Source organism: Juglans microcarpa x Juglans regia, chromosome 2D (genome assembly GCF_004785595.1).
Source record: "Juglans microcarpa x Juglans regia isolate MS1-56 chromosome 2D, Jm3101_v1.0, whole genome shotgun sequence".
In the NCBI taxonomy this organism is placed as follows: domain Eukaryota; kingdom Viridiplantae; phylum Streptophyta; class Magnoliopsida; order Fagales; family Juglandaceae; genus Juglans; species Juglans microcarpa x Juglans regia.
In genome coordinates, this window is record NC_054596.1 from 20,297,615 (window position 1) to 20,369,703 (window position 72,089).

The 72,089-nt window shown below is 37.1% G+C and overlaps 4 protein-coding genes across 5 annotated transcripts; 2 read left to right on the forward strand and 2 right to left on the reverse strand.

The window, feature by feature from the left end:
* Positions 1–3,564: 3,564 nt before the first annotated feature.
* LOC121250010 (lipoyl synthase 2, mitochondrial) lies at positions 3,565–9,005 on the forward strand. 2 transcript variants are annotated; one of them, XM_041148913.1, is made up of 4 exons: positions 3,565–4,076; positions 4,231–4,421; positions 5,123–5,502; positions 8,727–9,005. In XM_041148913.1, exons 1-4 carry the CDS (start codon positions 3,691–3,693, stop codon positions 8,844–8,846), a joined length of 1,077 nt encoding a protein of 358 aa, XP_041004847.1. In that variant the 5' UTR covers positions 3,565–3,690; the 3' UTR covers positions 8,847–9,005. The 2 variants fall into 2 exon arrangements, with proteins under 2 accessions (XP_041004847.1, XP_041004846.1); XM_041148912.1 differs by having other exon boundaries at positions 3,569–4,076; positions 4,231–4,442.
* A 1,290-nt stretch (positions 9,006–10,295) lies between these two features.
* LOC121250011 lies at positions 10,296–12,059 on the forward strand. Its single transcript, XM_041148914.1, has one exon. It carries the CDS (start codon positions 11,052–11,054, stop codon positions 11,838–11,840), a length of 789 nt encoding a protein of 262 aa, XP_041004848.1. The 5' UTR covers positions 10,296–11,051; the 3' UTR covers positions 11,841–12,059.
* Positions 12,060–36,424: 24,365 nt separating this feature from the next.
* Positions 36,425–42,184, reverse strand: LOC121248487. The gene is made up of 2 exons (XM_041146963.1): positions 41,629–42,184; positions 36,425–36,876 (listed from the first exon to the last, which is right to left on the reverse strand). The coding sequence occupies exons 1-2, from the start codon at positions 41,902–41,904 to the stop codon at positions 36,694–36,696; spliced, it is 459 nt and encodes a 152-aa protein (XP_041002897.1). The 5' UTR covers positions 41,905–42,184; the 3' UTR covers positions 36,425–36,693.
* Positions 42,185–45,450: 3,266 nt separating this feature from the next.
* Positions 45,451–46,473, reverse strand: LOC121249354 (F-box/kelch-repeat protein At1g16250-like). The gene has a single exon (XM_041148065.1). The coding sequence runs from the start codon at positions 46,471–46,473 to the stop codon at positions 45,451–45,453; it is 1,023 nt and encodes a 340-aa protein (XP_041003999.1).
* Between the last annotated feature and the right edge of the window lie 25,616 nt (positions 46,474–72,089).

Here is a 72,089-nt window from a genome sequence, read left to right on the forward strand (position 1 = left end):
GCTCGGTATCGCATGGGTAATGCCTAGAAGAGTGATAGATTTATTGTTATATTGGAAAGGGATTCGGGGCAATCGTCATATTGCAGCTATTTGGAAGATGGTGCATCTATGCTTAATGTGGTGCACATGGAATGAGAGAAATGATCTTTGTTTTGACAATAGGGAACGCATTTTGGATGGTTTTAGAGACTTTTTCTTTCGTACAATGTTGCTTTGGGTTTCATCTATTATATTGAATGGAATGAGTTTTAATAACTTTTATGCCGCTTTCTGCAGTGCGTAGTTTGTAATTAAGCTCATTTTTGTATACTTCATGTATACTTAGGGGTGTAATTTTAAACCGGAAAACCGGAAAACCGGTCCGGACCCGGGTTTACCGGTTTTGAACCGGTCCGGTCCGGGACCGGTTCCAAAAATCCTAAAACCGGCTGGTTCCGGTCCGGTTCCGGTTTTAGAATTTTTGGGACCGGACCGGACCGGTTCATAAAAAAATATACAAAAAAAATATTTTTATATATAATTTATTAAGTTTTATACAATATATTATATATATTAATATATAAAATTATAAATTTATATGTGAAATTTTTATATATAATATATATAATTATATATATTCATATATGAAATAATTTCATATTATAATTTATAAATTATTACATTAAATGTTAATACTTATATATAAGTTTTTAAATAATACTAATAGTCTAATATAGACTATAAACTATAGTTATATTTATAATTAATGCTAAAAGATTTTACTAAAAGTTTATAACTAATATTAATATTAAATATATAGTTTATAACTAATACTAATATATAACTTATAACTATACCAATAGTCTTATATTAATACTATTATTAAAAAAAAATTGAAAAACCGGACTGGACCGGAAACCGGTAAAACCGGAAGTACCGGTTTAAGAGGGTAACTGGTGCGTAATCGGTTTTGGAAAATACAAAACCGGTACATACCGGTTCGGTCTTAGATTTTGTCCAAAACCGGACCGGACCGGACCGGTTACACCCCTATGTGTACTCGAGCATTGCCTAATTACGTGGATTAGTAAAATCTCTTTTCACTTATATATAAAAAAAAAAGATTAATGATGTTTTAAGTTTAAATCTTTATAAAGATACACTACTAATGATTACCAAAATGCTAAGGAACAAACTAATTACTTGTTAATCTCAAAGACTGTATAATTAGTTAATACTAAACAGCCAGTTATCACACGTACAAATCACATGCTTGGCCATCCTCCTATAACATCCACTTGGTGGAAGGGGAAAAATAAAACATCAACAATGACAAGACACAGGCAGTATGCCGTGGAAACATATGAATATTGGAACCATGCTGGGGATTTGACGGTAGAAAATTGACACAGCAAATTAACAGTCATGAGAGAATTCATTATGGCTTGATTTTGGAAGCATAATAGATTTTTTTTTTAATTTTTTGGGTCTTCTTGAATCCTTTTTTCAATAAAGGGGACAAATTTCAACGTACTGGTGCTGACAAGGGATCTAAAACAGATTCTTAGGACAACTAGGGATCGACTGGTCGATGTTTTGTGTTTCCAAGGAAGAAAACGAGTGGAGCTTTTGCTTAGTTAGAATGTGAATGTGGCTGGCAGCTGGTCTTCTTGACTAACATCATCTCTGTTCTTGCCCTTTTTCTAGTGTCTGTCAATCTGTGTATCCTTTTAGAGAAACATGGACTGTTGTCATTAAGTTTAGATCCTCGATAAAAGTAATATTCCATAAGGTTATATAATGTAATATGGCCCATTGAAACCCACATAATTCCGCATTGTTTGCACATCAGATTCCTCTTTTTTTTTTTTTCTCCTTCTTCTTTCTGGGTTATGCGGACATGAGATCTTCAAGACAATTTGAACGGGGGAGTCTTTTTCCTATTCACGTTAGATATAATTTTAGGATGTATAAATTTCATATATTTTTTTTAAAAAATAGAGTTTATTATTAAAAAATAAATTTTTTTCATGTAAATTTTTTTATTTATTCATTTTCTTTAAATGAAGTTCACGAGACTTACACACCTTAAAACTATACAAATCATTTCCTGAAATAAGAAATAGTTTGTATAGTCTTGAGAAAAGTAGTCAAATTTGGAAGCCATACAAAAAAACTCCATTTTTTAATGATAGACTCTATTATTTTTCTAATAAAATTTATTATTGTATATAAAAGCAGAATCATATAACTCCGACGTGATATTCTATCCAGAAAAGTAAGCTATTGTTGGCAATAATTGGAATAAAAAATTGAATATTAAAGTGTTATGTTTATGAAACGGTAATCATTTTAAAAGTAATATTTCATTATTAATTATTGTAACTTTTAAGTTTCATTTCTTTTTTTACATATAAAGATATAAACCGATTGTAAACTCTACTAAGGTACTAATTCAACTTTTATATTGTTTCGTCAAAACAAATCATCCTATAAATTATTTTGAATTTCTTCACTATAAAATCCTGTCTCTCTTTAGATCTCTCTCCTTCATACACAACGTTCCGCACATTGTGCAAGTTATAGGCCCAAAATGATAAGTGCACGTTGAATCAATTTCTCTCATCCAAAGTTCCAGCCCATTCAAACATGGGGGGCGAGCACCGGCCTCGTTCATGGTATCCCTCCCCAATGGAGAGTACCTTTCAGCCAGTAATACTAAATATATATATTTTGATTATTGTAATTTTTAAAAAAATATAAATAAATAATGATCAAAATACTCCATGTTCAGTTTCAAATCGTGAGGTTACCCACCACCTCATGTTTCCATTTCTTAATAGAAAGGGAGGTCATACTTGTTAGAACTATGAGTCAATTGATGCTATATTTTTAACATTTTTTAAAGGAAATAAACATGAAAAATAATTTGTATGCAAGCTATGCACAATTCCTTTTTAACAAAAGTGAGGTCCATTTGAAATCTTTACAAAAAAATTTATTTATTTTAATAATAAATCTCATTTTTTTAAAAGAGATTGCGTGATGGTACCGCCTCCAAAAGATTGTATCTACCAATAGAAATTTTATTAATAAAATAAGCACGGGCATTAACCATTACAGTTGATTGTTATACCTTGTATTCAATCGAGCTATACTTCTATTTGTTTACATATTAAAATAGCCTTAAAAAATAAAATTGTGGAACTAATTTTAATCATACATCATCATGTGATATCGTGGAATGTGGGTACAATTCTTTTTAAAAGAATGACACACGTCGAATTCACCCGGAAAAAATTTACATTTTATTATTGTTTTAAATAGATTACATGAGAGTTGCATACTTTATAATTATATTTAATAATTCATAAAAATTTAGTACCCCTTTCATCACATCTTAAAAGTAAGTAATAATTAAGTTCAAAGTTAAAAAAAAAAAGTAAATATTAATTATTATATAATTTCGAAATATGAAGAAATGTATTACAAAATTTCATTTTGATTGAAACTAATATTTATGTATGGATTTTTTTTTTTTTTGAAATAATTTTGCCATGTCCTGAACTTGAAGCCCAAAATAGAGAGGATCCAGATCCATCGAGCCATCGAGTCATCTACAACCACCAAAATCAAATCCACCAACCCCATCTCGCCCTCTCACTTCTCGATCTCACGCTAGCAGAGGAGGGAGAAGGAAAGTAGAGAACCATGCAGTCCCGCTTCAAAGCCATTGCCACGATTGGTAGACTCTTCTCCACCACCACCGCCCCCGCCACCGCCACCGAATTCCCCAAGACCCTTGAGGGTCTCCGGGCCCGCCTCGCGCTCGAATCCCCGACCCTCTCCGACTTCGCCTACTCCGTTGAGGTTGGCACCAAGAAGAAACCCCTCCCCAAGCCCAAGTGGATGAAGGAGTCCGTCCCCGGCGGTCAAAAGTATGTCCAGATTAAGAAGAAGCTCCGCGAGCTCAACCTCCACACTGTCTGCGAGGAGGCCCGCTGCCCCAATCTCGGCGAGTGCTGGTCCGGCGGCGAAACTGGCACCGCCACTGCCACCATCATGATCCTCGGCGATACCTGCACTCGCGGTTGCCGGTAAATTGATCAATAAACATTAATTTATTAATTGTTTTCATGATTGAATTCATTGATTACAAAGGGCGGGACTTGATAAAAGAAAGAATGTTATATTTTTTGGTGTTGTGACTAAATTCAGACGGATTTGGTGAACTCGTTGAATATTTTTCAGGTTTTGCAACGTGAAGACGTCGCGTACGCCTCCACCTCCTGACCCGGATGAACCGGGCAATGTGGCCGAGGCGATTGCGTCGTGGGGTTTGGATTATGTGGTTATCACGAGTGTGGACCGGGACGATTTGCCCGACCAAGGTAGTGGGCATTTTTCTGAGACGGTGCAAAAGTTGAAGGCGCTGAAGCCGAGTATGTTGATAGAGGCTTTGGGTATGGGACCTGTTGGATTTTTCATTGTGTGAGAATTAATGAATGAGTTTATAGACGTCAGAATTCAAAATTGTGATAAAGTATTGCTAGATGTTAGCAAGAAAAGCAATAAATTGTTCTTCATTTAATATAAATCTACAGTTTTAATAGACATCAAGGGTAATGCAGCACAAGCTCGGTGATGTGTTTCTGTGATTGCTATCGAAGTCTTTCCGGATGGCAAGAACTGGCATGACTTTAATTTAGTGACGTTTTTCTAAACTTTAATTTAGTGACTGTTTTTTGTTCAGCGGTTGGAATAATTCGGTGTGAGGGAAAATGTGGTTTATAAGCCATGCAAGCTCTTTAATTAGCTGCTTGTGCTATCTCCATTGGTAGTTCCAGAGCTTCTACTAGTTGGTCGCTTAATTTTTATCTTTAAATTTGTGCATATGGCAGCTCATTTACCCTAGTTGCTGATTTATAGAGAGGCGTATGAGTACCCTGTTTAGAAGCTTTGTATATATCATACGTATCTGTGTAATAGGTGGTTGTATTTGGATTATATGTGATTTGATTCTGCTGATATCTAGAAGGTTTGGTTAGATTATGAAGGTATCTTTAAGTTCTTTTATGTCTCTAGCTGTTTTTAACGTATTTGTTCTTTCTGTAATGTTGCTTGCTCTATTTTGATTCTGTAGTTCCTGATTTTCGAGGAGATCCTGGCTGTGTAGAGAAGGTTGCAAAATCAGGGCTAGATGTCTTTGCTCATAACATTGAGACAGTTGAAGAGCTTCAGAGTTCTGTGAGGGATCATCGTGCTAACTTCAAACAATCTTTGGATGTCTTAGTGTCGGCCAAGTACAGCGCTCCTGCTGGGACACTTACCAAGACCTCGATAATGTTAGGCTGTGGAGAGACACCCGATCAGGTTGTGAGAACTATGGAGAAGGTGAGAGCAGCAGGTGTTGATGTGATGACATTTGGTCAATATATGAGACCGTCAAAGCGACATATGCCAGTGTCTGAATACATTACGCCTGAGGCTTTTGAGAAGTATCAAACTCTTGGCATGGAGATGGTATGCTTCCATTTTTTCCCCCGAAAACTTTGGTGATTGTAAATTTATTTATTCTATTTATATATGCATGACTTGTTTGGTCAACTTCATTGTAGTTTTGCTTGACAATCTGTCTTTGAAGTTTGTAATTTTTATATTTTGTTGTGTTATACTTTTCGTGCAAGTGACTGCGATAAGTGGAATTGGGATTGGCAAGTGCTACACCATTTGCTCTTCTCTCTCCCTCATTTGCATAGTGGTGCTGGGGTGAGCTGTATAAACCGGACGTCTTGAGTTCAAAATTTTGCATTAACACTCTTTAGGGCGACCAAATTGGGAGAATTTCCTCTTTGAATTACCCGAGGTACACTTGCTAGAAACTCTTTGCTGAGAACCTATACATCCCCGGGATTAGTTGGGACTTTCCCATACACCTGGTGCCAATTAAAAATAAAGCTCTTCAACCGTCCCTCCTCCTACAGCCCCTTTCCTTCAACGTGATGATAATTGTAGAGTTTGTTAGAGCATTGACAATGGATTATGCAAATGCAAAGTCATAATTTACATAATATCACATGATTTTGTATTTGGCTATTCCACTCAAAATCTATTATCACATTGGATTATCCATCTATTAGCCAAAATAATAATAATTTTTTTTTATAAGTAATAATAAAATAATAATAATAATAATAATAATAATAATAATAATAATAATAATAATAATAATAATAATAATAATAATATTTTTTTCAATTATTTTTGCTATTGACAAGAAATATTATTCTTCTACAATATGTCCCTTGCTTAATTAACTGGGTTTGGTCTGCTGCTCTTTTTGATGAACTAAAGATATTTGATTTCAATATCGATAAAAACACCAACAGTTACCAACAGTTACAATATTAATAAAATCACCAATATTTCCCTTGCTTCGGTAGAGTGAAAATCGAGGAAGAGAGTGTTCACAGCCAAGAAAATATTTTTTATTCAATTTGGTCTATCTACAGTGAAAACCAAATATGACCCACAACATTAATTTATTTGTAGCTATAAGTCATCTTCTTTTGCATTTGCATAATCCAATGCAGCATATTTTTAGGCTCTATTAGCCAAACTCCTCATTGTTTTTGGATTTGCATGATCCATTGCCAATGCTCTTAGGATGCTTTGAATTTTCCAATTTCTTGATTTTCATTAAGAACTATAAGATCGGAATGCTTTATAGCATATATGAATCACAGTTCCATGGGGCATGGCGTATAGTGCCTCTGGCAAACCTGCCTTCCTCGCTACCCAATCTATCTATGCTTGCTGGTTTATAAAATAATGATGCAACTATGGATTTAAGCAATTTGAGTTCGAGCGAGTAATGGGTGGTCAAATTCTGTTTGTTTAATTTTTGTTTAAACATGAGTTGAGCTCGTTTATTTTTTGAATGAGTTCAAACTTGTTCACAAATTATTTAATTTTGACAGAAATAATTATTTATATTATATCTTATAACATTATCTACAAATTTTGAAAAAGCAACTTGGGTTTTTGTCAATATTTTATATTGTTTATGTACACACACACACACACACACACACACACACACACACATATACATACATATCAATGATTATCTTTAGACATGTATTGTATTAGGTCTCGTTTGGTTTCACAAATGGTCTCAACCCATCTTATCACATCTCATCTCATCTCAACATCCAAACGCCATTCAAACACATTTTTCAATTTCAAATTTTTAAATTTTCAACTTTTTCATCTAATCATTACCTAATCATTACAATTTTTCCAAACTTCCAAACAAAATACAAAAAGCAATTCAAATTTTCAAATGCCAAAATAAAAATAATATTAAAAAATTATATTCTAACAATATTTTAACTTTATAACATTTTTATTTAATTTTTTCTCTCTCATTTCCCAAAACCCCATAAAACATCTTAACTCAAACCATTCCAATACTATTCACAAACTAGCTCACTACTATTCACGAATTTTTCATCTCATTTGTGTAACCAAACGAGGCCTTAGGGACATGATTTCCTCTTATCTTTTTAAATACTTGAGATATTCTCAATGTACAGTAAACATAATACTATAAGAATAATAAATACAAGTTAACGAGTTTATATGAGCTTTTGCAAATCAAATCGGGTTTTTAAGAATTCTATTGTTTAATAATCATCATAATTTAGTGCTCCCAAATGGCTTATTTAATAAACTAACTGAGCCAGATTCAAGTTTGGTTGAACCATTCCTGAATAACTTGTTGAGTAGTTTTGTTTATTTACAGCCCTAGATGAAAAAGATTGTTACTCCAACCTTTCTTTAGCTGGCTTGAATCTAATAGAAGTCTGTAATCTTGGTCACTGTCCATTGGGCAGAAGATGCACTTTCTCCGTCATAAACGTGATTGGGTTTGGCTACAGAATTCATGCCACCCATTCTGCAACTCAATTGTATTGTCATAGGAAAGATTGGCAATTAGCTGACTTACATCCTTCTCAACCCTCCCTCCACTCCTTCCAAGGGATCTTTCACATAATTTTGCTTACTTCAGGTCCATATACAAGTCTATTTTTCAAATGTTTTGCCAAATAGGTTCTTAGCCTTTAGTAAATGATCCCCCAATATATGTCTGTGCATGTGTGTTGGCTTGGCAGCTTTGGTTGAATCCAAATTTCACCTTTGACATTGACGTGATTCTATCTCTATGTTGTGATCGGATCACCTTAGGCTACCATAGTTTTCCCCCTGCACCAAATAAAACCTGTCAGTATCTTTAAATGGAGCGGCCAATATAGAAATTTTAGGGTAGCAATGATTATTATTTGCAGTATATTCTGAATAGTTCTATTGTGATTGTGCAATCCTACATCTATATGCTCTTCAGTTGTTGTTCCAAATGGGCAAGATGTAAACATTTATTTTATGGAGAAATGTACCCGCGTTCAAATTTTCAATATGATCTGACAGCATTATTTATACTCGAGTAATTGAGTATACTGGTGTCCTTCTAACATGCATCCTTTTTGGTATGCTCATGAAACTACTAAGACACCTGACTCCATATTGATACCTTCTGATTGCATAAAATATATATAGATTTCCTATTGGTCGTGTCTTATATATATTATCAAGCATCATCCCTCTCTTTTCATGCATAAAAGTTGACTGAATGTCTTTTACTGTGATTGTATAGTTATTATCAATTGTATGCTTTGGATGGACAGGGGTTTCGATATGTTGCATCTGGTCCGATGGTCAGATCTTCGTACAAAGCAGGTGAATTCTACATCAAATCTATGATTGAATCCGATCGTGCTGCTGCTTCACAGCCTGTTTCATGTTGAGTGTTTTTTCCTCCATTACATTGAATATCATAAATTCGTCACTTCCGGTGTATCATTCAAGTGATGATTTACCTGGTTGAAGCTCAATCTGCTTAGTACTCATAAAGTGGAATATACGGGAATAAATTAGACGAGAAGGCTTCTCTCTTGGGTGCCAAATTCTTAGTGTAAAAGTATTGGATTGTGTGGACACTCAGGGCTGCGTTTAGATGTTGAAATGAGTTGAGTTGAGTTGAGATGATAAAATATTGTTAGAATATTATTTTTTAATATTATTAATATTTTAAAATTTGAAAAAATTGAATTGTTTATTATATTTTGTATTGGAATTTGAAAAAATTGTAATGATGAGTTGAGATGAATTGAGATATGTTTAGGTTCCAAACGTACCTGTCACACTAATCTCAACCTAGTGTTGTTGTGCACCCAATTGATTGTAATTATTCAATTTTGTTCTGCTGCTCTTTCTTTGCCGATTTCGATTTTTCTAGTTGCGGTAGATTTAGTTAGTACTGGCACTAAGTATTCGTCTTATCCATTCTACGTGAAATCCACTGTCATTTGGGCACTTAAATCTGCATTCTTTTGCTATAGATAATTTGCCTATTCCCATCTTCTCTGTAGCAAATTAAAAATTCCCATAAGGTTGGATTCAATAGTTTTTAAATTGTTTCTCACTTAGTGACCCCAGTTCATCAACCTCAGTCCATCTCGTCCTGCTGAAGTTTAGATTTACACTGCTCGGTTCTTAAACATTCTTTTGAAGAATGTTTTAAAAATCCGTAAAAAAGTAAACTGTCTCTGTTATGGCCCTTTTCGGCTATGAAGACAACAACCTCTATCTCAAGAAACCATGAGACCAGATCATTCCTGTGGTCCCATTACCCCTCCCTTATACTTCTTTTTTCAAATTCTTTTAATTATCTTGTACTGTACTTACTAATATGGGATGATTGTCGAAGGCTCGAAGCCCCCATCCACCCTTCTATATTTTGATCGATTTTCAATATATTTATTTTGTTTAAAAAGAAATTGCTGCTCATTGTCTAAAACCTTGTACTTATAAAAGAATATATATATATATATTTGTACCTTGCATTTTGGTGTAGTTGATGGTTAATACTAAAAGCATGCCAAAAGCGTATGGCTCTGCTGGCATAACGTACGGTCCATAATTTTGTGGGTTGCAATCATCCTCGAGGTGGCAGTGTTTATTAGCTATAAGGTGTTGCCAGACTGGTTGGGGTCCTTCCCTCAGCTACCCACGAGTAGATTCTAAGATTCTGCACCGTGAGGGCTATATACCCTGCGCATTTATAATCTTGAAAATCAGGCGGTCCGTGTCTAGGTTCCCCCGTTTCAGGCGTATGGGACGATTATGGTCCTTGGATCACCAAGTTTTGTCTACTTTTGCAGTGGTTTGCTTGCATCATTAAGCTTCCCTATTTAATTTTAAAGTGGTTTGATGGGTCCCTCTCACTTTCTCTTCTCTAGACTTGTTTGGTGGAACTTTCCTGGTTATGATCATTCATAAGGTTTGCTTCTGTTCTCCCGAAGTTCCAGTTCCATTTCCAATGAGTCTAATCTTAAAACCACTGATTCGCACGGAAGTCCCCAAACTTTCAAGTTGGTAATATAGTAATTGAAACTCACCATGAAGTGTAAATGCTGAAAGTGTAGGAACAATAGTATCTGAAGTAGGAATCCCCATAGTATTTGAGGACACATAGATAAGATGTTTGTTGGTCCCTCTTCTATGAAGTGGGAGATGGTGAAATTAAATGGATGGGACTACTCCTGTTTAGAAGCCACCCCTGGTGACATTGAACCCAAAACGTGCAATTGCTGTAACCTTTTGAGGCACCCATTAGAATTCATGTTGTCACCAAAATAGAGAAAAAGGAGACCCACAAACAGCCGCAGCTACAGTACTTTGTCCCCAAATCACCTTCATACCCTCACTATATTAAGCCTATATTATTAAGCCTATCAGCAATATCTCCGCCTCAGCCACGCCTCTCTCTCTCTCTCTCTCTCTCTCTCTCCACCCACCTTCTCAACTCTCCAACAACTCCATCAACGCTAGCGTACAATTTTATTATTTTTTAAGTTTATAACCGTTGAACTCAAAATTTTCAAAATTTTGGAGGCTGTTAATATTCGTACATACGATCCAAAAGTGCTGAATCTTTCGTCCACAAACAAATGGGTTGCTGTACGAGCACCACCAGAAGCCAACCGGACCAAAAAACCGGGTTGTTCCACCAGAAATTCCAGGAGAAATCTCCGATTCCGGTTTCCGAGCAGTCTCATGTCAGAGATCTCAGGTCTCCACCACAACCCCCAGTAGAGGAAGAATTCGTCAAAGAGGTCCTGTCCGAAACACCCGTTGTCTCCAAGCGGCAAAACCCAATTCCAGCAGAGGAGAAAGAGACCCAATTTCCCATTGAAACTAAGGGTCTGTGTCTGATTCACGAAGCAGAAACGGAGGAGGTGTCTGAATTCTCTCAGATATCAGAGAGTCTCTCCTTATCGACTACCACCACCACTACTATCACAGACAAGAAGGAAGAAGACGAGGCAATTAGTAAGAGGAGCATAGAAGTGGGTCAAAATGTGCTTCACAGAGCTCAAACGAGGGGCCCCAGAAAGCGTCCAAACACCACCGATCTCGCCAGCCGGAGAGTTATCCCGACGAAGGGATCGAGTGAGGTGAGAACCAGGAGGCTTGACGTAAGGACAGCGGGAGCCCGTAGAGATCCAGGCGAGGGTCCCGGCCGGAGGTCGAGGTCACCGGCGACGAGGACAGCGAGTGGAGTGGGAAGGAGTCCGGGGAAGGGGATGGGAAGAACCTGTGGCCAGTCACTGGAATCAGGGGTGCAGTGTAAGCAGAGCACTGGTGCTGAAGAGGAGTTAAAGGAGGGCAATTTGCAGGTGGGGAATGAGTCCCTTGAGAACCCACTAGTTTCGTTAGAGTGCTTCATCTTTCTGTAGAACTCTCAGTTCGTGTTTCAGGAAGCTAAAGGCACTGCTTGGTTTTGATTTTTGATTTTGCTTTTGATATTGATTCTGCCACTACTTCTTCTCTTGCTTCATCATAAAACGTGTGTTCTGAATTTGGTCTTTGCGGCTCATCCTGGCTTTCAGAATTTCTTCTGTAAATCATCCATGTAAATTATGATAAAATCACTGTTTTCGGTTGAAGATTAAAAAGTATGGAAATACTCAGCTTTAGCGTTGCGCTAGGAATAGATTTTCTCATTTTCTTATTATGGTGTTGCGACTGTAAGGGATGTTTTTCATCTATCTTTCTCTCGTCTAATTTCATTTTATTTTTAAATATAGTTAAAGCTCAAACACTTTTAAAAAATTTTTATAATTTTTTCAAATTAATTATTACAATTTTTTTAAATTTTTAAATAAAAAATAATTCATTTTTTTTAAATTGTAAATAAAAATTATATTAATAAAATTATATTTTTTATTTTTTAAAAAAATTTAATAAATATTTAATTCAAACTACCTCAAAATTATTTATAAATAATGTTATTCCTGTTTACAAGATTGTCATCTTTATCTACTATCCAATCAATCCCTAAATCGTCACGGGATATGCAATTGAACTGGTACTCCATTTGGTGTCTTTTGCTTTAGTTTTTTTTTCTCGGGGACGGGGAGTATACAGATACTTCTTTCTTTTCCCATTTCTTTTCTTGGTTCTGCTGCGAACTGTACAATATATAAGGACTAGTATCTTTTGGTGGGGGCTGGACTTTAAGAGCGTGGGTGTAAAATAGTACTACTCCCCATTCTCACAGAAATTTGGTCGGAAATTTCGTCTGATTCAGACATGTATTTCCTGCAGTTTTTTTTTTTTTTTTGTCGGCATTACCTGCTGTTTGGACACCTGGAAAACTGGGCTTTACACTGTTGTCGGCATTGGTCACGGTGACCTATTTTGCCACATTGTAAGCAAAGGCTGGCTTCTTTCTAGAGAGAGACGCATGAAGTTTTTTTTTTTTTTTAACAATTTAAATTGTCCCAGAATCATACCGCATTGTGCAAATAGGACTTGCCAGGAAACATAGCTCTAAAGGCGGTAGATTCAATTGTACATAAAGTAAGTTATGGCCGATTTGATTTACTCGATGGAATACCATTACAGAAAGTGTATGCTTTTGTAAGTTGTTCTGAAAATCTCATTAGATGCATCCATTTTCTTCGCTAAAGATACAAGAGTACGTCCTAAACTGATGTTTGATGGCTAAGATTTTGTAAAGTTTTTCAAACGAGTTGTCACTTCGTCAAACAAAATTTCTCTGTGATTTTTTTTTTTATTATTTATATCCATTGATCTTGGGGAGTTTGAAAACATTGAGCTGTATAATTTTTAAAGTCGTAAAACATCTATTCACATCCCTAGATATATTTGAGATATGATATTTTAAGAAGGACGTCGGTAGAAATTCTCTACCGATCACTCAAACACGTTTTTTCTTTTTATTTTATTTTATTTTATTTTATTTTACTTTTTCTTTCACCATTTTTTAAACTATTTAGATATTTTTTTTTAAAAAAAAAATCACATATTCATTTAAAAACACTTAATAATTAAGTACAAAAAATAAAAAAAAAAATTCGGTAGAAGATTTCGGTAATCTTATGTAGAAATAGTATTTTCCTTTTAAGAAAAATGCTAGAGTCACACACATTTAGGTCCTCATAATATTTTTATTTTCTTATTATTATTTTTTACTTAGTGATTAAGAAAATGTTTTTTAGTGATGTTGTGATTCTTTTTTCGAAAAAAAAAAAATTAAGAATACAAAAAAATAAATAAAAAAATAATTTTTTTTTGTTCTTGAGACTGGTCTCGTACCGTAGCACTGCTCAATAAAGAAGAAACAACATGAAACAAAATTGTTAGAGGGTAAAACCTCCCTAGCCAATAGGCCCATACCAGCTCAGCCTGTTAAAATGCTACTATTATTATGGGCAAGTGGAAAGAGAGAAGTAGGAGACAAGTGAAGCAAATGTTAGGCATAGGGCTAATACTCGCATGGTGCGGGGCAGGGGTTCCCTTTCCCGCACCCCACCCCGCACCATGCAGGGGTGGGGTTTTTTCTCCTGCCCTCCGCTTCCGCTCATTAGTCTCACATTGGTTAAGGATGACTATTATATTGTTTTGATATCCTATATAAAGGTTGGCCTAAGAGGCCAAGACAATTCAATGATTTGAATACAATTTCAAATCTTTAATAAATTGTATATATCTATACACAATATATTTATATATATAAATATATAAAAAAATTTATATATGCAGAGCGGAGTGGGGATTAGGGCGGGGCCTCGTTGGGTTCATCCCGCCCCCCGCACCTACTAAGCCTTCTCCATGCGGGGCGAGGCGGACGGGGGCGAGATAGCAGGATACGGGGCCCCGCTGCCCACCCCTAGTTAGGCGAAGGTAAGGCAGGTGCCAGGCAAAAACAGAGAAAGATGAGAAAGGATGAGAAGAGCAAGTCAGACACGTAAGTATGATAAAACTGTCATTCCACATCACTCTCAAGGCCAAGATAAAAAGAGATTAGACCAAATGAGAATGAGACTTCTTCCGAACTCCTTTAGCTTCTTCAACCTCACGACGAGAGTTTCAAACAGTGGATCTTCTTCAGAAAATGGGTCTCCGACCTCCATTATATAGCGAGAAATGAGAGGCCAGGAGATTGTAAAATGCTCATACTATAGTGGATTTGCCCTTCCAACGACTCGTGGACGTAGGCATTGTGTCAAACCATGTAAATCTGTGTCTCTATCTTATTTTATATTTCTTGTATTTATTTTCTATTCACTGCTATGGATGTACGTACGGACACCGTACAACCGCTTCAGACTACCGCCATGAGCTCCAAATCACACCGATTGAGGCCCGAATCGTCACCATGGCCCAGGAATAATTCTTTCTCCTATTTACGGCCTGTTGTGCAATATTTGGTATTAACATTTGTCGTCGCCTATGAGATCGATTTACTTTTTACCTCGGAATTGGGAGAATGATGATTTTTCGACGTGCAAAATAATCTCCGAATGAGCAGATAAATTTTTCCCCAGATAAGTATTCTCAACCTTTTATCTCTTATTTCTATAAATAACACTATTGCAAAAAATTGGGTGAGTAAACCTTTCCTTGCCCATGTGGTTAAGTGAACTGTGCACTTAAGTGTGTAATGCATAAAACGCATGCACCATCATGTAATGCCCGAGGAGATAAGTTATCCGGTCACTTGAGTTGCAAGTGCTCTGTGCACTTAAATGCATAGTGTAAGTATTGTGCACATAAATACATTGTGCACATGAACATATACAAGTGGGCAAACATTGTGCACTTAAGTGCACAGTGCCAAACAGTGCACAATGGGTGCAGGTTGCCGTGTACCTGACAGGCTCACAACTGCCCATCGTGAGCCCAGTGAGCAGGACATGCTGCCACCTAGTGAACAATCCTCAACCACCCCCATAGAAGCTGCATGCGCTATGCAAACCACGTGCATGAGACTGTATGTGGTCGAGGTTACTCAGCCATGGCCCAACCATGACATGACAAGGAGGACCGACAGCCACCATGTGGATCGCTAACATTGTTTGTCTCTGCCGGGGTGGTCCCTGACCACTCCACTCCCCACGGAGGCAGTGTCCACCATGCAACCTACGTGCACGGGATTGCATGTGGTCGAAACCACTCGGCTCGGCCCAACCGTGGATCACTAGCATCATCTGTCCCGGTCAAGGTGTCTTCGTATGCAGAGACAGCATGACGGGCAATGGATGCACATTGCCATGTGCCCAAAGGAGCCCTTCTCGTGGCGTATATGGGTCGGCAAGGCCACCAACGGCCATCACCAACACCATTGGCGATATCTTTCGTTTGTGGGGTTCCATGAGCCCGCTCGATCACCCTTTGCTTGACCATGCATGTGGGCAGCCACCCATCAACATTCACCGTCTGAGCACTTGCTCTACCTGAGGTACCCATCCCACCGCTTTGGTAAGCAAGCTCCCCTCCACACAGGCGAGCGTCGATCCCGCCACACAGGTGGGCAACCTACTCCTCCAGAAGTTCCTCTCTACCCGCAGGTTAGGCGCTCCTCCCCTTTTGCTCGGCCTGACATACTTTGCCACTGAAAAGAACTTCCCGGCCATGGACTTGCCAGGACACAAGCTGCAGATAGCCCGACATAAAAAACTTGCGTAACCACCACATGCATAGCCTGAGCTTGTTGGAGTTCCTTAGCCACATGGAGTTGCCCGACCACATGCTGCTCGACTGCAAGTTGCCCGACCATGTGTTTCTCAGCCACATTCACCTCACCTGGGAACATGCAGCGTGCTCACCTTCCTCGGCCTAGAAGCCGCGAGGCACAAGGATGTATGCAAACATGCATGGCGAGCACGATGCCCACCACCTCTTGCTTGCCACGAAGCTTCCCACGACAGGCTACCATCCCAACATGAGTCGGTAAGTCTTTGCCCTCCCCGACGAGACACTGGTACCTCTTGTGCAAGTCTTTCCAATGGGCAACCACCACAGCACGTTGCATGTCCCATGCAACATTCCACATCCATATTTGCCCGCAGTGATGATCATCAGCCACAAGCTGCTTGACCTTATGGCAGTTGTAAAAAAAAAAAAAAATATATATATATATATATATATATATATAATAAAAATCAATCAACAATGGACAAACTCAGTCAAGCGAAAATTGAAAACAACGACTTTATCACTTTGGGATTATACTAATATCTTTCTCACACATGCCATTTAAATTTTATTTTTAATTGAATTGGAATTTGGAGACTTTTCCCACAAAAACTCCTCGAGGTTCCACAAGAATCTCAGTGTAAGCAAACCCTGGGAACAAACTTTGCTGAAATCACCAGCATGACGCAGGACGCCGGCTACTCAGCCCCACACTGGCATCGTTGGACATCATGATCTGTTTTCATCAGAATAGACTACCCGATCTCGCGGGTATCTAGGATCTTCATCATTGCCAAAACATGGTTGTCCGCAAGCCTCACTGGCACACCTCAAACCCTCGCCATGCTCGAGCAAAACGATTCACGTTTACAAATCTCACACTTGTGATTTAGATTATCTAAGCTAATTAGTTTGACTTTTATGAAGATACTTGACCGCAAAGAGTCAAAAGGAGGGACAAGTCACTCGATTGCCCGACCTCGCTTGTGACAAGTCAACAAATGGGACATGTTATCAGACTATTCAACCTCACTCATACCTCGCCAAGAGTCAACAAGCGGGACAAGTCACTCGATTACCCGACATCCCTTTGACGAGTCAGTAGGCGCGATAGGTCATTGGACTGCTCGACCTCACTCACACTGCTGAGAGTCAACAGGCGGGACAAGTCACTCGACTGCCCGACCTCCCTCGTGACTAGTCAACATGCGTAAAATGTCATCAAATTGTTCGACTTCACTCACACCTTGCCAAGAGTCAACAGGCAAGATAAGTCACTCGACTGCCTGACCTCACTTATATCTCTCCGAGAGTCAACTGGCGGGACTAGTCACTTAACTGCCCAACCTTCCTCGTGACAAGTCAAAAGGTAGGACAAGTTACTTGATTGCTCGACCTCCCTCATGACGAGTCAACATTTGGGACAAGTCACTCGATTGCTCGGCCTCACTTGTATTTCTCCGAGAGTTAACAGGCAGGACAAGTCACTTGACTGCGCAACCTCTCTCACCTGGACAACAATATCAACACAACATATTCACCAGCAAACGCCGAGTGTTTACACTCGTGTCACAACTACCGCCAGTGGGTAACCTTTGAGAATGAGCCTTCAAGCTCCACAACCGCCTCGCACGGCCTAGGAATGAGTTGATGGGCTCGACAACTGCCTAAGATGGACCCAGGGGGTTGACGGGCTCCTTGACCACTTAGTGCAGGTTACTACAAACAAAATCTAAACTGTAAAATGGAAACACCAATAACAATTCACATAAAGGGGCAAGCATCTGCTAATGCTATAAAAAACAAAAACATCAGAAGAATAAACACTCTTTGCTGTCGATAAAAAGTATCATGTAACTTATTAGATAAATGTTAATACAAATGAACTCAGAGCCAAGTCATTGGACTCACTGTGAACAACAGGCGATGATGGTCTCTTGATTTCCTGACCCTCGCACAAGTAGAGTCGAGTCACTGGACTCGTCGCAGACTAACAGGCAGGACAAGTTAGTTGACTGCTTGACCTTTCTGGCGCCCAATAGGTGGGACGAGTCACTTAACTGCTCTACCTCTCTCTTGAACATAAAAGCCTAGCTCCACTAATGTAACTAATGCAGTCGAGCACATCTCCAGCCTACCTTCCCAAGCCAAACTTTGCACTCACAGCTAACGTGGTCGAGTACATCTTCTGTCCAAGCCAAGCTTCGTGCTTGCACTTAATGCGGTTGAATACATATCTTGCTTAACTTCACGCTGGGAAACCTTTATCACTTAAACACAAATAAAACAGAAAATCGGGGAATCGCACCCGAAATTTATTTTTCTATTGATTTCTGCAAGCTATCTATGTCGCAATTTAACTTAAAGGTTCTCGAGGCCTTCTTGTTGAACAAGCTGGCCTTAAGAATCACGGGCATCTATTAGGGGGTAAAATCCCTTAGCCTATAGGTCCATACCTGCCCAGCCCATTAAAGGGCCACCATTATTAGGAGGCAAGTGGGAAGAGACAAAGAAGGGACAAGGAAAGCAAATGTCAGAAGAGGAGAAGGCAAGTGTCAGGGAAAAAGGGAGAAAAAGGAGAAAGAAGGGGAAGAGCAAGTTAGACATACAAGTGGGATAAAGCTGTCATTCCACATCACTTCCAAGGCTAAGATAAAAGGGGATCAGGTCAGACAAGAAGGAGACTTCTTTCGGACTTTTTCAGCTTCTTCAAACTCACGATGAGATCTTCAAAGAGTGGGAGGCCATGAGAGATTGTAAAATGCTCATATTATAGTAGATTTGCCCTTCAAACTACTCGTGGATGTAGGCACTATGCCAAACCATGTAACTTGATGTCTCAATCTTTTTTTTTTTTTTTATATTTATTGTATTTATTTGCTATTCACTGCTATGGATGTATGTACGGGTATCGTACAACCGCTCTAGACTACCGCAAGGGCTTTAAACCATACAGATAGAGGCTCGAATCGTCACCGTGGGCTGGGAATGATTTTTTTCTCTTATTTCTGGCCTATTGTGTAATTTTTGGGATTAACAAAAACAATTATATACATTGTATACTTCCCATTCCAATCAACATAGATTAAGTTTACTCGTACCTTGGGTGACCACTCTCTCTCTTTCAAGAGGTTACTCATTATTGTGTCATTCTTAAGCATGGTTGTGATATTAGAGTCTAGAAACATACTCATGATGGTAAGTTTTCTTCTAAATCTGCTTGGAACCTTTTTTGAGACTACCTTCATCCCACCACTACCTTTAGTTTTGTTTAGAAATTTGTAAGAAAAGGAAGGGGCACCCATATGGGCATGGCCTTACCCATTTCCTGACATATAAAGCCTAACATCATGGCCAAGTGCTATGCTTGGCATTAAAGCACTAATGGCTAGCCTTTTTAAGGCTAGTCTTATGTTGCCAAATAAAATTCCCTTGTTTAAGGGATTTTAGAGGGACTCTCTTCCGGTGCTCTGAACTAGGGTAAAAAGCATCATCTGTCCAAAACAACATTGTCCCCTGAAAAATACATCTAGGTTGGAGGTGGTTTGAGTGTGTCTTTAGTTTGTCTACGTAGCACACTCACCTATAGGGTGAACAAGAACTCGGATCAATTGGAATCTTGTACACTGAATTCACTCGTGGAACAACTATAAAAATTGATCTTGAGGTACATTTTCTTCCTTTTGTATGATTTCCATAAACTCCAACATTTGTATCAGAGCACATCTAAATGTTGTTCCTAGCGAAACTTACGTCTCTATTCATGCAAAGGTTGCCCCTGTTTTATTACCAAGCATGCCTATGCTTTTTTCATAATATAAGCATGAATATGTTATTAACGGCTTGTATTTGGTTATACGTTGGATGCCTATGTTTGTTGAGCAGTATAAAATATGACCATGTTTTTATGTTTGACATTCTGATCATGGCTGAATGTTTGTTTTGATAAGAACTATCATAGTTACAGATGTCCCTACCTCTATAGCTTTCGTTTATGACAAGAAAAGGAAACGTAGAGGCTCATTGAGCAATTGTGGTGCATTGCACGCCGTGTGTTGTAATGCACCACGGAGGTTGAGCCTGCACCATTGAGCACAGTGCACATCAATGGGTGCTCCTTCCATGTGGTGCAGCGCTGATATGGGGTGTTTGCAGCGGTAGCTCCTGGCATTGCTGAATTGTTTTTTTATTTATTTATTATTGTTCATATGTATTTAAACAGTAACCGAAATCAGCTGAAGAAGATCACCTCTCGAGTCATCTGTGTTTAAACAACTCATGGGCTAGGTTAGTTAATTAAAACCAACCTATTCCTATGTTTTTAAAAAATTAAATATGGACTTAGACCTTTGTTTTTGGCCCAAGCTGCAAGGCCCTTTACTTGAGTTTGGACCTGCTTTTTTCTTTGCCCGAGACGCGATGTCGATTACGAGGCTTGGACCCATTTTTTGGGCTAAAGCCGTGAGGCCATTACTTGAGTTTGGACTTGGTTTTTGGCCCAAGCCGCGAGGCCCATTTCTTGGGCTTAGACTCATTTCTAGCCCAATCCGTGAGGCCCAATAGTTTTCATAACAAGAAGAATAAACAAGTGACATCTGTGGGTTTTGAACCCAGGACCTAATGGCAAGCAAGAGGTGGGCGCACATCTGGTTGGGGCCATCCTTTTTTAAAAGTGTGGCATTTTTTTATTTACTTATTATTAATTTTTCCAAAAAAAAAAAATCCAATAATAATTTTTTTTATAATATATGATTTATGGAATTGTTTTATCACAAAATCTGTTAGGTTATTTATTTATTTTGGCCTACAAATTTTATTGAAAAGTGATAAATAGTGAGAGTGTGGTTGAGATTAAATTTTTTTTTGTCTCTCATACAATTTAAATTTGCACAAAAATTAAGTTGAAAGTTAAATAATTAGAGATTGTGGCGCAAGAGATAATTAGAAAGCCTAGCAAATTTGCAATATTGCAACATGTCTAAATTATTTTTACTTAACATAGATTGACACGACAAATTTCTTAAGATAAGTGTGCAATATCTTATTTATGTCATTTTGTAGTGAAATAACATCCAAGAGTATTATTGCCGACTTAAAGAAATGCGAGAAATTAGATGGGGAGAACCATGACATTTGGCATCTAATATGTCTTGAACGAGGAAGAGGTCTTGGAGACCTTAACTCACTCCCTAATTGAGTTTGAGAAAGGAAACTCAGAACAATATCGGAATGATCACGAGGCCTTTGAGAATTAGCTCAAGAAGGATTGATGTGCGCGCTTTACTATGTTAAGCAACATATACAACAACCTTATTGGTGAGCTTGAGGAGTACAACACAGCTCATAATATGTAGTAAGCACTAAAAGTGAAACTAGGGAGAACTTCTACCATGAGGTTGTCCGGGTTGACCAAGATGGTTGATTGCTACAAGATGCGCTCTAAACACATGATAAAACAACATCTTAGAGTGATGTCAGCCACGACACACAAACTCAAGTGGTCAGAAACAATTTGACTAATGAGCAATAAGTCCAGGCAGTGATACGCTTGCTACCCAACTCTTGGAAAGCAATGATTCATAACTTGACCGATAATGAGAATATCAAAACCTTTGATGATGTGTCGTGTCACTTGGAATTTGAGGTTGAGCGCCTAGACTAAGCCCAAACATTCATCCTATATGGCTAAATTTGGCTTGCATAAGCCATTTAGGCCCAAATTCAAGAATACCAAGATCAAGGTAGCTACTAGAAATGTGTAAAAGGGGTGAGGACCTTCTAAGTGTGGAAAGAGAGGTAAGTGCGAGAAGAACAAGTCCAAGCTAACCTTTTCCAACTGTGAAAAGAAGTCCACTTCACTCGTGATTGGATTGAGCCGAATAAGGTACAACCTGACTATTATTTTCTGTTTATGTAACATGCCATGTGATGATTGCTCACTTCTATCCCATGTGGACCGTTGATTTAGGAGGGACTGAACACATAGCACAAAATAGAATCAGATTTGTAGATATCATCAGATCTCATTTAGGAGTATTGGTATCAAGGTGGGGAATGAAGCTAGCATGGAGATGATGTGAGTTGGCACCTACAAGCTAGACTTGTGAGGCGGTTGCACTCTATTACTCCACGATGCGCGATATGCTCCCGGAATTCAAAAAAACTTAATTTTCGTAGTTACTTTAGTTTGACTTTATTTTTGTATTTTATCTAAAAATAATGGTGCTTCTACATATTTGGGCAATGCTTTTTTATGGGTATGCTTTACTTTAAGACAGTTTTATGATATTGGATTTGAATTATTCAAATGTGAATGAATCTACTATTTTTCTTACTACATCTAATAATCTAGATCCAAATAATGGAATGCTAGGCTTGGCCATATTAGGCAAGAAATGATGACTAGGTTAGTTAGAGAAGGGCTAATAGACAATCTCGCTAAAGTCACATTGTCTATATGTGAATATTGTTTGATGGGAAAAGTAAAGAGAAAACAATTTGAAAAAGCAATGAGGGCATCTTTTCCATTGTAATTAGTCCACTAAGATATTTGTGGCCTAATGAGCGTGAGGGCAAGACACAGTGCTATCTATCTATTTGATCTCTCACAAGTCTGAAACATTAGATTGCTTCAGACAATATGTAAGCTTGGTTGATAATCAATTAGACAAGAGTGTAAAGGCTCTGAGAACAGAGCAGGGACGTAAATATCTATATGAGTTGTTTAAAAAGCTCTGTGATGAAAAAGAAATGAAAAGAAGTTGACAATGTTGTATATGCCATAACAAAATGGCATGACGGAAATGAAAAATCAGACATTGCTTGAGATGGTTAGGTTGATGATAGCACAAGTGAAGCTACCAATATAGGGGATGCACTTTTGAGTGCAGCCTACATCCTGAGTACCCTCCAAATCAGTACCTTCCACTTCATATGAACTTTGGACCGACAAGAAACCCAACTTAAGTAACTTGTGGACATGGGGTTCAACGGGCTATGTCCATGATTCTATTCATAAATATGGAAAGTTGGGCCTTAAAGGAAAGTTGGGTCATTCTAAAGTATATGTATTGATTGGTGAACAACCTAATGGAAGTGTGTTTGAAATTGAGTCATGAGATGTGAATTTTATCGATGATGAATTTCCAAAAAGAGTTGAGGTTGATATAAATTTGGAACTCCAAGAGTGTGATTAAGAGGAAGTCACTCCAAGTATCCTAGTTGAGAATGAGAAAAAATTCTCAAGCTCTTAGGAACAATGTGAGTGACTTGGCTCTGAGTGGTAGCAAACCACTTAACAGTCATCCACAATAGCCTTAACCACGTAGAAACTCGCATGAAAATGTTCCCCATAGTTGATTTAAAATTGAAGAGAAAACTTTTATGGTGGGTCCGTAAGATGACGATGACACTAGGTCTATTCAAGAGGTTCTCTCATCTTCTGCTAAATATGAGTAGATGAAAGCACCAAATGATGAATTGGAATCTAAATGAACCAATATGGTCTGGGACTAGGTAGACCTTCCGCTAGGGTGGATGGCCATTAGGGAAAATGGATTCTAAAAGTCAAATGCAAAGCGGACGGGTCAATAGAGAGGTACAAAGCTCGCCTCATGGCGAAAGAATATACCTAACAAGAGGGTGTAGACTATAAGGAAACTTTTTTCAGTAGTAAGATTTGCCTCAATTCGCCTAATTCTAGCCATAGTAGCATATATGAATTTAGAACTCTACCAGATTGACGTTAAGATGGATTTTCTTAATGGAGAACTAGATGAAGAAATCTATATTGATCAATCAAAGGACTTTATGGTAAAAAGTCAAGAGCGAAAAGTGTGCAAGCTCAAGCGATCTGTATATGACTTAAAACAATTATCTAGACAATGATATCTCATATTCCATTGAGTTATTCTCTCAAATGAGTTTACGATAATCACAGAAGACCACTACGTCTATGTAAACATGTCCAAGAAGTGTTTTTTTCTGTTGTCATTGTATGTTGACGACATTGTATTGGCTGCGAATGACAAGGGGATGATTGTTGCCACTAAAGAGTGGTTGTCCCTCAATTTTGAAATGAAGGACAAGGGTGAAGCTGAATACACTTTTGGGGTTAAGATATATAGATATACCTTTTAAAGAGACTTCTGTGCTTGTCTTAATAAACTTACATAAAGAAGGTTCTTGCGCACTTCTAAATGAGTAATTGTAAACCCATTGACACTCTTATTGCTAAATGCGAGAGATAATGCCAAGAAATGTGTTCCAAGACTCCAATTGAAATAGAGAAGATGACCTGTATTCATTATGCTAGCATTATTGGCAGTCTGATGTATGCAATGATGTATACTCAACGAAACATATGCTATGCAGTTGGTTTGGTTAATTGGTTCCAGTCTAATCCTGGACTGGCCCATTGGAAAGCATTTAAGAGGATTTTGAGATACCTTAAAGAGACTGTAGACAATGTATTGTGCTATCAAGGTTTAGATTTGCAATTGAAATGTTACAATGATGATGATTGGGATAGTGACCTAGACAAGGGCAAATCGACAACTGAGTATGTTTTTTTACTGAACAATTGCACCATTACATGTAGGAGAAAGAAACAACCTGCATAGTCGTATCCACTAAGGAGGCAAATTACATAGCATGTTTAGCAGAAGTTCAGGGAACTGTTTTGTTGAGGAGGTTCCTTCAGCACCTAGACACTAGTGCGAATACTTCTGATCTAGTGACGATTTGTTGTGGCATGCTCTCGTATATGCTAGGAATCCAAAGTATCATGAAAGAACCAAACACATTGATATCCGATACTACTACATTAGAGACATAGTGGCACATAAGGAAGTGGTCTTGAAAAATCTTTTTATGAGTCACATGGTTGCTGATCTCTTGACAAAGCCCTTAGTGAAAAATGTTTTTATGGCTTATGTAAGGAGTTTAGGACAACGTAGATTGTAATTATAATTTTTTTTTTCAATTGACAAAACAATGTAAACTTTACTTCGACATATTAATGTAATATTATATTTTTTGTCTTTATCATATGACATGACTTGTACACACAAGGTATGTCGACATGCTTAGATCAGCTCACTCATAAGAGTGATAAATTTTAGTCCTACAAAGAGATAGCGAGCAGAGATGAGACATTGTGTCTCTTGGCTCTTGTGATAATTTGCATGATATAAAAAATACCTTTAGCTAAGACAAGGTCTATTATATTTAAGAGGACTGTACATGGACACCCCGCAATCCATGTAGCTTGTAGCTGGGGGTGTACAGTCTTTGATCTAAACCGAAAAAACCGACTTGACCGAAATCTTTTATCCGGACCGGACCTGACCGAAAACTGTACCAATTAGTTTCGGTACAAAAAATTGTGGACAAAAGAAACTTGGTTTGGTCTCGGAGTCTATAAATTTTGGATTGGACTGAACTATATATATATTTAAAATATTTTTAATAATTTAATATATTATTTTTATATAGTAATTATATAAGTTAATGATGTAATTTTCATCTAATTTATTATCATTGATCATGCAAAATATTAAATAATATATGCTATCAATTAATAATAAATCATAAATCATATGATAATTTATTTCATTATATGTAAATATTTAATACATCATACATTTATACATACTCTACTATTTACACTTAATTAAAGTAATTAGGTAAACTTTTTTTTAAATACCTAAGTTGCAAACAAGCATGCATAATCTATGTACAATGAAATTATTTGATATTTATTAACCATATATAGAATGTATGATATTATTAATAATTATGCATACTACAGAGTAAAGTCTAAGTTAGTAAGTAGTAACTATCAATGTCATAAATATAATTATAGATAAATATTTTTTTAATGAGTTAGTTACATAATCCATATTAATAATTCACTTAATTTTAATTTTGGTAACTTAAATAATTTTTTTATTAATTTATTTGCAAAAAAAAAGATGAAACAAAATAATAAAATAATTAAGCCAGACTGAACGAACCAATCAAACTGAAATCTACCAGTCTAGTCTAGAAAAATGATGGACCAAAAGTGATATGAACCTGGGGGAATAGAATCTCTTGAACTCACAATCAATTTGAAAATTCACCCAAGAAAAATCAAAAGTCAAGTCAATAGATGGAGAATCCAGACCCATTGAGAACTTGTTTCAAGAGTTTAGATTATATTAAAATCTAAACCCGTTGAATAACATGTCTCAAGGACCCAGATTACAATGAGGAACGCCATAAATGTTGTGATTTACCATTAATAAGTTCAAAAGTTCAATCAAGAACAAGATGAGTAAACTCAACTCACAATGAAAATTCAATATTGTCTAAAGTGCTTCTATTGGGCGAGTACAAGATATTTAAATACCTAAACCCCAATTAACCCTAGGCCAAAACAAGGTCTCTTTTACCCAAAATGCCCCTGGATGAACAATACCGCGGCTATAGTAACTCTTGAAACCCTAGTTTAACAAAATAAAACTTATGTGGGCCAAACATCCTCAAGCTCGATTATTCTAGACTAATTCCTATTACTACTAAAATAAATCTTTTAGATGATTTAAACAAATTGAAAGCCTTCAATAACAATAGGCCCAAACAATAACTCTAAGTCATGTCTTTTACAGCTTGTATCAAGTGGATCAAAACTGGTTCTCCTTTTTTCAAGTCCATCTTGAGTGTTGGACTTTTGTTAGTTTCATTCCAAGTGAATTGTACCAATCCTTGCATTGTTTCTTTGATCTTCTTGGTTCTTGATCTTGTAATTAGCTCATCTGGAACTTGCAAAGGATCTTTAAGACTAGGCCCATCTTGGTGCACATCATTCCCCTTTTCCTCAAAAGGATTCGACCTTGAACCTCCACCTGCATCAAAGAAAAAAATGTTAATAACATTGAAAATAGCAAAGACAAGATACTTACCTGGAATATCCACTTGATATGCATTATCATTAATTTGTTCAATAATTTGGAAAAGTCAATTCAAGTTACTCATGTCATCAACAGGTAAATGCATTAAATCTAAAGGAGTAAATGGATTAAGTTTATAAACAATTTCAAAAGGCGTAAATTTAGTAGTAGCATGAACACTCCAATTATATGTAAACTCAATGAATGACAACCAATACTCACACAAATATTCATGAAACACATCTAAAGTCTTCTTTACACCAAAATGACCACTCCAATTATATGCAAACTCAATGGAAGGTAAATGATACTCCCGCAAACCATCATGCAACAAGTTAATGAGTGGCAAGTGATACTCCCATAAATGTTCATGCAACACGTCTAAAACCTTTTTTACTCTAAAATGACAGCTCCAATTATATGCAAACTCAATAAAAGGTAAATGATACTCCCGCAAATGATCATGCAACAAGTTAATGAGTGGCAAGTGATACTCCCATAAATGTTCATGCAACACGTCTAAAACCTTTTTTACTCTAAAATGACAGCTCCAATTATATGCAAACTCAATAAAAGGCAAATGATACTCCTACAAACGTTTATGCAACAAGTCAATGAATGACAAATGATACTCCGACAAATGTTCATGTAACACGTTTAAAATCTTCTTTACACCAAAAAGACTCATCAAATCAAATCATTGTACAAGCAACTAATGCAGAAGACTAGTAGGCTCACAAAGTCTATTCTCTTTAAACAAATACCAATCTACTCTATAGAACTGACTAAATGATGTTTTCTCATGTACTCCATACACACTAGCCAAGCCATCATTATTAACATTATCAAATTTAAATTTCAATAACTTTGCATCTAAAATGATGACAATGACATACCTTCTTGCTAAAACATCAACTACAAAATTTTCCTTACATTGTGTGTACTTGATTACATGAGGAAATGTCTCAATGAATTGCAGCCATTTGTCATGCATTCTATTCAACGTACCTTGTCTCTTTAAGTGCGTCAAAGACTCATGTTCTTAAAAAAAAAGTTGGGTAGGGATTGTCGTACCTGGCACAAAATCAATGTAATGCTCTATCTCTCTAATAGGTGGCAATCCACTAAACACACCGTGAAGAATCATGACCTCATATCCCTGTAACAAAGAAACAATAACACTAGGCAAAGAGTCGTTAAATTCGTTAGTATAAAAGCATGTCTTAGCAAAAAAACTCACTTTTGTCTTTTTTGTTTCTCTTTGCAATCTCTCTTTCTTTTTTCTCTCGTAGCTCCACTCTTTTTTCTTGACTCTCAGTCACCTCCCTATTTTCTTTTTCGCTCTCTCTTTTTCTTGATGTTTTGGCCTCATTCTTAAAGCTGAGCACCGACCAATTCGGAGTTGGTATGGCCAACCTCCGACTTCAACTCTGACTTTGTCGAAGGTCGAATCCGACCTCCGACTCCGACTCTGGCAAGCACATTCTCCGCTCCGACTCTAACTCCGATTTGTTGGAGCGGAGTCGGAACAGAGTCAGATTTTAGACTTTTTTTGCTTTTCTTTTTTAACATCATATTGGGCCTACTTTTCTTTTTAAAAAAGATTGTGCTTTCAAATTTCAATTGTTTCAAAAATTACAATCTAAACTAGATAATTCACTTTTGATTACAACAAAAAATACAACTAACTAAAAACAAGTACTAACATGCTTTCAAAAATTAAAAAATAAAAATAAATTAAATTAGAAACTTCCAAATGCCCCAAAATAAATTAAATTATAAACTTTCAAATGCACCAAAATAAATTAAATTACAAACTTCCAAATTACAAACTTCTAAATCCCAACAAATGAACCAAAATTAAGTTAGTAAATGTTACAAACTTTCAAAGGTTCCAACTTCCAAGTTGTGCCTGAAACAAATATGGAAAGATTAGTAAAGAAAACATAAAGGAGCATAGGAAATGTTTGGCTGCAAGATACGTATTTTGGCGCTAGATTAATGTGGTTTCTAACTCCAGAAATGAAATTTGGGTCCTAAAATAATACAGGAGATCAATAAAAATATGTTTATAAGATTAGATATGGATAAGTATATGTATATATGTATGTATACAAAAGTATGTATTCTCTCATGCATAATAATTAATTATTTTTATTCCTTACCAATAATAAATCAAATTCCAGCCTTCCAGACACCAGCTTGCTCTGCTCCATTTTCAACCTGCCCAGCAAAACCCAGCTTGCTCCCCATTTCCTCACCCACTCATTCTCACTTCTATACCAAAACCCACATGATTATTATTAAAAATAATAACATTAATAATATAAATAAAAGATAGATTCATATAAAAGAAATAATATAACAAACACATATCATAAATCCACAACACAGATCATATCACCAACACTCATGATTGAAAGGTACTCTTGCGTACATATTGGCCAATTTTAAACATCAGAACAAGCATTGGAATATATATTACGGGTACTAGCAGTACTCTTAAAACTTGAAAACTTTCACTCTTTACACGTGCACAACTAACAAATGCAGCAACATACTTAAATTTCCAAATCATCAACAGAACCATCTTTATAATACAGAAGCATCTTTATAAGTTATAACACAGAACCATCAAAATTAACAGAATCATCAACAAAATATGCTCTTCCCAGACACAGTTTTTAACAAAAGGGATATGAATTCCAGGCAAACCAGGCAACTCATATCTGCATGCTTATTTACATAAAATATGGACAATGCACGAAAATACTTTAGTGCCTAATCTACACAGCAAATGTTCAAAAGCCTGAAATTCGAAAAGATCAAATGTGTTTCCTTTTGTGCCACTAAAAAAAAAGTATATAAAAAATATCGGTGAATTTGAAAATTGAGAAAGTTATGTATGAAAACACCACTAAAACAACATAAAAAATTACATATTTTTGGGAAACAGATTCCCTAAACATAATTAGCAAAATAAACCCAAATTACCAATCAGCAAATTAAAATCCAATCATTTGACCGTATAAATCAGTACACGACATGGCAGTCTAGGAGCTTACTGTGGTGAACCAAGATCTGGAAGAAGCACTATCAAGAGCCGAATCTGGAAATAACAAGAGAAAAAATCAACATTACCAACCTCAAAGATTTGATTAAAGAACAGAGATATGGGTTTGGGTAACTTACCGACTTCGAATCTCTGATGGGCAGTGATTAATCTATGATTGAGAGTGTAAGAGATCAATAGGCGATGGGGATTCGAGGGACTATGTTTGCACAGCTGCAGTACACCTCAAGAGGCCACCGACAGCGACGACGGGACCGAGGGTTAATAGCGACTGGGGGGGGGATCGGGGGCATTACAATCACCGGTGGGGACTATTGCAGAGTTGTTGACTGCTACGTGAGGGAGGGCTACAAGAGGGAGTGAGACGGCTGTGAAGAATCTGAAGAATGAAGATGAAGATTCAAGACGAAATGGGGAGAGGGGGGGAACTCAGGAACCCTAAGGGCCTAATTCCTAAATTATTAAGTTATTAACAAACAGAAACGACACCGTATAGTAGTATACTAATTATTATGAATCTATTTTATATATATGAAGATTCAAAAAAATATATATATGATATATATATATATATATGAATATTAAAAAAAAGGGTGCCGAATACGAAATGAAGATTCAAAATATATATATATATATTTAAGAGTATTCAACTATATATAGTATATTATACTATGATATTTATATAGTATACTATGAATCTATTATATATATTAATATATATATGAATATTACTAATACTAATTATACTATTACTAATCCAGACCATTATGGCCTATTTTATATATAATATAGTATTACTATAATATACTATTAGTCTATTGCTATATCGTATAGTATAATTACTAATACTATAGTATCATACTATTAGTATGTTAGTGATTTAATACATTAAATCTCTAATCTCTTATACTTGATATATATATATATATATATTCATATATATAAATATTAGTAATACACTAATAGTATTAGTATATAGTAGTACTATTGGTATAATATTATTACTATATGTTAGTGATAATGTAGTATTATCACTAATACTATAGTGATATTAATACTATATATAATTATAGTGATTAGTATAACTATATCAGTATTAATTATACTAATAGTTATATTAGTTTTTATATTAGTTATACTAATAGGTATATTAGTATTAGTTATAGTGATTTAGCATAACTATATAATATATTAGTATAAGTTATAGTGATTTAGTATAGGTATAAGTTATAACTATAGTCTATATTAGTATTAGTATAAATATTAGTATTAGTTATAGTGATTAGCATAACTATATATTAATATTTGCTATAGTGATTTTAATTTAGTATAACTATATAATAGTATTAGTATAAATATTAGTATAACTATATCACTGATAGTATTAGTATATTAATACTACTAGTATTAGTATTACTATATCACTATAGTTAATAGTATCATATAGTGATACAGTATTAGTGACTAATACTATAGTGATTTATATAGTAATTTATATATAGATTTAAAGTGGATTACTAATAGTATTAGTATTAGGCCATAAATCTAATTAATATACTAATGTATATTAGTATTACTAATATATTTATCGAAAGAAATATGTTGAGAATTTATTAGGCCAAAAAATATAATTAATATAAGATATTGTTATATAAAATTTATATGATTAATACTTTAGTTATTATACATTAATATTATATGTTATCATAAATTTATAGATTAGTGTTTATCCATTAGTATTACATGTTATTATGCATTTTAGTGTTTATAGTATATTGTATATACATTAGTATTACATGTTATTATATTTATACATTAGTAATTTAGTGTTACATGGTAGTAATATTGTAAATTTGTAATAGTATGATGTTTACATATAGTTATATACTAAACTATTATTAGTCAATTTAGTCTATATATATTATAGTATAAATATATTATTTAACTAGTATATTATTGAGTTTAACTAACTATATAAGATATAGTTGATAAAATTTAAATGATTAATATATAGAAAAATATATATATTTTTATAAAATATGTATAAAATCGGAGGCAGAGGCGAAGTGTCAGAGTCAGAGGGCCAAGTTGGAGGCGGAGGTGGAATGTTGGAGTCGGATCGGAGTGGAGCTAGAGTCGGTTCATCAACGAATCCGACTCCCAAGGGGAAAAAAACTCAGACTCCGACTCCGACTTATTGGAGTCAGAGTGGAACCAGAGCGGAGCTAGAGTGGAGTCGAATTCAGAGTCGGATTTTCGAATTTTTGCTCAGCCTTACTCATTCTCTTTTTTCCTCTTACTCTCTTTTTCACTTTCACTCTTTTTTTCTTTCACTCTCCTCTTTTTTTGAACTCTTGGCCTTACATTTGTTTTTTAACTCATTCTCTCTTTTTCTTGAGGTTTCAGCCTCACCCTCATTTTTTTCTCTCTTATTTCTCTCTCTCTCCCTTTCGGTCTCACTATTTCTTTTTTCCTCAATCTCATCCTCATTTTTACTCCCTCTTTTTTTTATCAATCTCACTTTTCAGCTCTGGTTGATCCTCATGGACCTGTGTTGGAGTTAAAGGATCAAGCTTGATTGTTTTTCCATCCTTTTTAAAACTGTAAATGTTCCTTAACTAATCATGAACCACTTTCCTATTATACTACCACGGCTTCCCCAACAAAATATGGCCAACATGCATAGGCACTACATCACAAAACACTACATCCTGGTATTTCTCAATTGAAAAAGAAACTAGCATTTGCATATTTACCCTAACCTCCCCACAAGCACTTAACCACTGCAACTTGTATGGTATATGGTATTTCAAGGTAGGTAAACTCAATTTCTCAACTAAAGTAGTGCTAGCCAAATTAATACAACTCCTCCCATCAATGATCATACTACATACATTGTTGTTGATGTGACATCTAATATGAAAAATGTTATCTCTCTGCTGCTCTGTATCATCCATCCTAATTTGTGTATTGAGAGCACGCCTGGCAACAAGAGACTCACCATACTCTTCATTCTTACACTTATGTTCAATACTAAGCTCACGCCTCCTCCTATCTCTCATACGTTGCAGATTTCTAATTACTGTTTCTTGATGATCCATCCTATCCCTCACTTCACCCAACACAAAGTTCAACCGCTCAAACTGTTGTTGCATGACATGCAACACAAATGATGAGTTATCTGTCATCCCCTTTGGTAATGAGTCACTCCTATGAGACATTGTAATGTGCTGTACAAAAAGAATGTTAGTGGAAAACCTCACACACTCTCTTACGTGTTTACACTCAAATAATGACACTACACCCATGTTTCACTCTTAATTGGATTTTTTTTTCTGATAATAGACTCACACTCTCTTGCCTTTTACCTCAAGAGTTTTGCCGCTCAAGTTCTTTAAGATCTAGTTAAACTAAATGAAGACAATACAACCTTATATTATTCCAACCAACAATAAGTTCAAAAAACAAGAACAAGAAACAATGAAGGAATAGTGTTTACACTCAAATAATGGCACTTCACTCGTGTTTCACTCTTAATTGGATTTTTTTTTTCTGATAATAGACTCACACTCTCTTGCCTATTACCTCAAAAGTTTTGCCGCTCAAGTTCTTTAAGAACTAGTTAAACTAAATCAAGACAATATAACCTTATATTATTCCAACCAACAATAAGTTCAAAAAACAAGAACAAGAAACAATGAAGGAATAAAATGACACGAGACTCAAGGAATTATAAAACAAGATATCACCTAGAAAGATGTATTTAGCCCCTTTGAGGATAAAGCTCAATCAACAAATGTATTTTTTTCTCTTTCTTGTAACTATATAGTAACCTTTGAATATGCTATTTTTCTTTTCTTTTCTTTTCGCTAATTCAATCATAAATAATAATATTCAATTGTAAAAATCAAGCAATTGATTTCAAATACACAAGAATTGACAATGAAGTAAAAGAGAATTAATGGAACGACATTCCGAGCAATTGACAAATTAGATATGCAAGAAATTCTAGAATTTTGAAACCCTAGGTGATGCAAATTTAAGCTAAACTAAAAACCCTAAGAATTTCAGCAGCCTACTTTTTTTTTTTTTTTTTTGCAACCCTAGAATAATGAAGCCCTAGAATTAAATTTAAAGATGCAAGAATTAAAAGATAGAATCAGACCTGATTGGAAACCTTTCTATGATATCAAATGATATGAATCCGGGAGAATAGAATCCCTTGAACCCACAATCAATTTGAAAACTCACCTAAGAAAGCCAAAAGTCAAGTCAATGAATAATCTAGACCTATTAAGAACTCGTTTCAAGAACCTAGATTATATTAAAATCTAGACCCGTTGAATAACCTATCTAAAGAACCCAGATTACAAGGAGGAACGCTACAAAGGTTGTGATTTACCTTTGATAAGTTCAAAAGTTCAATTAAGAACAAGATGAGTAAACTCAACTCACAATGAAAAATTCAATATTGTCTAAAGAGCTTGTGTTGGACGGCTACAAGGTATTTAAATACCTAAACCCCAATTAATCCTAGGCCAAAACAAGGCCCTTTTTACCCAGAATGCCCCTGGATGAATAGTACCACAGCTACAATAACTCTTGAAACCATAGTTCAACAAAATAAAACATATGTGGGCCAAGCATCCTCAGGATGCCTGATTATTCTAGACTACTTCCTATAACTAATAAAATAAATCTTTTAAATGATTTAAACAAATTGAAAGCCTTCAATAACAATAGGCCCAGACAATAACTTTAAGTCATGTCTTTCACAACTTGTATCAAGTGGATCAAAACTAGTTCTCCTTCTTTTAAGTTCATCTTGAGTGTTGGGCTCTTACTAGCTTCATTCCAAGTGGATTGAACTAATCATTGCATTGCTTCATTGATCTTCTTGGTTCTTGATCTTGTAATTGGCCCATCTGGAACTTGCAAATGATCTTTAAGACTAGGTCCATCTTGATGCCCATTAAAAAGTTTCGGTCCATCACCTCTCCCCTAGACCAGACCAGACCGATATATACCTCTACCTGTAACTAATCAGATGTGAGACCCTCTTTTTCGCTTTTGAGCCGAGCAAATAGAGAGACTTGGGTTAGATGCATAAATGGTATTTGGACTAAGATCTGTACGATGTTTGATATTTACATACACTCTTTAAGAAATAGAAATCCATCGTAGCATGTATTTCATACTACATGTGCTTAATTGACTAGATGTAGAAGTGAGTGAATGGTTCGATATTTCTTCACTGTGGGAGTCATATTCTTACTTTTGAGTGCCCTTCTTGACCCTTGACTACATTATAAGATGAGAGTTCTAATGTTTGCTACTCTAGCATGTTGTCTATGACAATGATTGATAAGGTTTAAAGAAACATTGCTGGGAAAGCAATTGAACTAAAGTTGAGTGATATGAGGGTGAAGGGAAGGCTATTCGACAACGCATCATTGGTTGTGTTTGTTAATGTCAAACTTTGGCACTACAATGTGGTAGTGAAAAAATTTATGAACACATCACGGTGGTCTAGAAGTAATCCAGGATAGTTCTAAGTTTGTTTTGGAACTCGAGAGGGATCTAATATGTTTGATTAGATGTAATCGAATGAGTATAAGGCATACGAGACACTTTAGGGATATCGCTGTATTGGTCTTCTCCAGGAGAGATTTAGTATAATACTCTCACACATTTTTTTCAAATGTATTCGGTGGTCACACGACCTATTCGCTTGTATGAATAAGATTGAGAATAAAGTGAGAGCTATTAACCTGAAACTATGCTCATTATATGCGTGTGAGAGATGTAAGAAAAGGAAGGGCATGCCCTTCCCCATTCGGCTCCCAGGCGTATAATGCCTAGCATTACGGCTAGGCATTATATTTGACCCTTATTTAAGGCACTAATAGCTGACTTTAAGTATATTGACCATGTTTACAAAAAAGGTAATGCATTAGCTGACAACCTAGCCAATTATGGTGTCATGGGACATACAACAAGTTTTTCGTCTCTTCATTTTCTTAACCATATGATTACTCTGTTCTCTATTGAATGTGGATGTCTTCCTTCTATTCGGTACTAGGTTTCTCTTTTATCCCTTAGGCTCATTGTAATATGATTTTTTAAGGTCTTTATGATTTCTAGGAACTTGTTTTTAGAGCTTTTTATAAATTTACTTCTCATTGTAAGACATTTCTTTGCCATAGGTAAGGGTAATCAATAAAATTAGAATACATTCCTCTTCCTTAAATTAAAAAAAAAAAAAAAACCTCAATATTTTAAAGCCTGCAAGAAATTGTCCTCAAATTTATTTAGGAAAAGATATGGAGCAAAGCCATATATTTATTGGGAGATAATTGGGAAGTAAGGTTTTGTTTATACAACATGGTTTACAGAAGCAAAGCCTGGTTTGCGTAATCTAAATGGTTACCGTATGATGAAATTGGGTTTATCCCAGCCGTCCATTAAGTGATGCGGTTTTAGCCAACAGTGCTGCAGATTCAGAATTTTCACAGGAATGTACGTGAACTTGATTCGAGTATTATGAAAATCCCCGATGTTCTTGTTGGTTGTCTTATTTCATGTCTCATTGTGATCTAAGCTTGATAATGAGTCTGGGGAGGAACCGAAGGATGGTTTGTGTTGATGAAGAGACAGTGGGATGCGCTCAGGAGGAAGTGGTGCCGGAGCAGGGTGTGCAATGAAGGTGGGCATTTCCTCGCCAGGCATCAAAACTGATACACCTTTCTCATATACTGTCATCTGCACAAAACGTTGACAGATAGATTTAGCACAAACATGGAGACACTGCATAGAAAAAATATGGAAATGAAGGCGAACATGCATAATTAAACCACAAAATAGGAAACCTAAGAACAACATCTAACGATATGGAAAGGAGCTATCTCTTCTCTTTCACTCATCCTCTAGTAAATCAAAGAAAATGGGTTGGGGGGGGGGGGGGGGGGGGGTGGGTTTATGTAAAGAGTCAACAACATGAAGGCCACATTATTATCCATAGATTCTGCGATGATTTTGTGGACAGAAGGTAGAAAAAGTAACGTGAAAACAGTCGACAGCAATGATAGAGCACCCTTGACATGTACAAAGTAGATTGATGTAATAATGGATAGTCGATCATCCCCATGTCACAAGGCTAGAACCAATTCGACCACTACAAAATGCTGGTGAATAAGCTTTATTAACTGAAACGCCTACACAATAAATACAGTATAGGAATTGTACTCGGGAGTTTCAACACTCTTTATATCATAAAATATTATGACCATCACTCAGCCAGCCATGCATATTAAGGAGCATAAACAATTTCTATGATATTTTATTGTGGTAACTGAGCAATGGTTCATAAACCGTGCCCGTGGAGGTGCAGTGCAATGGTGTTATAAAAAGCCTCAATGCAAAACTCTTGGTGCTAATTGTTTGTCTGATTTTCTTATTTTAAGACAGCAGTTGAGAATAGATGCCTTGCAAAGGCTACATAAGAAACACTTTCTTGAGAAAGAAGAAAGGACGTGTAATAGGTGGAGTATATAATAATAATTTATTTACATTACAGGTATTGGATATGATCATCAGCTATTATTCACTACCCCACACCCTATGAAAAACACTCCACACTCTATGAAAAAAAAAACTGTCAGGTGTGGGATGTGACGGTGAATAGTGGCTGATATATAATAAAACTCATTGGATATATACCTCTTATACAAGCAGTGCCATGCAATATGGCAAGTGAACATTGTCCTTGCTTTTGACTAAAAAAAGTGATGATTTTTAAGAAATTTTGTTCGAAATATAGGATGCAGAGTGCGAGTCAAGAGAGATATAAATATATGAAATGAGTTCCACAATATTTTTGACGACAAAGTGAGTTTTTTGAAAAATATTAAATGCTCAATAAATATTGTGAGATCCATTTTATATGTCTATATTTCTCCTATTTTAAGTTGTACAATTTGGACAACAAATCTAGGAGATCAAAATCCCTTCTTCCACACCTATATATCCATCCTATCACTCTCTCTCTTAGCCAAAACACCCAATCCCCTTCTTTCCTTTTTTTCCCCCTCCTTCACCATGTGAGATATTTTTTTATTATTTTCGTTTTCTATTCTCATCTGACTTGAAAATGGATCGATATATTGCCTTCCGATGCCTACAACCCATATATGCCACTCTACACAAACTTCCCTTGGTTCGACCAAGAAGTATTGCCAATTGACTGGCGTGTCATGACGCGTATGCACCGTCTAGACGGCTCAGCATTTTCACTTAGATCGGCAAAAGGCACTCCATTACCCTGACATTGATACAACCTCGAGTGTGTGCATTTCGCCATTGGCAAATTGATCCATCCAAAGCAAGCTATGCTCCTATATGATTGCTTCTCCTACATATACAAGATCTAAGTGCAAGAGAAAGTGGGTATCTTCTTGAACAACAAAGTGTAGCGTTGTACAACTAGCCGTGATAAGCGGCCCGTAATAAGGCGATTGTTGGAGATTCAGGTTACTAGATGTATGGTTTCTGTAGTTGCTTATAGAAAACTAAAACAAAACAGTAAGTTACTTTACCCCTCACCTTTTGGAGATATTTTCTGTCGGAGCTCCTCACCTATGAGAGTCGTCGGGGAAGGGAGAATCTTAACTTCTCCCTTTCCCCTCCCTTCTTATTTTCTCTTCCCTCTTCTTTCTTTCTTTCTTTCTTTCTTTCTTTCCCCCTCAGATTTCCTTCATTTTCCTTTTACTTTTTCCGGATGTGAGAAGCTAGATCTATCGCTAGCTTGTCTGCCAACCATCCGCCCACAACCGTCCTACTACTAGTTTTGTCACCCTCTCCGATCACCATCTCCACCCAGCATGTGAGGCACATATATGGGCCATCCCATCCAGCCAGCACCATTTTTGTCTTTTCCATTCTATTTCTAAGAACTAGACTTTCCTTTTATCGTGAGTGGGACTCAGATTACTTCAAAAACTGTCTCCTTGACATCAAATTTGTTGACCTAGCGCTTAAGAAAAAATGGGACCGAACTATCTTAAGTTGACTCCAATTTCCATTTCATTATACTTTTGTTTGATGCAACACAATTGTTGTTATGAGATTAAGGTCCCCCACCCCTTCTTCTCTACTATAATTTTAGTAAACCAATCGTGCTTAAAAAACAAATAGCACCTTGTCTGCTGATTTCGCATCAGTTCCCATATACCATGGGTTTCTTACAACAAAATCTCATGTGGAGATTTGGTGACCCCTGTCATGCTGACATCCCCCAAGTGCACAATAGCAAGCTAAACCAATCAGACATTTATAACCAATTGAATCAGGACAGAATACTTGGAAGGACTTTCCTAGGTTTATAAAATGTTGACCCTAGCATGTGATCATCCTTGCACCAAAAGTGGGTGATTTGCTTGTAACTAATTAAGCAAGAAGACAAACCTCAAATCTTGATCCTTGTGTCTAAACATATAGGATAGATGTTTTTAACAGTGACAGTGTAGGAGACAGACAAACCATCATACATGAAAGAGAGTAGGATAGTTCAATAGACAACTATGTTGAAGATGGTCATAACAAGACCTATATCTGGAAGCACATTGGGGTTGGATTTAAACCCATTGTGGAGACAGTATTTTCAGTTTGAATATTGTTTTGCAGTGACAACCGCAATGTGAGGAATGATGTCATCTAAAACTTCTTGACATTGCAACCAGATTGATAAAAACTTTCTAGATTGGATAGAAGAACAAAACAAGGGAGCATTGTAATTTATGAAGAATGGGTTGGGACTACAGTCTACAGATGTTATGTATCTACAACATAAACTATTGGATATCCTATGATTTCACGATCTCAACTATCAAATGAGGAGCACCATTGTAATTATTAAAATATTAAGACAAGGCAGTAATATTACATGCAGCCCACTATAGAACCTCCAAACAGTCTCAATCATCTTCCATTTAAACGAGGAGATATTAGATTAATATGTACTGTCATAAGTGGGGCTTCCTACCTCATAGAAAAGGGTCATATAATTTATCTTGGTTTTGAAAGAGACCAACTATATATCACTAGCAGATGAACGACAAGATCAGTTCCATCATAAGTAGAAGGGAAATTCGGAAATCTTCAGAAAAGAAATAGATTATTATAACTTTACATTCTTTTTGATAAATCTACAAGGAAAATTTAATGAGAAAATCCGTATGTTTGGTTTTAGAAAATTTTTAAGTATTAAAAATTTCTATGACAAAAATCTTTTAAACCCCAAAATAATCTTCATCTCTCTAAAACTTTTTCACCTGGTTATTTGCTTAAATTCCCGGTATAAAAAGTAAAATGTCAAAATAAATTTTATAGAAAATCTCAAAAATTACTTCTCAAAAATTATTTTACCAAAAAAATTTTCTGTTTCTATTCATCCACTTTCACAAAACTCGATAGAAAACTGTTGGTCAATAATTATAGGAATTCACTTCTCAGTCCAAATGTCATCCATCTTAAAAAAAAAAAATAATTCTAATTATCATCCCCACAAATCACACATTATACCTATTTTAATTTTTTTTTTCATTTTTCTTATAACAAATATGTGGTGTATGGATAATAAATAGAATAACTCAATTAGCTTAACAAGAATAAAATAAAATAATAAATAATAAATAATAATATTAAAATATAAAGTGTGTGGTGTCAGATGATGAGTATCATTCCTCTAAAAAACATACACCATAAATTTTGAAAGATTTTATAATATACTCTGCCTTTTTAGTAGGTTTCCCTTTACCCTCTCTATTTAAATCTGATTGTTAAGATTTTTGCCAAAATTTATGTTTTTCCCAATCAAATAAGTCAAAAACTATCGATTCTTTAGGAACAAGGTTGAGTACAGGAACTGACTGATTTAAAAGCCCATGTTTGATGTTGAAATGAAATATCAGTTGTCAAAGAACATCAGGTCATTGCAACATGGACAATTCAATATAGGGTGGTCTACCATCTGATTGTCCGTGAGTGAGAGGGCCCTGGAATTGTTTCTCTGTCTTCAGATGTGCTATCTTTTAATTGTTCCCGCTGGAAAACAACTTTTTTTTCTTTCCTTTTCTTCTGACCACCGTTGAAAGACAAACGCATAAAGTAGTAATCAATACATACACACCTATGTATTTGTTGTAATAATATATGTGTAATAATGCTTCCTTTAAACATAAAGAACTGCTGAATGGCGTTAATAAATAGATATAAATGACAGAAATAGATAGAAGAAATTTCTGCTTTAGAAATCATGTAACTTCATAACCCAATTCATGCAGTTTCAGGAAGAATGACCGGTCAATATGCATAAATGAGCTATAATTACGCACAAGATAACAGTATTGGAACCATGAACCGTCACAATCATGTTAGCAGGTCCACATTGCTTTTGTAGTTCACACGCACACAGAAGAGAGAGAGAGAGAGAGAGAGAGAGAGAGAGAGAGAGCATACTTTGGGAGAAGGGTAATCAAGCTTTCCATGGAAAACCATCTGGGCGGCCTCGAGATCCGTACGTGGCCTTTCGGCGGAAGGTGTTGATCTGGCCCTCAGAAACCTCTCATAGATAGCCATAACAAGGAACATTGATATGAGAATAGCAGTGGCAACGAGGCCAAAAGATACAGCATTCACTGAGTTGTACAAGTGCCTCCATTGCTCCTCTCTCTCTCCGTTTAGCGGAGCCACTGTTGGTGGTACCACTCCCCATCTATCTTCGTCACCACCCATCAAAAGCTGAGGCTTAGTTTAGCAGTAAGCTGAGGAAGCAGATGAAAGGCAGGGAAGTGAGTCAAACCGGCCAGAACAAGTCATTCTTTCAAAATGATATAGTGGTGAGCTCGTCGAGGATCGAACTTAATATATATTTTCGTAGCTAGAACAGGTTCAGAGCTGCCACAAAAAGAACAACGAAGAGAGGAGAAAAAGGGATTTTATTTATTTATTTATTTCAGAGCCTTTGCGAGAGAGAGCGAGAGTGATTGGAAAGAGAGCTCTGGGCTTTAAAAAGTTTCGGGTGGAGCTGCAGCTTTTATATCGGAAAAATACTTTTACTAAATACCATCTTTTGCTAACGTTATATACATGATTTATTTTGTTAATCATCTAATATAAATAATAAACTTTATTTATTTTTTTAAATTTAATTTAATAAGAAGATGCATATTTTATTTTTATCATATTTTTAATTAAAATAAAGAAAATTTGACCAAATAAGTTTTAATCACAAAATACTTAATATATCTTGCCCTTTTTTTTTTTTTTTCTTTTTTAAGTATAAGAAATTTGAGAGATATGAAAAACTGACTGATAGTTTTGACTGTGCATATTGATGTACAATATTATACTTTAGTGGTGTTGTTTTTTGTTTTTTATAAGTGGTTTTGTGTGTAAATATGGCGGCAATTGCAATTGAACCAATGGGAAGGTCCTTCCGTGCTTACGTAAGAGGCCCAATTGACGCAAGATGACAGTTATTAGAAAACCAAAGTTGTGTTAGTAGAAATTTGAAAATTCACGGAATTCATTATATTCGGAGAAAGAAAAGCTTTGGGTCCCGAATTCGGATCCAAACATTGTCCCGAATGCGAATTTTTTTTTTTTTTTTTTACCCAATGATTAAGAAAATATTTTTTAATGATGTTGTAAATTTTTTATTTTTTTAAATTTTTTTATGATGATTAAAAAAATACATGAAAAAAAAAATTATACTATTCCGGACACTTTTTGGGTCCCGAATTGACACTTTTTGGGTCTCGAATTCGGGACCTATAGCAGTACTCTTTGGAGAAACGAAAAAAGAATTTGTAATTGCGAATTGTACAAGTGCAGCGTAATTACTTTAAAAAATGAATAAAATATGAGATTTACATGAAAAAAATTAATTTTTTAATAATAAACGATACTCTTTTTTCAAATGATTACGCAGTGTTTACATATTTTATTGTTGTATGTAAAAAAATTGAATTATTTATTATATTTTATATAAAAATTTTAAAAAATTATAATAATGAGATGAAATGATATGAGACAAGATGAACTAGTTCTGTATACAAATGAGACCTATATCATATAAACACATTTTATTATATGTGTTTTACACATCGAGAAAATTTTCTAGACATAAAAATGCCAACCCTAATTTCAAATGAACCAAATAAATAGGTACATGTAATTGATAAATAGCCAATGTTAAATAAATTCGTGGGCCCATTTTCTTCTTAACATGCAAGGCAAGACAATTATTACTTTGTCGTTTGCATTCAAAATCATCTCAACTCATCATTATAATTTTTTTAAATTTTCACACAAAATATAATAAACAATTCGATTTTTTCAAATTCTAAAACAATTTTTTCAAATTACCGCACAAAATATAATAAATAATTTAACTTTTCTTTTACTATTTACAAATTATCTCAACCCATCCTTGAATCTAAACTGTTTGTGGCTTCTCCTGAGACTAAGATGAGTCTGAGAGTAGGTTGGATAGTATTTAAATTATTTATAAATCAGAAAAAATATTTGTAACTCTAAATTGTGCAACTACCGTGTAATCATTTTGAAAAAAGTGAATAAAATATGAGATTCACATAAAAAAATTAATTTTTTAATAATAGATCATACTCTTTTTTAAAGCGATTATATGGCGTTTACATATTTCATGATTATATGTAGAATTATTCTTTATCAATAGTGATGAAATAATTTATAAATTATAATAAAATAATAATAAATAATAATATATTGTTTATAAATAATAATGAAGTCTGCCAAACACAGCCTAAGCTAATTAATGACGTGACCACCATTGCACCTCTCTATGATGTGGTCCCCATCCATCCTTCACGTGCATCCTGTGTCCGTGGGGTCAGCCCAAACGATGGGACCACATTCGACGCGTGTCCAGGTAAGAAAACCATATCAGATTTATGTTCCACTCGTCGTGTCTCAATTGGGCAGATCTTTTCCTGTCAAATGAGTATCAGGTAGTGGTCCGCAGGTCACAGCCCACGAGTCAGAGCTGGGCCTGCTTTATTTGGGCTCACGTGAACCCACCCATTTTAATTATTGTTTTAACTTTCCTTTCTCTCTCCTTTTGATGGTGTTTACGCTTGGTTTATAAGCTGGGCTCTGAGATCACTTACTTATTCGGTCCACGTGTTCTTTGAAACTAAAATGATAATAGTAGAATGCGTAACTATTTTATAATTTTTTTTAAAAAATAAATAAATACTAGATTTATATAAAAAATAATAATTTTTTAATAATAAATTTTATTCTTTTTAAAATAATTATGCGACGTTTATATATTCCAAAATTATATATAAGATTACTCGAATGGCTTTATTTGGAATGGACCCAGCCATCGTCACGTGAATTGGCAGTGCAATGCATGCATGATCCAAGCATTCAATCCCCTAAAGAGTTTAAAACTCCTATGTTTTGGTCTTCTGGGTGTGGGTCAGGGTTTCCTAAGGTGGGGAATTTGGACAGCTTTAAGTAACATGGCCACACTGAGGGTTGAGGTACGTATGATACAGATGTGTTGGGGGTTGCGGTGGCAATGGAAAGTCCACTTGGTAAATAGGGGGAAATTAATTCAAAGAATTGATAGTTGCCGTCGAGAATGTGTAAACATCATGTAATTATTTTGAAAAAAATGAATAAATATTATATTCACATAAAAAAATAATTGTTTTATAATGAATTTTATTTTTTTTTAAAACGACTGTACAGTACTTGTATATTCTACAACAACACGTAGCATTACTCATTAATTCATGATCATACACGATGCAACAAATTCAATCGATCCGAATATGCCAAAGTTCGGCAAATCTATCAAATCTATATATAATGTCTGGCATTACATCTACACGTACGATTAACGGCCTTAAACGTTTCCCAGGTCGACATTATGCATGCACGAAATTCTTGTAGACCTATAGAACTATATATATATATATATATATATATATATATATATATATTAAGAAAAAACATATTTGTAATCATGAATTATGTAATTGTCGCGTAATCATTTTAAAAAATAAAAAATAAAACATGGACTTCCCGTGAAAAAAATTAATTTTTTAATAGTAGACTCTACTCTTTTACAGAGCGATCATACGGTGTTTACGTACTTTACGATTGTATATAGAATTACTCATATGTTAACATGATCATATATATATGAATCCACTACGATTAATTAGTCAAAAAACCAAGGAAGAAAAAATAAAATTTAATACATAAATAAATCTCAAACAAAATCTAAGAAAGCATGTTGTCCTCATGATCACCTTCAAAAGCACAACAGTGGCTACAGAGTTCTTTTTCCCGATCCTCTTCCACTGGCTCAAAACTTCTCCATCCCTCCCGGACATTTGTTGATGTGTCAAACACATGAACAACCGACATCATTGCCGATATGTCCCCGGGCATACGATAGCCTGCCAAGAAGTAAAAGTGGGTCCCGATTGGTGCCATGGTAAGGAAAAGTCGTCGGAGTAGGGATGACGAATCTGCCTCGGTGGAAAATGTTGGATAGGATAAGGCTGGATAGTGTGAACCCTCCACACCTTTCCATATGTTAACATCTTCATCATAGGCTTCAATTTGACCCTTCCAAGCATTTAGGCAATCGCCGGAGCTAAAAAGCTTGCCACCAGGACCTGCTACTATTTGATTAGGTGGCACATCAAGTTGCCACATCCCCACCTTGTGTCCCCACTTGGCACATTCGGAGTCGTAGATCTCGGCAGAGCTACGTTCCATGGTGTCCCATGAGTTTCCATTGCCTGTAAAACCCCCTACCACGTGGACTTTCCCTTTCCACCTCACCCCAACACATTTGTACCTCGAGGTGCTCATGTTAGGCAAAGCTGTCCACAGGTTTTGTACAGGGTCATACACCTCGGCCAATGAAATCCCCCTAGCACTAGCCAACGTGCATTGTCCCCCAGCCACGTAAATCTTATTGTCGCACACCGTGCATGCAAAATCGAACCGCGGTGTGTGCATCGGTGCGCATTTGAACCATGCATCGTCACGAACATCGTAACGTAGCACAGTCGAGATGACTTCAAGATCAACTTCGACAATCTCGTCAGGGTCCTCGACATCATTAATGCCTACCATTTTGTGACAAAGTCTGCCACCGATTATGAAGATCGAGTTGCCCATGGAAATCATGGAAAACCCTTTTAGGACTTGATTTTCAATTAGCCCCGGAATTCTGGTAATGTAGTGCCATGCATTGTTTGAGGGATTGTAACCCTCTATCCAATTAGACATGTTTGTGTTTGGTGATGGTCTCCTGGAGCCGAATGAAAAAAAGATTTGAAAATTGGTGGGAAGGTTTCTGGGTGGGGGTTGAAAAGGCTGTGGAGGGGAAAGGGAACCCATTGACTAGCTTTGCGTACTGCGTACTTGTGTTGGAAAATGTTTAGGACTTGAGGCCGAGTTGAAGTGAAAGTGGGGAAGTTTGCTTGTGGGGCTCGGGGAGAGTATATACAAGGAGGCGAGCGGAGAACACTAGAGTCTAGAGGAGCGTTAGGGGATTTCCTTTTGGAGCCAAGATCTATGTTTTCCTTGTTGATCAGGCTGGCTGGTAGACTTGATTGCTTAGGATGTCTGTCGCTGTTGCTGTCCTTTTGCAGTGACAAAGAGATGGAGTTCGATAATTACAAGGAGGAATGCCTTTTTTTTTTTTAAGAAATTACTGTACAAAAATTGCTTATTTATGATAATTTATTTTCTTAAAAAAAACTATTTTTTGTAAAAAATAATATGTTTTCGTTACAAATAGTCATTATCATCATAAATAATATGTCATAAATGCTTATTTTTCTTGTAGTAAATTTTATGTATCAACAACTATTCACTTTCGCATTCCATACTTATAATTTTTTTCATAGGCTGTGATGTATTTTTTTATTGAGTGTGAGGTGTGGAGTAATAAATAGTAGCTCATGAGATTTTTTTTTTTTTTTGGTTATAGGAAGAAGGGTTTTGCTATCCACTATTCCCTCAAATCTGAGGGTTTTTTTTTTTTTTTTTTTTTTTGGGTAAGGTGTGGCATAGTATGGATTAGTGAATAGTGAATGATGGAAAGAATAATTCAAAAAAGAATGGTATGTATAGATATCAAATTATGTGTATATATATATATTATGTATTTATATTATATTTCAAGATCATCTTGACAATGATTGGTAATGCGGGGGTATTCGTGGATTGTGAGCAGTGGTGGATGCCACATTATTCTTGTTGAAGTTAAATATTATGCTATATTTTAATATTATATTACGTTATATTATATAATTTAATCTTTGTATTGTAATTACTAGTTGGAGGGCATGTGCCCCGTTCTCATTGACATAATGTTATACATTCGAATAAATAAAGATTATTATAAGAGTGTTTGGATATTAAGAATATTTGTAAATAATAGTGAATTGATTTGTAAATAGTAATGAAATAATTAGTAGAATAATACGAGAATATCTTAGAACATTGTGTTTGCAAACAGATCTTAAATGTACACAATAAATAGTTCATCACAAGACATCCGCTAAATTTTATCACAAAAATATACATTGTGATAAAATATATAATGCAAAAATATACTACACTACACACAAAATAATGGCCTGATCTTTAGGAGGGGTATTTAGTTTGCGCAATGATAACAGAACCAGTTCAAAAAAAAAAAAAAAAGAAAAGAAAAGAAAAGATATGATAAAAAAAAAAAAAAAAAAAAACCTCTCTTTTGTTATAGTGTATAGATATAAATATTGGTGTTGAGAACGAAATAGCTAATGGGCTCTTTGAAGATATACTGTACTACATGCAATATGAATGGGCTGCATCTTGGTGATTGATGTATTCATGGGCCGGAGAATCCACGATTGGTCTAATTAGAAGAGATCGGTTGTCAGGGCCTTATCGCAAAAACGATATGCATGCGGGCTATTTTCACGTGCTCTACACGTACATCTCGTTTCTATCCACTTGTAATTTTGTGGCTACAGTAATCCCTTTCACATTTATTTTTTATTATTTTTTTATATAAACAGCTTACTTCATTGATACCATTTCATGTTACATGATTTGTGAAAAAGTTGGAGTTTCCTCCAATTTCACAATACAGTCAGATACATGTAATACATTTTTTCCAAGACCATGAGCTACAAAATTACATTCTCGATTAGCATGACAAACTGTGCATGCTTCAAAGTTGCTTATTTTGTCTTGAGTATAAAAAATAATCATCCCAAAGTAAAATAATTTCTTCTTGTTCAATTTGAGATCATCAACAACTATCTTTGAGTCCCCTTCTAGGATCACTTTCTTCATACCCAGTTCGAGTCCAAAACTGATTGTTGCGTAGGTTGCAATTGCTTCTGCTAATAGAGGGTCAGGTATTGATGTTTGTTTTTTTCCTCAAGGTTGTCAAAAAGTTGCCTTCTTCATCTCTCACAGCAACACCTATTCTTGTTTTACATTGTCTTTTATCAACTGCTATATCCCAATTGATTTTAAAAAAGTGAGGAGACTGCCATGTTACTGACTTTCTATTGTCTGCTGCATTGTTCTGATTTTGTGTCATTTGTATAGAATATATATCCAACCTCATCTAATTTACTTTGAAAAGCACTAACTTAGGGTTTATGACAATATTCTTGAACAACTCATTCATTCTCCACCATATGTTCCAGAGAAATAATGACAATTCTTGCATTTTCTATTTCGAGTTTGTTGAACATATCTCGCACCAGCTCTTTCACGTTCTTGTAGCAGCACATGCTTTTCTGAATTTTTCTGGAACATTGACTCAATATGTCATTGGCTGATATACATTCTCTCAAAGGATATGTTCTATAGTTTCTGGCTCCTTGAGACACATAGGGTAGTTGGGATCATCCAAGATTGTTATTTTGTGCAAGTTGAATTTGGTGGGCAAAATGTTTCTGTACACTGTCCAAAGAAAATTCTTTGCTGTTGGAGGTATTTTAAGTTTCCATATTTTGGTCTAACCTTCTTTGTGTTCGTTGTTGTTGGAGTTATATCCTTCATCTCTGTCTTGCATCTCCCCTGATAAATGATATGCACTTTTTACTGTGAAATTCCCATCTGCATTACTTCTCCATATCATTCTATCTTGCTGATTGCTTTGACTGATTGGAATTTGTTTAATGAGCTCTGCTTCCTCTTTGTTGAACACTGCTTGAATTAAAGAAGTATTCCATTTCTTGGTTTCTGGCTGAATGAGTAACTCCACCTTGGCTTCAGTCCCCAATATACTTCTGTCAGTTTGAGGTTTGTAGGATGAAGGTTGATGTAACCATGAGTCTTGCCAAATTCTTACTGATTTCCCATTGCCTATTCTCCAATTGATCTCTTCTTTAAGTAAATCTCTAGCAGCTAGTATACTTCTCCATATGAATGATAGATTATTTCCCCATCTTTGCAGCTAGGAATTCAGATCTAGGAAAATATTTGAACTGTAGAACTCGAGAAACAAGAGAATTTATGTAACAACTGGGCTTTAAGCCCAGCCCGTTGGAGAAGCCCAGCCCACGAGTGGATAAAGAAGGACCGAACGACGCCGTTTGGTGAAGGGATTTATTTTTCCCTTTTACGGAAATACTGTTTCTCTCCTTCGCGTTGCCTCCCCCAGTTCTCTGCAAATCCGGATCTCACTCACCCGTGCGCACCAACCCACGACTCCAGCAGTTGATTTTCATCTCCTTTCACACTCAAGGTTCGGTTTCACTCACTTTTGCAGATTTCTCAATCGGGTTCTCTCATTGTTTTTCTTCTTCTTCATCTCTTCACCGTGCGCTCAACTCAAGGTTTTGAAACTATAAATTGTTTTCCACTGCAGATTTGTTCGACGTCTTGATCAGAGGTTGGTAACTCATCTCTTTTGTTTATTTTATTTTACTTCTTCTCCTTCCTTCTTCTTTCGGTTTTACTCGTACGGGTCTCTTTACAATTTCAGTTTCTTCCCTGTTTTGATCACACGCACACACTCAGATTCTCAAACTTTCCTTGTGTAGGTCACTTTCTCTTTCACTAGAGATTGCTGTGAATATTTTTGGACGTGAATTGTAGTGACCCATTCGAAGCGGTTTGGAGTTTTGGGAATTGTTTTTCTCTTGGGGTAAGTTCTCCGAAGCTTTTGGTAGCTTTTGAATGATAGGTGTGGATTGTGAAATGTAATAGAGTTACTGTTTTAATGGTGGTTGAGTGTGATGGAATTTTTATGTTGAGGAGTATGATTTTTGGATGGATTTGTGAGAATGTTTTGGACTATCATTTGAAACTATTTAGTGTAAATTGATGGGTGTTTTGGAGCTAGTTGTATTGGATTTTTATGCAAGTCTTCAATTGTTCAATGACTAGAATATGGATGCTTGCACTGAAATTATTTTATTCGAAGGTTGGAAGTGAAGTTTGGTTTGGGTTATGTTTTAATTATTGGAGTTGCTGTTGTTGGTTTTGGAAATAATTATAGTTGGTTTGGTGTTAATAGAAGGTGATGGCTGTTTTGGGTTTTTAATGCGAATGGATGAAGAGAGTTGTTCGGGTTTAATTAGTAGGATAGTTATTGAGTTGTGAAGGGACTGTTTTGATTTATTACTCAATAAATAGCAGTCTACTAGATTGATTATTAATTGTTGGATATATGTTCTTTTGGTTAGGTGGCGTTACTATTAGAGTTCCGGCTCAAGGTGTTGATAATACGAAGAAGTCAGGTAAGCGGGGTTTATATACTAGTTTTGCATAAAATAAATAAAAGGAGGTTGACTTTGAGAATAAATGTGTTTATTTTCTTTTGAAAGAGATGATCTGAAAACAACCTCAGATGTTTATTCTGCATATGCATAAATTCTATATAAGAGAAAGTGTTTTTCTGTCATGACTAGTGTAGACATGAGCTCGTTTTGTATACTGTACTTCCGAACTATGTAAAAGAGCGAATAAGGAATTCTAAAAGTTTTGTTATGAACAAATGAGAATACTTTGTTATGTTTATCTCGAACATGTGAAATGATCTGAAGCTTTTAGTGATTTGTTTTGATATGATGTGCCATTTGAAAATCTTGGCATGGAGTTCTGATTTGGTATATGTGTGTAACCGGATTTTCGATGAAATCCGTTCTGTTTCTGTTAAGGCCCAGCCACGGGTATAATGGTGGTTTATAACCCTACCACGGGGGTGAAACATGGTATACGGCCCAGCCACGGGTATAATGGTGGTTTATAACCCTACCACGGGGGTGAAACATGGAAAATGGCCCAGCCACGGGTATAATGGTGGTTTATAACCCTACCACGGGGGTTAAACATGGTATTGTCCCGAAGTGATGCTAAGAGATGATTTAATTATAATATTTCAGTTTGGAAATGCCAACGGATGTTTTTTTTGGAATAAGTTTATTTTTCTGAAAATTTCACTCTAAAGTTTTTGTACAAGTTTTGTTTTTTTTTTTTTGCATTCTGAAAGTAAATGTTTTGTTCGGCTTATTAAATGTTATAAATGCTCATGTTTACATGCTAGTATATGCTCTCTGCTTGCTGAGTTGTCGATAACTCACCCCGTTAATCTTCATAATATTTCAGATGACATCGATGGCTCAGCTGAAGATCAGTATTAGAATCTATGGAGAAGATTAGCATTGATTTTGTTGTTGGGTATCTCATAATATTAGTGTTGGTGTTGGAGGTTAATTATCTTTCTTAAGTTTGCTTCAATGGATTTAGATGGTTTATGGAAACTATGTTAATGTTTTTATTATTTCTAGTTGTTATTTGAGACATGAAGAAGAGTTGATTTTATTTGGGTTATTGGGTTGAATATTGGATAAATGAGTTTATTTGATTTATTTAATTGAAGTATTTACGTTCGACTTGAGGTTTGAAAGATGGATATATTCTTGAATTTGGAAGTACTCTAGCCTTGTTAGAGCGGATTATCAGGTTTTATGAGTTAACTCTCCGGACCCTCGGGGTCGGGGTGTTACAATTTAGGTATGTTAGAGTCCTTCATCCTTGCTTAGCTAGCAAAGCAATATTGAAGTTTTAAATTCTCTTAAGCCAAGCCCTCCTTTACATTTGGATTTCCCCATTTGATTCCAGCTTAACAAATTCATTTTCTTTTCTTGGTTTGCTTGAGCCTACCAATATCCTCTCATCATTTGGTTTATTTCTTCCAACAAAACTTTAGGAAGTTTAAACACTCTCATAGCATACGAGGGAATAGCTTAAATAACAGCTTTCAACATAATTTCTCTCCTTGCTTGTGATAGAAATTTCTGTTTCCAGTTCCCCATTTTTGCAATAATTTTGTCAAGAATTATTCTGAACTTTTTGTTCCTTGATCTCCCTATCAATGCTAGAAGTCCCACGTATTTCTCACAAGAATTTGTTGCTCTGACCCCTGCTATGCTTGTTATGATGTCCCTAAATGTTGAGTTGGTGTTTTGACTAAAAAATATAGTAGATTTGTCTTTGTTCAATTTCTGACCTGATGCTGCCTCATAATGACCTATAAGATCCATCCTCCTCCTCCATTCCTTGTTTGTTGCTTGGCAAAAAATTAAGCAATCACCTGCAAAGAACAAATGATTGATGTGTATTTGCCTTCTGCCTATTGGAAGACTATTTAGGTGCTTTGTTCTATCAGCTTTGTTGAGCATTTGAGTTAATGCCTCTGAGCAAATGATGAATATATAGGGTGATAGATGATCACCATGTCTAATTCCTCTTGATAGTATGAAAGCTGGTTGTGGGGTTCCATTGATTAACAAAGAGTATGATACTATGAATACACAGTTGATGATAAGCTTAATCCATCTTCTGTTAAAACCCATCTTTTCCATTGTACTTTTTATAAAAGACAACTTCAATCTGTCATATGTTTTACTCAAATCCATTTTTAGAGCCATATAACCTTTAGTCCCTTTCATTCTACATTTCATTGAGTGCAATGCTTCAAATGCAACAATTATATTATTTGCTATAGGTCTTCCTTGTACAAAAGCACTTTGATTTGGTGAGATGATGGTTGACAGTGTTTTCTTCAATTTGTTAGCTAAAACCTTTGCCATCACCTTATACATCACATTGCACAGGCTTATTGGTCTGAATTCAGAAACTGTTGAGGGATTTTTTTACCTTTGGGATTAAGACTATGTGAGTTTCATTGATGGAGTTGTCCCAGCTGTTGGTATTGAGAGCATTTATAATTGTTTCACATAAGTCTTTGCCTAGAGTTTCCCAATGTTGTTGAAAGAAGCCAGCTGAGAATCCATTTGGTCGTGGGGAACTCATATGATGCATGCTCAAGACAGCCTCTTGTATTTCTGTGTATTCAAAATTTTTGATCAAATTATTATTTATTTCCTCTGTGGCATGGATTCAAGACAATGAGATTGTCCTAATGGATTAAAAGCAACATACAAATCTGTAAAGAACCTTTCAAAAGTTTGCTCTATTTCTTTTGGTGAGGTAAGAATATGACCTTCTTCATCACTAGTTTTGTGAATTGTGTTGGTCTTTAGCCTCTTATTAGCACATTTATAAAAATAACTTGTGTTTCTGTCCCCCTCTTTAAGCCATCTTTGCTTTGATCTTTGCTTCCATCTCACTTCCTTTTGTTTCATAATAAAATTGATTTGCCTATGAAGCTGATTGATAAGATGCTGATCTGAACCTTGGTTCTTGTCTTGTAGCTGGGATACTTTCCATCATTCTTGTAATTGCTTTATTTGTTTCTTTCTTTTGCTTCTTGTTCCAGCTTAGTAACTATGCTTTGCAGACTTTTAATTTGTTAGAGAAACCAGCTACTGAAATATCATTTCTGTCTTGACCCTTCCATTTAGCTAGAATCAGTTCTTTACATTCATTGTTTAGGCCCCAACTATATTCATACCAGAACAATCTTTCTCTTCTTCTTACATGTTGCTGTTGATTACTCATTGTAGCTAGGATAGGATTGTGATGTGAGGAACATGTTGCCAGTACATTGACTGAAATATCTCGAAACATATTCATGCATTCTGTGTTGGCACAAACTCTGTCTAATCTTTCCTTGGTGAAATCTTGACCTGCTTTTCTATTAGACCAAGTATAGTTTAGGCCACTATACCCCATATCACTCAAATAAGTGTCCTATAGAACTTGTCTGAAGCCTTGCATTTGATTAAAAGGTCTTTGTGAACCTCTCCATTTTTCATTTTGGTGGAGTATCTCGTTGAAATCTCCCAAACATAACAAGGCCTGTGATCTGAAGGTTGTAAAATTCTTAGTAATTACCAGCTGCCCTCTCTTTTTGCTGTAACTAGATTACCATAATAACCTGTTAGAGTCCAAGTCTTCCCAGTTTTACCGTCAACCACTTTAACAGAGATGTGAAAATTAGTATAGGTTTCAACTTCTATGTCACTGTCTGATTTCCACATCATTGCGAACCCTCCACTACTCCATTTGGCATTGACTGTAAAACTCCTACCATAACCAATTTCATTTCTAATTTTTTCAATCCTTTCCCTCGAGTACTTTGTTTCCATGAGGAAGAGAATTTCTGGGCACTTCTGTTTCACTAAAAAATGAAGCTCTCGAACTGTTCGAGGGTTCCCAAGCCATCTACAGTTCCATGCTATACATTTCATTGAGGTTGGTGGGGTTGCTTAGCAGCTACCACTTTTGATTCCTGAGTTTTGCTTCTTGCAGGATTAAGCCCTTCTTACATTTTTTTTGTAAGATGTTTTCTATTTATCCCTTCCTATCAATTCCTTGTCTCTTTTCCTTCCTTTTGTTTCAACTCTATGAGTGATTTCTCCTTCCATGTCATCTGTCATTGGTGAATTTATGCTCCTAGGCCTTCTTTTCCATCCCATTGGTTTCTGTATCACCTCTATAATTTGCACTGGTAATGTATCTAATACCTCTTCCTCTATTTGCATATGAATTGTATTAGCTACTATCTGAGTTTCATAGAGACTAAGGTTAGTATTACTATTTTTGAACTGCTTCCCTTCCTGAGCCTCAATGTTTTGATTTTCCTTTATTGAAGATTTATCTATCTGTTTTTCACTATTATCATCTCATTCAACTATTTGTTTTCCTTTATCAAAATCTCCTCCAGATACCTTATTATTACTTAGCTGCTACTTTTGACTATCTTCTGATGAATCCTCTTCTTGGTTTGCAAAGGTACTTGGATATTAAGTGCTTCTCTTTTGCTAGGACCCTCCTCATGGCCTTGATTACTTGTCTGAGTCTTGGTTCCTCTCCCCCCTTGTTTCTTGTTTCCATTGTCGAATAAGTTGAAAGCTTGACCATATTGAGATTGGTCAGCTCTTGAGTTGTAAACTTTTGATTTCTCCTCTCTACAAACTCTGCCAACATGTTTTATGACCCCACAAGTAAAGTAGAATAGAGGCAACCTTTAATATTTGAATTCCACCCAACTCTTTTGCCTTCAGTATTAACTACTGTTCCTCAAGGGATAGGCTTAGTGATATCCATGTTGACCCTAATCCTGAGAAATTTTCCCCATCTTATTCCTTCCCAATCTACGTCTATAGTTAGTACTTCTCCCCATCTTGGATCCAATTTTCTCTCCTCCTTTATAAGTCATTGCTGCTAAAGGTAACCCATGTAATTGAATACAAAATGGTTCGTCATAGAAATTCACCTCAGAAGGGGGTGTGCTTTTGTCAACTGTTTGGATACAAATTAAGTGTTTACCAAAAGTCCAAGGTCTTCCCTTCATGACACGTTCAATATCTATCCTTCTTTGAAATTCAACCCAGAACCCATGATGTCCAACTTCACTGAAACTGATTGATCCCTCAAGGTTCCAAACTTTAGTCAGAGTTGCTTTAAAAGCCTCTTTGTTGAAGCTTTTATCCATCAAAATTAGTAGAAGTAAGCAATTCTGAACTCTAACATCAGCTTGCTTGGTTTCTTCTACTATGATCTCCACCTCTTCTTTCTCAATATTTGTGAGTTTAAATCCTTCACAAAGCTCTATTAATTCCTCTGCCATTCCTTAACTGTGTGCAACACTCGTCTCATTCTCTGAGATTCTAGTAATCTTCCTCCACCACCTCACCCGAAAAGGAAATGATTGCACCTTACCCTAAAAAGGAAAGGACTTTTAACTTGTGCTTGCCATTTTAAATCCTTTCACATTGGGCACCTACTACTAATAGAGTTATACCATAGGGAGGTGTTACACCGTACATCATTGTCAGCTTTATTTTCAAAGTAAAATGCGCACCCCTGCAATGCAAAAACAAATCTCCCCTTATTCTCCCCCAAATCTCCCCTGATGCTCATAGCGTGTGATGAAACTCACAATGGTGGTGGAGTTGTTATTTGTTCAAGAGACCCACCACTGTTTCCCTGCAAAACCCACCCTTGCATAAAGAAATATATATTTTACTTTTATACGAAAAACATTCTGTTCATTTTCTTCGTTTATTGTTTGTTGGGTCTACGATGGCACGTGGAAGAAAGTGGGCGAGAAGGGAGGTGGAGGAGGAATGTGGTGTAGAGGGGAAATGCAGAGCAGAGTTGAAGTAGTTGAGGAGGAGAAGAAGCATGGTAGGATTAAAAAGATTGGGGGGGGGGGGGAGGAGGGTGAGAAAGAAGGTGATTATGGGTGTAACTGGTCCGGTTTGGTCCGATTTTGGACATCTTTTAGAATCAAACCGGTATATACTGGTTTTGAAATTTGAAGAACCGATACTGCACCGGTTACACCTCTAAATCGGTCCTTCCGATTTTACCGGTTTCAGTCCAGTTTTTTCGATATATTATGTAGTATAGATAATATATTGTAGTGTATTATAATTGTATTATAGACTATAGTGATATATTATAATATATAGTATAGTAATATATTAAAGTATATTATAATATATAGTGATATAACATTAGTATAATTAGTAATACAATAAACTATAGTGATAAACTATAGTTATTTATATAGGATTTTAAAAAATATTTTTTTTGATAAAAAACTGATCTCATTAATCATAGTCAAACACTTACATGAACTCGGAAGAACAAACAGGTGAATTAAACTACATCATGTCTTTGGTAACCAGAGGTAAAATACAGTTTGGACATAGCTCAATATCATACACATCTACTAAGCATTCGAGAGCAGCTTTTGCTAAGCTGTGAGCTGCCATATTAGCCTCACGATATGCATGTGAAATTGACCAAGTAACAAATGAGTCAAGTATGAATCTTGCATCTACTATGAGACATCCACCCAAGCTCCAATTGGAGGCATATTGGTTCAGTAAGTCCACGACCTGTTTTGAGTCCTCCTCTAGACAAAATTGCCTCAAACCAAGTTCCTTACAGAAAATTATTGCCAAAAGTAGCCCATAGGCTTTAACATCAAGAGAATTGCCTTTTAGAGGTCTGTTAGCACGAATGGCACCAATAACAAAGCCTTGATGATCTCTGATGAGTACTCCTATGCCAATCCTTCCCTCCCTCGATTATATAGTTGCATCCCAGTTAACCTTAAACCTCCCTGCTGTAGGTTTTGACCATTTATGAGCCCCTGCCAAAGACTTGGGTTTAAGGCCAGCTTCCTGTTTGAGTGCCTCCTTGTGAGAAAAAAGGTCTGCCTTGGCCTGTTTAGTGACAACATTTGGGTGTTTAAAGTCTTTGCCATGCAGATAGTCATTCCTTTTAGACCAGATTACCCTCATTGTGACTGCTACCTCATCAAGTTCCCCTGGATCAGGAGTGTCAACAAGGACTGACCATACATTGAAAATCAAATCACTCTGAATAGATAGCTTCTGCGCTTTCTTTGTTCCCTGACTCCACACATCCTTAGCAGCAGTATATCCCCATAGAGCATGGCCAGAGGTCTCAGATTCTTGTTTGCATATCAAGCATAAGCTATCCTCTACTACCTTCTTCCTTTTCAAATTAGCTAGAGTGGGAAGAGCAAGCCTCACTACAGGCTCTCCATCAGAACATTTTAGTAGCAGGGGTACTTTTAATTTCCAAATAGTTCTCCACACTTGGCTGTCCCTAGTTCTGACGGAGGATTCCCCTTCTAGTTCTCTTTCCATCTCTTTGCTGAGGTGATAGCCACTCTTGATTGTGTAGATGCCATTGGTAGTAAGCTGCCATATTAACTTGTATTCTCTCCCCCCTAGGCTAATTGGAATTTCTTTGATGCCATCTATTTCTTGTTGAGAAAAAAGTTCGTAGAGGAAAGGTTCCCTCCATTGCTTCAGTTGAGGTTCAATGAGATCATAAACTTTGTCACACTAGCAATCTGCTTCTCGGGTTGTCATAATTTTTTGAGAGAGGAAGGATGGTATCCATCTGTCTTGCCATATATTCACTTTGTGGCCATTCCCAGCCCTCCATATGAGGCCTTGCTTCTATAATTTTAAGCCTGCATATATGCCTCTCCAGGCAAAAGAAGGCCCTGTCCCCATCTTGGCTTCTAGCAACCCAACCTTGTTGAAGTATTTTTGCTTTAGGATCTTGGCCACTAGGGATGTTGGATTTTGTAGGACCCTCCATCCTTGCTTCGAGAGCAAAGCTGTGTTAAAACTCCTCAGGTCTCTGAATCCAAGGCCTTTTATTTCCTTACTGTTACTGAGTTGCTTCCAATTGACCCACTGAATCTTGGAGGAATCTTCATCGAAACCCCACCAGAACTTCCTGAGCAGCTGATTTAATTTACTACTAATAGATGTTGGTAACAAAAACATTCCCATTGCATAAGTGGAAATGACTTGGAGGACTGCCTTAAGTAGGATTTCCTAGCCTGCAGTAGAAAGAAACTTAATTTTCCAATTGGTTACTCGAGTCCAAGTCCTATCAATTAGAGAGTGGAAGGAAGCAATCTTTTTCCTACCCACCAGAGTAGGTAAGCCCAGGTATCTTTCGAAATTGGTAAAGGACTTGACATTTGCTAGCTGCATAATCTATCTTTGTATTACCTGGGCAGTGTTCTTATTAAAAAGGATGGAATATTTTTCTTTGTTTAAGACCTGTCCTGAGCCTTTCTTGTATAGATCCAGGATGTGAAGTACACAGTTGAGTTCCTCAGGCTTTGCTTGGCAGAACAGGAGGCTGTCATCAGCAAAGAACAGGTGGTTCACTGTGACTGGGCCTTTTCCTATTGGAGCTGGAGTTAGTCTGCCACATGCCTTTGCTTGGTTTAGAAGAGAGATGAGAGCTTCTGCACATAATATAAATAAGTATGGAGATGAGATGAATTGTTTGAAATGGGAATGTTTGCCACATGCCTCTGCTTGGTTTGAAAAAGTTGAATTATTTATTGTATTTTGTGTGGAAATCTGAGAAAATTTTAATGATGAGATTATATGAGATGAAAAGAGTTGAGATAGTTTCTCAATCCAAGCAAGACCTCAAAAGTTATAATTTAGATGAAAAGAGTGGATACAGTACTGCCTTCTAAAGCTATAATTTAGATGAATAGATCCCTAGATCCTTAGCTTTACCATCCGATTGAAAAGTTTGCAAGAGAGCATTTAATTTGAAAGATGAATGAATTTGGGCAAACATAGAGAAATGATGGAAAATATCTATCCATATTCTAGAGTGTGTACGTAGAGGTTCCCAGAGATGTCAATATATAGTTGGTCATGTAAGATGAAATCAATGAGTGTAACTGGAAAATCAAAGGTTTAAATGCAGCTCTTTTTTTTTTTTAATTTTTTTTTATTTTTTTTATGGCTTTTCCTTTTGAAGAGCTTAAAAGATCAACTTTAATGCGTGAAATAGCAAAAGACTGATGAGATCTTAGAGGTTACACATAGGAACTAAATCTGTGAATAATTATAAGTTTCAGATCTTGACCACTAGGCTTGAGCTAGGAAACTAGAATGTTGAATGATAAGAAATAATTTTATGACTCTTATCTATATATATATGCATGACCCAATGATATAGTCAATTTAAGTTCAAACTAGTAGGACTGTTCATCCAGGCTGAGTTTTTTCTCAGCCCGGTTCGAAACCCGGATAACGTGGTTCAGGTTCCAGCCCGGATCAAACCCGGGCTGAAACCCATGTTGTAAGACCTGGACCTATCCGGTCCGGGTACGGTTTGGCAACCCGGGTACCAGATTTAAAACTCGGTACTTGGGTCATACTTAAAAACACTCATCCATGATAAAAATGATGCCACCAGTTGTTTTATGCTAGGGTTAAAATCCATCCCAACCCGCTAACCATCGTCTCTCATCTCTCTCTCTCTCTCTCTAGTGCCGAAACTTGTGGCTCCGTCGTCATCGTCGTCGTCGTTGTCTTCTCTCTCTCTCTCTCTCTCTCTCTCTCTCTTGTGCCGAAACCCTAGCCTCCTCTCACTTTTCCTCTGACGATTGAAGATCTGTGGACGTCGTCTTCTACTTTTTCGCTCCGTCGTCGACTTCTATAGCCCAAGGTTAGTCTCCATTTCACACACTTTCTCTCTGTGTTGGTGCTATTATTTTGATTTGGGTTGTGAACATTGTGTTTGAAATGCGCTGTTGTAGTGATGTGCTATGTCTGTAACTGCATATATTTGGAAATCTGAGTCTGCTGTAGTGATGTTTGTATGCAGAAGAGAAACAAAAAATAAAACTTTTGCTCGATTTGTTCTTTTTTTAAAATATGGGTTGTTTTTTTCTTTTTGGGCTTTGTAGCTTTTGACTTGTGGAGATCTGTATATTTGGATGCATCATCTAACATGACATTCTGTAGCATTTTTTTGACTCATTGAGATATGCAGATTTGTAGTCTATTTTCTGACTCATGGAGATCTGTAGTCTGTAGTCTGACTCTTACAAGCATCTGCGTGCTTGGCCTTCACTTAATGCTAATTTTTGATGCAGGGGTGGAATTACTCATTTGGTTTCTGAGAGAATTTTTTTTTTTAATATGATTCTATCGGATTCTACTTTGGCTTGTGTTATACTGTGGCTGGTTAGACATTTTGTTTCCGATACTTGTGTGTAGATTCAAGGGTTCAACGATTTTTGTCCAAGAAAAAGAAAAAGAAAACTTGAAATCTGCTCTAATATTAGCTCTAAGATTGCATTTTCTTATTTGGTTCCACCTTTGCCTAAGTAGTTTATCTGGGTTTGTTTTGCTCATGGTTTTTTTATTTGTTTGGATGAGCTACAGAGATGACCAGACATCAATGTTTTCTATGTCTGTGTTTCTGTATCTCTTATTCATTTGGGAGCCCAGAGCAGAAAACTTGGATCTTAAAGAATTTACAACTTGCCTGACATGTACTCAATGACTGAAATAAAATAAAATATAATGGCATCTGGCCCATTTGTTTATTTTTCATCATTATATGCTTGTTGGTGGTAAGAAGTCTAAGGATCACATTCCTGCTGCTTGTCAGGACTCTGTGGCAATTTTGTTCATGTTTAATCTAACAAGTCGATGTACACTAAATGGGTGAGTTTTTAATCTTCAATATTCTTTGAGGGTTTCAAGATTGAGAATTAAGAGTCAATGCATGGAGGGGTATGAAAGATAGCTCTGCTTCCTCTAATATGTAATGGTTCCAAGATTGAGGCTGAAGCAGTTTTCCTGACATAAATATGGGTTCTTTATTAAGACTACCTGAGATTAGAATTAGAGTCTACTGCACTAGTTGAACTAAATCATTTGTGGCTAACTTTCATTTCTTCATTTCATTTTTCTTGTGAATATGCACTTGCAAAATATTTTTTTTTATTTTCCTTGCTAAGAAAAATGTTTTATGATTTTAGGAGATTAAAAAAATTGCTAGTCTGTCACTGATGCCTTTCCACACGTTTGCAGATGTTCATCTACATCAATGTTTTGCAAATTAACCAGAACAACAATACCAAGAAGATATTTGAAGTAGAGGGGACATAGATCTATCAATCTTCGTTAGATGATGTGTTTTCGCTCACACCTATCTAATAATCTTCTTCCAACTTGGGCCTGACCCGGGTCAACCCGGTCCTGGTATAGTCCCTGGGCCAGAACTTGGATGAACAGTCTTACAAACTAGGACGTAAGAAGATTTATGAGCATAACAATTTTAGGGAAAGTCTGTCCTAAGTTCTTTTCCCGAGAGGTTCATGCCTTAAAGTTAAACCTTAGGACTTTAACTTTTGTTTGATTTTCCTTTGTTTGATTTTCTTTTTAATTTTTCCACACAAATTCACTTATTCAAATACTGCTCTAATTTGTGTGAACTCTTTTATTTACTTAGAAAATATGAATATCATGAACGAGTTTTAAAGAAAAGGGTTTTGACCAAGTACATATATTAGTTGTTGACTCACGAAAGTGGTATAAAACAAGTAGGACTCGGCACTTTATATAAGGAAAGAGACCTCTAAAAAAAGATGAGATCACTACGAACGAGAAGATCGAATATCTCTACAAGGAAAGACTTCTCTACCATTTCACGAGCTTCTCTCTCTCCAGAAGGAAGACATCTTCATCCTCCATATGATCCTATTTCTTTCATTGTATTGAGAGCTATGAAAGGCCACAAGAGACTATAAAATCACATAGTATAGTGAATTTTGTCTCTAAACGATCTATGAACGTAAACTTTTATGCCGAACTATGTAAATATTTATCTTTCTCTTCCCTTACAATTTATATGATTTATTTCTCATTTATTTCATGGATGAGAATTCGAGAAGTATGTCAATGCCCAAACCATCATCTTGGGTCATTTAACCGTATTGTTGTGTTCTGACCTCGTGAGAAAAATGCATTAACAATTTGGTACCATTCGTGCGATTGACAACTTACTTTAAGAACAAAAGGTTGCACAACCCAACAAAAGCTAGTTCAACACAAAGGAGGAGTTGCACTTAACGGAGCGTTATAGCAGGAGAAGAGAAATGAAATCCTAGCCGCTTCCTAGCTTGTTCACTAGAGACTACTCCACACAGCCAAGAGCTAGGAGCCAAGAGCCAGAGCCACCATCAACAAACTCCGGTCACTGCCCAAGAGCTCCCCTGTGAACACCAGTGAAAGCTGGAGCAGCCTTTGTTTTAAACACCCAAAATAAAGCAAGTCGAAACTATTGGAACAGTTCATGCGGAGCACCTTCGGCTAGGAAGTTCCCTGCACTGCAACACCTCAAAACTAGTTGTACTGTAGCCCCTCCTTTACATGAAACAAATAAAAAAATTTCACTTCACTTTATCTTTCATTTGTGGAATCCCATACCATTGGGCCGAACACCGGTGAATTTGCTCAAAAAATCCCAAACGAGCAATACAGCTCGCCTGGGACAAAAGCCTAGCGACCATGTCAGCATCCGAACATCCCAGTTGAGCACTTGGAACGTCTCGGGCGAGCACATTGCTTACTTGAGAAACAAGCCTAGTAGGCACTTAACTTGCCAGCACTTAGAAAGTCCTAGGCGAGTAACCATGAAGCTCGTTTGGGCTTTAAACGCTTAGTCGGCCTTGCAAGGATTAGTGAAGGTAAGCAAGGTGGGCACTTAACCAATCCACATAGGGAGCATTTTGGGTGAGCATCGTTGCTCTCAACATGGTGGGCAATGACGCTTAATGGCACTAAGCCTTGTACATGGAACATAAGAGGCAAAAAATGAAGCTTGCCCCAAGTCATAAGCCTAGTAGGCACTTAGCCCTCAATGGTCAAAACACCTCGACGAGCAAAAAAGCTTGACCCTCAGGAAAGAAACCTGGGGGCACTTAGCCCTGCCAGCGCATCGAGTATCTTGGGTGATCAACGAAGCTTGCCCACACAACGAGTATGGAGAGTGCTGAAGCTCGCCCCGAGGAACTAGTAAGGCATAAATTTAGCTCATTTGCACATGGAGAGTCTTAGGGATGAAGGCTTTTATGCATCTTATCACCGTATCATTGCACTTCACGGGAATGAAGAGGCTAGCACCGTAAGCTCCTTGGAACTCCCAAGGCAAGTAATGGAGCTTGCCCAGGGCAACAAACATGGCGGGCACTCAACCAGCCCGCATCACGCCTAGAGATCACCTTGCTCGCTGAATCATAGATGGCACAAGAAAGGCAAGCATTGAAGGTCGCTCAAGCATTGAAGCTCGCCTCCTGAGATAATGAACTTGGCGGTCACTTAGGCCACCTGTGTGGTGAACACCAAGCTAGCACGAGCAATGGACCTTAGCTGGAAAGGCCTGAGCATGGAGAGTAGAGAAACAAGGAAGACCGAGGCAAGCAATACTTGTCCCAAGCAACACACTCAGTCTGCAGGCACCTTGCTCGCCCCATGGGTAAACATTAAGTCTCCACCATTGCTCATAATACCACGATGAGCATTGGAGCCTCCCCACCAAACACAAAACAACACGAGCAATAAAGCTTGCCCATGAGGCGAGCAATGGCAAGCAATGTAGCCTGCCCCCAAGCAACCTGCTAGCCAGGCATTGAGTGCTAAAGCTCACCCCGAGGAATGAGTAAGGTGGGCATTTAGCCTACCCATACATGGAAAGTCTCGGGTGAGGAATGAGACCCACCTTGACAATAAACACACCTCACCCGAGCAATGGAGCTTGCCTGAGTTTGCTAGCTCAAAACGAGCCATTCATTTTATTTATGCTAACAAGTTTGGATGTTTTTCCTATAAAGCCCTTCAAAATTCTACTTGCCTCCTAAGGGAATGGATAAATGGGAACATGGATAGTAAATGCGCTTTGTTCGCTTATCTGTATCAACAACATTCAGGTGTCCTGGGCTCAACAAAAGTCTAGATACACACAAGCGAAACAAAGAGGATACACAAATGGCCAAAAACCACTCAACAGTGGACAATCTCCATAAATAAAAAAGAACCATCGAAAGGGAGACAAGCTCCATAAAACGAAAACCGTTGAAAGGCGAGCAATCTCCATCTAGCAAAAAAAACTCAATGGAGGACAATCTTCATCAAGCAAAAATTACTTAGCAACGAACAATCTCGATCAAGAAGAAATTGAAAGCAACAAATACATGGCCTAAGTTTTCCTCCTCAAACTCACTATTTGGATTTTATTTTCACTGTAAATTTGGTTTTTTGGACACTCTTTCTAATAAAGAAAGTTCACTCTGAGCTCCCGAGCACCAAATCACTTGCTGAGCAACAACCTTTGCCAAGCAACAATGTTTCGTTGAGCAACAAAGGCACACACCGAGCAGTGAAGCTCTCTTGAGTAAGAACACTCGCTGAGCAATAATGCTCTCCCGATCGACAAAGGTTGACCTGAAGCACTAGCTTAGGGTAGCCCTCAAGCAATACTTGAGCACCTCAACTCCCTATCTTTACTGGAATAGATTGTGCTATAGCACCCGCTTGCATAGATTGGATCTTCATTATCACCAAGGCAGGGCTGCCCTTAAGCCACACGTGGTTGCCTTGAGCCCTTGTTGAACTCCAACAAAAGATTAGAGAGTAGTGAAGATCTAAGAAATTGAACTCTCACCAAACATCAGGCCACTTGGCTTGGGTTTGCAATTCTTAAACTCTTAATTTGGATTATTTACACTAATGAATATAGTTTTTGGTGAAGACCTCTTAGAACAGCTAGCCAGAGAGTCAAGCACTTTGACCCTTTGCAAAATAGGCAAACAAGGCATGCATATGTCTTCCCCATGATAGCATAGTAGAACAAGCCTACCGCCACAAAAACTAAGCCTAGCAACCTACAGGCTGAGAGCTTTGGCAACCAAGGCTAACACAGACCTTGGTGAGTATGTTTCGATCACCACGGCTAACACATACCTTGGCGACCAAGGCTAACACATGCCTTGGCGACCATAGCGGTCAAGTACACCTCCTTTCATGGTAAACAAGATAGACATACGCCTTCGCCACAACAACGAAGTTTAGTAGCATGCATGTCGAGCTTCGGCAAACAAGGCATATATACATGTTAACCACAATAGCGCGGCCAAGCAAACCTCTCGCCACAACAGTGGTTGAGCGAGCCTCTCGCTAACTCATTGAGAAGTGTCTCTACATGCTCATGCAACCAAGGCTATATCTCTCGCCATAACGGCTGCCAGTGGGTCACCTTTGAGAACAAGCCTCTAAGCTCCATAACCTTATCATCCAGCTTTCCTTTGGGAATGAGTCGACGGGCTCGAAAACTACCTTAGATGATCCTAAGGGATCGATGGGCTTCTTGACCACTTAGTGTGGGTTACAACAAACGAACTAAAGATTTAATGCCATAAACATAACACCAACGTGAAATCACCACAAGGAGGCAAGAAATCCATTAAAACCAACAAAAAAAAAAAATGATCTCCAAATTCGCAAATATCAATCATACACATGCACAAACAAACATGTTACTGACCCATGCTCAGAGGCCTTTACAAGGAACTTATAAGCCTGCTCGAGGTTCGCCCTTAAAGATCTTTGTTGCATCACACAACAATGAAAAATCAAGGACAAGTCTGCATACAAGTAAGACGTAGCTACTCCCTAAGAGAAAAGAGACCTCTATAAAGGAATGGACCACTACGAATGAGGGGATCAAATATTTCTACAAGGAAAAACTTCTCTACCATCTCAGGGGGCCCTCTCTCTATAACTCCTGCTCCTTTCTTCTTACGTAAGCTTCTCTCTTTCTTACGTAAGACTCCTCCTTTCTGACGTAAGTAAATTCTGATGACGGAATTATACAACAGTCTACCATTCTTTCTGGCGACTGCGAGCATTGTCATGTGTGCCGAACCATGATGACGTGTCTCTTGAGATATTAGGTGACTTTTAAGGCATGCCCAGTGTTTAAAATGTACTGAAAATATTTATATGAGGTGTTTCAGTATCGTTGAGTTAAACTTGTTTTTAAATGAGACAGTTATAATATTTTGAAGAGCTCCAAAATATTATAATTGTCGGAGATCATTTTAATATTAATTATTAAAATGATTCCAGTTATTTGAAATATTAAGGGATTTAAATTATATTGAAAGCTTTAATTAAATTAAATGGTTTCATCCTTTTAAATATATTAAATAAGACTTCATCATTTCATTAATGATGAAGAAATATTATTTTATAAACTAAAGTTAGTTTAAAATAATATTTACCTTATTTCCTCTAAGTTCTTTTAATTAAGTTAACGTTTATGCATTTTCAAATCAGTATTTTAATATCTCAACGTTAGATCGTTTTGAAGACCCCAAGATGAAGTGACTGGATTAAATACCCAGACCCCTCTCTCTTTTCCTCACTTTTCCCCAGCCCTCTCTCTCTCCTCCCTCTCTCCTTCGGTGTACGCTGTACACAGCTCCTACGCCTGAACTGCTCCATGCCTCAGCCCGGCACCATCAGCTCCCTTTTCCTCCGGCGAGCCTCCCTGTAGCAACCTCTCCCTCTCACGCTCTCTCATCCTCTCCGCTGGAAGTGCAAAGCCCGAATGGGCTTGATGCACGTAGCGCCGCCGTGCGCCGCCCAACGGCGCCACCACTCCCACGGCAGCTTCTCCTTCTGCTGGCCATCATCCTCTACCGAAGCCAGCCCCTGTTGCGCAGCCCTCCCTCTCATTCCATGGCAAGAACCCGAAATGGATCTCTAACCCATTTCCTCACCATGCGCCGCTGTGCGCAGCTCCCACGGCCACCAGTCACCACCATGGACCTCTCCTCCCCTTCCCCTTCCTCCTCCCTTGGACCCGAGGCCCATAGCCTCTCCTCCACGTATGGGTTTCTCCCTCACGAATGCACGGGTTGCACGTTCTCCACCGCCGTGCACCGCCACCCACGGTGGGTAACCACCATCATCAGCCTCCTCAGGCCACCACCAAGCTATATCAACCACCCACATCCTCGATTTGTCACCCATGCACGCACACTCTCTCTCACTCTCCCACGACCTTTCCTTCATTGTGCGACCAGATCCGTCGCCGTTAGCCATTGTGGCGCCACCCCGAGATCCACCGCATTTCCCTTAGCCAAGCCCAAGGTCCCAAACTACCACTTTATGTGGTAGGTAATCACTGCACATGATGGACAGTCACTGCGTGTGACTGACTGTCATTATACACGGTTAGGTACGCTATGTACCGCCCTTCATAGCCACCAACACAGGGGCTTCACGAGCCCTTCCAAGACCACACTTAGCTATCCAAACGCCTAAACAGTCAACGTACGTGGGTTAGCCGCCATGTACGACCTCTCCAACGTCATCGGTTGTAACGATCAGCAAGCAACGCACGGGTTATCCCGTCGATGGTATAACTCTCTATCCCTTTTAATTATGTTAGATATTGATTAGTTAATTAGGTTGTGGACTGTGCTGTTAGTATTAGGGAAATGACTGGATTGTATTGAGATGCGCTGTGTAGTGCGCTGTGAAGTGTTAGGCATATTGTGTAGTGCGCTGTGAAGTGTTGTGAACTGTGCTGTGCAGTGCAGTTGTGGGGCATGTGCCATATGGATGGCGTGACGTTGTGTGGAGTGGGAACAATACATGTTGAGTGTACTTTTTGTATGGCGTAGTGTGATATAAAGAGAGTGTATGTAGAAATATACTCTCTTGGCGTATTGTGGATTGAGAAGAGTACACGTAAAGTGTACTCTGTATGGCGTGGCGTGTGAATGGAGTACACGTGAAGTGTACTCCATATGGTAGAGTAATGCACCATGTGGCAGATATGCCATAATGGTGATGGGACGTGATGGGTATGAAGGGAGTACTTGTGGAATATACTCAACATGGTGGACTGATGCACCATATGGCGAGTATGCCATAGTGGTGATGTGGCGTAATGTGTGTGAAGGGAGTATATGCGGAGTGTACTCCATGTGGTGGAATGATGCATCGTATGGCAGGTACGCCATATTGATGATAAGTTGTAGCATGTGGAAATGGAGTATACGTGGAATGTACTCCACGAGGCAGCGACACTCCGTGTGACGTGTCGCAGAGATAAGGATGGTTGTGTAGTTGATGCCGTAGAACGTAGTGAATAGTGTCAAGAATTGTAGAACAATGTCCCGAAGTAGTTATGGCATAGCCTGTAATATGAGGTGACAAGTGTCACTGTAATTGACTTACGGCCGGAAGTATGGGTGTAGTAGCAGAATAAGTGTAAGAGTGCGCAGCGGAAGCATGATTGGGCAACGTCAAGAAGTGACGTGGTTACTGACAATCGTGTTTATGATGGGTGAAGAGTTAGCTTTGGAATGGCGTAACGGGAACGTGACGAGATGTCACAATGTTAAGAGAGTACGTGAGGAACTGTACTCATGATGAGTTAAGGGTTGATGTAAGAAATGACGTAGCGGGATGTCAGGTGATGTGACAAGGTCACTGTGTAGCTTGGGATTAGTCTTGAGCTATATGATGTGACATAAGGCGTAGTTATGAATGGAGCCTTGTCGCACTAAGTGTTGGGATGAACTGTAAGAAGAGACGGATAGCATGAAGCCGAGTTAAGAGAATGTTGGTATCCGAGTATGAGCCTTGTCCCTCCGAGCAGGTGATCAACATGTTATATGTTGATCTTAGGTGATAAAGGGGTAAGGTACATGTGTAATCTGGTTAGACACATGTGCTAGACGGATTTACCATATGTAATGGGTAATCTGTTCTAAGCATAGTTACACAGTGCTTAAGCCTCAGAGTTGGCTTAGAGCCGTGTGGTTTGTATGGATGGGAATGAGGATTAGTATGGGCTAAGATGTATGGAGGTAGTGACGGGTGTATTGTCTAGGATTGGGATGCGTGACTTAGTTGGTCTGAGTCATGCATCAAGATGAGTTCAATAAGGAGAATAAGACGGATGTCTTAGTGTCTTAATCCTAAGGTGAATCATGGGTTCACTTTAGTGAATGAGCACTCGAGGCAAGATGTTGAGTTGGAAGATGTGGTGACCGTAAGTGGTCCCCGAAGGTTTTAACCTAGTGAAGGGCATGTAAGTGCACGAGATAGAAGGAGAGTGTTTCAAGTATAGTGTAGTTCTATTTCTAGTTCAGTTGCTTATACATTAATTAGAGAATGATGTTAAGATAATGTATGCATGTAGGTTGCCAGCTGACACGCATGAATGGACTACATGGTATGAAAGTAGCATGGAGTCCAGGTAAGTATTACGTTCATGCCCTTCTGGAGTTTTCTAGAAATTACGAAACGAAAACAAAAAGCTCTCTTCTTTAAGAAAATGTTCACGAAAGAAGATGCCATGCTTTCAAATGTATATGTACGTACGGCCCCTCCGTAAAAGCCCATTTTTACGCACCTAAAGTTATTAATTGTATGCATGCAAATGGATGACTATAAGATGTATTTATTGTACGTATTTTCAAAGAAACAAACCGATGTAAATGCACGAAAGACGAGCTTGAGCCGACACCTTCGCAGATCCTACGGACAGACGCTGTCGCGAGCGCCGCGAGGTGATGCTCGTGGACGTCGCGAAGGCCGACTTTCTATTAAATTAGTATTAGTTAGCGATCCCGGCTCAGTGAGTCCGGGCCGTCGCTCAACGGATAAAAGTTACTCTAGGGATAACAGGCTGATCTTCCCCAAGAGCTCACATCGACGGGAAGGTATAACATGACTTATATACCCGTGTCAACCAATATCAACATCCATCGATATATACGCTCTTATCTATCTAGATTCATCAGATTTTTTTTTGAATGAATGAAATTAAAAATGAAAATAGAATTCGGATTTAGATATATATCATTTAGATATTATAATTCTAATGGGTTGCCCGGGACTCGAACCCGGAACTAGTCGGATGGAGTAGATAATTTAATTGTGAAAAAGTAGGTTAAAAAAAAAAGCCCAGGCACGTTTAAGGAAAGTGGAAATGGATGATGCTTGCGGATGCCGCGAAAGGCGAAGTTTGAGTCGTGCTTTATGTTTTATGGACGGTGCGAACTGACACTTTTGTGAATGCCGCGAGGTGATGCTCGTGGACGTCATGAAAAAGGACGTTCAAGCCCATGCTCACGAAATGATGTTTTTTCACGAAAAGAAATGTTTTCTTATGTTAAATGAAAGAAAGAACTGAATGAAAGCTCCAGCTCTTCAGAGCTGGCATGAATGAATGAAGTTCCAGCTCTTCAGAGCTGGCATGAACGAATGAATGAAAGAATGAATGAAAGTATGAAATGTATGAAGATACGTAACGGCCACATGAATGAATGAAAGGGTATCAATGAATGGGCAGATTGCAATACCGAGTAAGTAGTACTGGTAGTGCACCCAGTGCTGCCCCCTATGAAAAGGGATTCCCAACCTGTGGCCACAGGCGGAATCCAGGTCAAAGGGCCGCTAACCCTAACACACGAGGCGTAACAATGTGTACCGGCCTATGAAAGTGAAAAGAAAGAATGTATGTATGTACGTATGTACGCATGCACGAACACACTTTAAGAAATGAAAGCACTGACAGGTGAAATGTTTTACGAAAAGAAAGGAAAACCTCGTCCAGTGACGTTTTCAAACGAACCCACGTATGCACGCATGCATGTATGTATAGTATGTACGAATGATGAATGCATTAATGAAAACCTACGTTGTTATATTTTAACTGCATGAAGTAATGCTTACGAGTTTTCGACTCATTTTAGTTTTTATGCATTTCCCTTCCCCCCACAGGGAAGGAAATGAAGTACGCATCGGGACAGACACGGCCCATGGGGAAGAGCACGGAAGTCTAGGCACGAGGTTTAAATGTAAGAGAGGCTTTTTTATTATTAAAATTGATGTTTTCAGCTGTAAACCTCTTTTATTACAAAAACACATTTTTATTTTATAAACGTAGAGTCTTGTACCTTGGGAAGAAGCAAAAAATTTTAAATCGGACGGTAATTCCAGTCGTCATTTCTCAAAATATTTTATAAAAAGACCCACTACAAAGACGGGCGTTACACTCTCTCTCTA

Coding starts and splice junctions, on each gene's coding strand:
- LOC121250010 (XM_041148912.1), top strand. CDS start 3,691: ATGCAGTCCCGCTTCAAAGCCATTGCCACGATTGGTAGACTCTTCTCC. Junction 4,077..4,230: donor ACCTGCACTCGCGGTTGCCG/GTAAATTGATCA, acceptor AATATTTTTCAG/GTTTTGCAACGTGAAGACGT. Junction 4,443..5,122: donor TATGTTGATAGAGGCTTTGG/GTATGGGACCTG, acceptor TTGATTCTGTAG/TTCCTGATTTTCGAGGAGAT.
- LOC121250011 (XM_041148914.1), top strand. CDS start 11,052: ATGGGTTGCTGTACGAGCACCACCAGAAGCCAACCGGACCAAAAAACC.
- LOC121248487 (XM_041146963.1), bottom strand. CDS start 41,904: ATGGGTGGTGACGAAGATAGATGGGGAGTGGTACCACCAACAGTGGCT. Junction 36,877..41,628: donor TTGATTACCCTTCTCCCAAA/GTATGCTCTCTC, acceptor CGTTTTGTGCAG/ATGACAGTATATGAGAAAGG.
- LOC121249354 (XM_041148065.1), bottom strand. CDS start 46,473: ATGTCTAATTGGATAGAGGGTTACAATCCCTCAAACAATGCATGGCAC.